The following is a 72,089-nucleotide window of genomic DNA, read 5'->3' on the forward strand; positions in this document are numbered from 1 at the left end:
CCTTCCGTCTACGAAATAAAAAGTTTAAGGCTGTAAGTCATGATCAAACTAAAGTTTTCCTTTGACTAATGAAAGAAACTATAAGCTATCTTCCATAATCACCGGGTCTTTCTATATGCCACAGACTTTAAAGTAGTTCTTCATGATATTTACAAACAGCTGGAAAATGAAATAAACTACATTTTTTTCTTCAAGTTTTTTTTTTTGTTGTGTTTTGTTTTTAGTACCGTTCATTTTCGACAGTATTTAGCAGTAGCTCCTTTTGGTGTTCTTGCTATATCGATCACTTTGTCAAATATGCGGGTATCGTGATTATCCGGAGTCCACTCTCCAGGTAGGTTTTTGTATATCAAAATGGAAAGCAGCGAAGCATCGTAACGGTGCTGTCCTACTTTGGATCCTTCCGGCGCGATGCACCTTAATTCCAGCGCGCATTTGAGCATCGGCTGCATAATGGCTTGCTGGATGACCGAACTGTTGACGTAGAGTTGTCGATTCGCCGCTGGGTAAGCCGCCAGGTCGTTCGATTCGTAGTACTTCCGGCGGTCAACGCCAAGTTTTTCATACATGAGAGGATTCGTGAAATAGTACTGGTGTCTAATCTTGTTTTTCTTCTTCGGGTCGAATCCGTGCCAGTGTGACATGAAGCCGTGGTGCTTGGTGGCGTACGGCACGAGGTCGTTCAGAGAGCGTTTGAAGCGCACCGCAGCATCACCCCAGAAAATGGCGCCAAACTCCCGCAGTGCTATCTGTATTGACACAAAAAAAAAAATGTAATCTATGTAGAAGAAGTGCATTGGAGAGTGAAAGAATTTGCAAAGTAGCTTCATGCAAGCAACTCAGGCTACATATTTGCCCAGACAGGGCGAGTTTCAGTTTAGTTCATTTAGAAAAAAACAAAACAAAACAAAACAAAAAAACCGCTTACTTGGGAACCTCCCCCCCCCCCCCACAAAAAAAAAAAAAACAACCAACCAACCAACCAACCAAATAAACAAACAAACAAACAACAACAACCAAAACGAAAAATTACCAACCAAACAAGCAGGTAAGCAAGCAAAGACTGTAATTATGCCTATCTACACGAACATTCCTTTATGATTACAATTAGACGCGATTCAAAATATTTGACAATGTAAAAATAGATATTTAACACTGTGAAGCTATATTTTGTGAAGCAGCTTTTAGATTGGAAATGCATAGCAAGATTTGGGATTACAGGTACGATCGGGATAAAGTTGCTTGCTTATAAATGCAGGGTAGATGTGCGAGTGTGAACCGGTGTGAACTGACCGCAAAATTTTGGTTGCAGCTCGTTATTCCGATGGTTCGTTAATCCGAAAATGAAAAAGGGTTGGATATTCCGAGGATTCATTAATCCGAAAATGAAATTAGGTTCGTTATTCCGAAGGTTCGTTGATCCGAAAATGACATAAGGTTCGTTATTCCGAACGTCCGTTAATTCGAAAACGAAATAAGGTTCGTTTAATAATCCAAAAATGTAATATGGTTCGTAATTCCGAAGGTTCGTTAATCCGAAAATGAAATATGGTTCGCTATTCCGAAGGTTTGTTAATCCGAAAATGAAATACGGTTCGCAGATCCGAAAATGAAATAATGCTCGATATTCCGAAAATAAAGTAAATTTCTTGAAGTGACAAAATACGGTGTTGAGAAGAATGCCAATCTTATGCGCCCTCACCCCATTTTCTGCGCATTATAGCCTTACATTTATCAGTAGTCTAGAATTATTCATCATCATAACAATTTAGGAGAGGCACGTTCACTTTGATAAAGGGATGCTTACATGCTCATACTCTCTTTGGACACATAAACACACACGCACGCACACACATACAAACACCCATGTAAACAGGCACACACAAATACATGCAATTCCACACAAACTTCTATCAGCAACGTAAAATGCCGTCGTAATTTGTCATTTCATTTGTACATGTATACTATTGATGAAAGTAGAGGTATTTTCTCCTCCAGAGGATGAGCTCGCTCTCCCCCCCCCCCTTCTGCTCCTCTTAATACGAAATGATTACCAATGTTTGGCAACTCTAACATGTCTCAAGCAGAAAAAAAATGATATGCGTGGACTTAGAATAAAAGCTATCAAGCAAATAAGCAATCAAATATAATCAACAAGCAGATTTCAAATGTAACATCTCTTTTAATAGGCTATTCACTGTGAAGAGTGGAATGTAATCGAAATTGTCCTACCGATCACACACTGGGTAAGAAATTATTTTTGCATGAATTCAATGAGAACTTAAATGCAGTTCTCCACTTTTTTGTGTGACATGGTAACACATGGAATTCATGTCGTTATGGTAACTGACAAAAATGTATAGGCCAGTGCTATGTATCATTTCTAGCTGTCATAAAGTAAAGAAAATTGCGTTAGCACTCCATTATGACAACCTTTGCCATGACACTATTGTCTTATTACTTTCGCAGGATTCTGAAAAAGTTACAGAGCCATGCTTGCATTCGGTTTAAGCCCAGGATACCAACTGCTACCTATACGCTCTTGTGTTAGACAGTCATCAAAAACACTGAATCTCTTGTGAAGAGAGGAATTTCATGAAACTTGTCCTACCGATCACACACTTTGTCAGAAATGATTTTTGTATGAATTCAATGAGAAGTTAAATGAGGTTCTCCTGTTTTAGCGTTCCAAAGAAATGTTTTCTTTCTTTCACTGAAAAGAATGCTTCATCTTTCTAACCCCCCCCCCCCCACACACACACACACTCACACACACTTCCTCTGCCAGTTCCTCCTGCATGGCTCTGCCGTAGGTCGTTCAATTATCGGGTTAATATGAAATGCTGATACCGGTAATGACATTTTTCGCTATGAATCTAGTAATAATTACAGTTGCTATGCGTTATCATCATTGTTACCATCGATAATTATTGCCATTACTACCATCAATGTTACTTATTAGTCTTGTCCATTCGTATTGTCGTTACTGTTACATGTATTATTATCAAAATGTGAGGGTGTCTGAAGGTAGGCTATAGAAAAATCACACAGTCGATCCCCTACGCTCTAAATTCAGTCGCTCAGGTAAATAATTGTTCAGAGTGAATTAAAATCAAGACTATTCATCTACCTTGCTTTACCTGAAAATGATATTATACACGTGTATCATCCTCCCCAGAGACAATATCGAATTTTCATTTCGAAATATCATTCTTTTTTTAAATCACGACAACGTATTTTTAATCACAATGAGTTTATTACATTTTCGAAATTACGAACCTCATTTTATTGTTGGATTAACGAACCTTATTTCATTTTCGGATTAATGAGCCTTATTTCATTTTCGGATAAACGAGCCTTCGAAATAACAGACCTTATTGCATTTTCGGATTAACGAATCTTAGGAATAACGAACCTTCCGAATAACGGACGCTATTTCATTTTCAGATCTACGAACCTTCGGAATAACGAACCCTATTTCATTTTCGGATTAACAAACCTTCGGAATAACGAACCCTATTTCATTTTCAGATTATAGAACCTTCGGAATGGCGAATCCTATTTCATTTTCGGATTAACGAACCTTCGGAAACACGCCACAAGTGTTAGAATTAACGAACTCTTTTTCATTTTCGGATTAACGAACCCCTAGGTATAGGGAATTTGTGTATTTCGGATTAACGAACCTTCGGAATAACGAACAGCTCCCAAAATTTTGAACTCCACATGAGATTGTGAGATAGTTACAAGTTCGTGAGTTAAATATGCAATTATTATAGACTAATGCTAAGATTGTTATTCTTAGGCCTTCACTAAAATAGAATATGGAAATTATGGAAAAGATGCAAAGATATATCATGCAGAGTAATTGTCAAATTTGAGGGAGCTGGTCGCAGTCGCGAGCATCTTCACTTACGTCTAAAATAATCGGCTTCCAAGCGTAGTTGTGCAGATTCCTCACGTGCTCTGGATACGAATTCCATGGAAATGGACGGACTTCAACATTACATAACTTCTTTACCTGAATAAGGGAAAAGGAAATTACAGCGAAAAGATTTATGGTTTCATTTAATCTCTTATCATTGATACGTGCGTAAATCGGGGCGTCTATAACATAGTTGTTGTTTTTATTATTTCTTGGTCTAGTCTTTAGCACATTATCTACAACCTTATCACGAAAGATATAATCAAAATAGTCATGCGCTGAGGTTCGTCACACTACATCGTACATGTCACACTACATTCACTCACACAGCGTGCATAATGCACTTGAAAATGACTAACTGATGTGCATGTATTTCCACCTAAGTCTAATCGCCATGAACCCCCCCCCCCCCCCCATGAACAAAGAAACGATGCATTCCGATATTGTTATATTCTGACCGGCCTGTTTGTTGTTGTGTTTTTTTTTCGGCATGAAAAAAGCAGAAATAGGATTTCACGACAAAACGAATTTTAGACTGTGATGCAAATCAGAAATTGTAAGAATGCTTTGTTGAAATAATTTCCCAATAGGTTCATGAACCATTGCAGGCAAATTTCAATCCCCATCAATTGGGAGCCGTAAAATGACGCATTAAAGGGGATGGCTAGTAACTGATCAGTGGGAATCAGTGGGAATGCTGGGGGATGATTGTTCCAGTCCTTGTGGGATTCATTTAAGGGTACACAACCCTGTACATTATAATATCTATTGTTGTGTGAAAATTGTTTGCGTCACAATGGTCTCATATTCAAGTAATGTGCAGTTTAACGTTTCCAGGTTAGCATGCCTGTACAGTGACGGGGCATTAAACTGCACATTACTTGAATATGAGACCATTCAGAAGCAAATAATTTTCACACAACAATAGATAATTACATAATGTACTCTTAAATGAATCCAACAAGAATTGGAACAATCATCCCCAAGCATTCCCACTGATTCCCACTAATAGGTTACTAGCCATCCCATTTTATCACGCACTGAGAGTAAATTCACAATAAGCTACGGTTTACCCTATTATGAGCAATATCAAACATATTGTGAATTCCCTGTGCGATATTTAGTTATGAAGGAGATATGAGGAACTGCTGGACCTTCGGGGAAAAAGCGACTACATTGAAAACAATTCTTATACATTATTTGAATAGTTAATCCAGAAATCCCAGGATCTCTGCTGGTTAGATAAGTTTTCAGAATTACTCATTTTCTTTTGCGACATTTATCGGTTGTCTCACCGATCGCAAGGTAGTAGCCTTGATGCCCAGGTCGTAAATGATGATCTTTTTCTCCGGCATCTTCTTCTGCGCAGAAGCAATGAAGGGGAGTGCCTCCCTGTAGTGATTATCGGAGAACGCCGAGACGATAGCAAATTGATCGTATAGGTCTTCGAACGAAGGTACGTGCTTCTCGATATCGATCAACGTCGACTCCTGCAAATCATGGATATCGATAGAATATCGTGATAATGTGAGAACATCGAAGTGACAACATGGGGCTGGGACAGCAGGTTAGATGGAGTACCGTGGTCACCTTCCCCAGTCTGCACATACAGCCGGGTTTGTTTGTGTTCTTGCTTGTTTTCTTTTCTTTTTTTTCAAGCCTTGTTATTTTGTAATGTTGCACAATAAGTTCCTGTGCGTCCGTTTGAGACTATTCATTACGTCCCGTTTGATATACAAATCATATCGCATTTCCTCGGTAAAGACGAAAAAGGAGGTCTTCAGAAACATAATTATATACAAAAATGGATTGAACTTTGTAAACAGCCTTTAATTCAGTACGAAACTGACTGTCGCAGGGACTTAAGTGGTATGTTACATTTGACACAAACATTACGTAATGCATTTCACATCTTGTTCTGCGTCTTATTGAACAATCGCGTAACGAACTACCCTTCTTTTGTGTAACATTTTTATGTTTAAGAATTTAGAATGGCCATCATTTTACCATACCTAGAATTACTACGCTGCAATGCGTCGATAAGTTCAAGATAGATGAAACAAAAATTATCTTCGAGAGTTATAATTATTATGATATCAGCAATAACAATGATTACGACAATTTAAATAGCGATGATAAGAATTTTAATGAAAAAGAAAATGAGGGACAGAAGAATATGAGGAAGGTATATTACCACGACATCCGGTGGCAGGTTTTCTTGATCTGTTTGTGCCTGCTCAACTTTCCCCAAAACATCGCTGAGGGCGTGGTCGTCTTCATGTTTCGCTGACTCGTTGGCAGACGGAGCTGGTCGCTGCAAGGTTGATCCAATTGACTCGTCGCCTGGTAAGAATGTGCCGTAGGTCTCCTCGTGTTTCGCTGCTCTGATTTCAGTATTCTTGCGGAGCACTTCTTCAAAGCCAAGAGGGTATAAAGTTAAAAAAAGAAAGAAAGAACGCATGTATACGTGGAGAAAAAGAGAAGAACATTTGAAACTTACAGGTCAAATCTGAAGCATACATTTATTTGAACAGTGAGTGGCTAGCTTTCAACGTGAATTCATCCAAAGGTGATTTATCGCAAGTGATGTCACTTATGTATACAAAGATATAAAGAAAATATACAGAGAATTCCGTTAAACATTTCCGTTACATATTTCCTCTACTTGTTACTGACACATATCAAAGGTAATCATCATCCCCCTGCGAAAGGGGTTTGTTTAGCTCTCTTTTATTTTGCTAGATATAAATGTGGGAGTTTAAACAATTTAGTACAACGACTTTTTAAAGGGGCACATCAGTGCTGATTTGTTGATAAAGAGAACGAGTCGGTAAATATTGTTATGTGTAAACAAAAAGGGAGAATCAAGAGACATTGATTGACATTTTGAGCATCAAAATTTCACAACTTTCGAAATCCTTGTCCGATTGTCATGAAATTTTTGTTCTTTTCTTTTTCTCCACTCTCCCAGCCTATTATCAAAATGAACCCAGTAGGGGATCCAGAGGGGGCGCACCGGGCGCGCGCCCCTCTTTATTTTTGGTTAAAACAAAAGAAATAAAAGGAAAATGGGGGTCCGTGTGCCCCCATTTTAATTTTGCAAAGGCTTCTCCCCTTTACGGAATTCCAGGCTCCGCCCCTGGAAACCTGACTACGGAACTGCAGGGGTTTTCTTTAAAATGCGGCAGTGGCATATGCCACCATACTCGTTCAAAGTAACCAATCGGTTGAAGGAAGTATCGACAGATCACAATATATAGCTGTTAAAGAAACTTAATTGGAAAAACATACTTACGAATGGTATGGTGTGTGTTGCTGGAGAGTACTACCAGAAGAGCCAGGAAGGCTGATGTCATGACGACGAGGATGCTGAAACACGTCCTCAGATTTCTTTGATCCTTCATGTTTTCCGGTAATCTGAGGGTCAAAGGATAATTTGTATTGTTGTAAGACATCCATTGTCTTTTTTTGACATTCCTTCTAGGTAGACATACACGATAACGGTGTGGCGCTATCGAGAATAATTATACTTCTCGCGGACACAACTTGCCCATTTCATGTTACTACTCGCACGGTACTCAACATCCGGTTCAAAGATCAATTAAATTTTTGAAGAGCACATAACTACAGCGAGTACTGGGGATGTTTTCTGTTGCTGTTACATCATATAAACATCCCAGGGTATTAATTACCCGATGATGGTCATACCAGTACCCGGTAGAATTGCCACATAACAGGCTCTTTGATCATCATGCAGAAAACGGAATCTGCAGGAGTATTTACAGAATAACATAGATGAGAACATTTAACCGCATAATTCCTGTGACATCAAACAAGACACTGAACATTCTCCTCCGATTCTACTCAAAATCACAATTTACTCGAAATCATATACTTAAGTATATTATATACGCTGTCAATCTCCAAATGTATTACCCACTTTCTCAGAACAGGACATGGTTTAGAACACTGTCTATAAAGGGGCGGATATTGTGAAGGGTATAGGTCGTGTTAACTCAAATAACGGGCGAAATTTTACAACAAAACACGCTCCTAACTGAATAATCATCAAAACATGCACAAGTAATCGACTTCAAAATCCGCATATTGTTCTAACGCACACAGGTAAAGTCATACTTGGTACTTGGTACTAAGTATACTTCGTAGCCTTCCCTCCAAATTATTCCTTACGGAGTTTTAACTGGAGGTGCACGTCGCCTAGAGTGGTCTATCTTTCTTTTTAGCATGAGCTAATAAGCCGGTTCGGAGATAGCTCATGTGCACACGAGTACAAATGACCTTTCATTTTTCTCAGTTTGTTAGGCACTTCACTCAATTCAAAGCGACACAATGCAGCAGCTTGCCCAACATAGCAATTTATGGAACTCGTCTTCTAACAACTAATGAACCTTTGTAGTAAATGGTTCGTCAATCAACACTTTGGGAAGCATCTATTTCATTGTGCTGTTTTGAATACATTAACAAACTTTTTCTGTTAACATTGTCAAATACCAGGCTTGCTGTCAGGTGGATGTACTGGCAGACACCATTCCCCAATTGTAAGGATGTCATGAATAATCATTTACAGAATAGATGCTTATCTCAGTGAAATTAAAAACCAACCTGTATCTCGGTACAAATGACCTTTTTCTGCTCATGCTCAAACTATAACCCCGAACTGGCTTATTGTAGATGGATCCGTAAGTAGAGCATTTTTGAATGTCTCTATTGACCTTTTCTGTAATGTGGAAGGCATGAGTTTATTCCACTCAGCAGTTGAACGTTTAAATAATGAGTTGCCAGTTGTTTCTAATCTTGTGCGTTTCTGCCGGACTTGATGGGAGTATGGGTACAATACTTTTCCATGATATAGGACAGCATAAAGCGCATACACCACAATCTTGCACGAGCCATTCATGGTGACGAGTTTTAAGTGCAACAAGAATTAAGACACCCTTTGGTGCCCACGGGACCATGGCGTCACTATCTTCTATTATAAGCAGTCCTCCCTCCCCCCCCCCCCCCCCCCCCCCCCCGACGTGAGTAGTCAACCAAAGTCTTGTGAACAGCCTTCGCAGCGGCTTTTCAAATGGAGCATTTATTTTCAGGAAAATCTTCATGATTAAAAGCAGGGATCGTTCAATGACCACACTATAAAGGAAATCCTTCAGATCCTGCTTAATACTTTAAGCCTGGAATTCTGCTTTGTAGATTCTGAGCTAGTAGAAGACAGTGTTCTATTGTATTATCTGAGCGGGACTACCGCGGCGATTTCCAACCTCACAACACATTGTCATTGCCTCATTGCAGTTCTGTTGGAGATTATTGTGCACACTGACTTGAAGTTGCATAGAATAAAACATGCGGATTTCTTCTATAAGATACAATTCCATTATTCAGAGTTGTTGAAGAGTTTATCAAGCTCCTGAGAATATCTGTTATTTTGGTAGAATGCGTTCTTATAACATTGGGTGTGGTAAAAACAGAATCTATTCGGCCTCATTTTGTTACGACGTGGTATCTAATCTTGACCCTTAAAACTCATAAAATAAAAATAAAAGATAAACCACGATGTAAGAACCACTAACGTAACCGCCGGTACCTATTATCTAACAGTAAACTCGTGTGTGTGTGATATAAATTTACTGTGATTCATCAAACTGCAGTGTATATTATACTGATAAAATCAATCTTATGAGCACCCCAATACGGTTTTATTTCCTCGTTTTCAACCGATTTTTCCCCTTCAAGAAAAGTCCCACCTAACGACAACAAAAGTTGTAGCAAGCTGTCATGTTTATACTTACAAAATGGCAGATCTGTCCATCCAAGCACTACATTGAGAAGGAACTCTTTGAAAATACAGTAATGTCCTAATCACAGCATGTGCATGTCAAAAGCGAGAGCTGGCTTGCAATTAATGCATCAGTCATATCAGGATGACTAGACTATAGTTTAGTACTGCATTCAACGCTGTTAATTTATGGATGTTTTTCTTCCGAATAAGCATGTAAGCAAATAAATGAACCATTCCATTCATCGTTTGGTTTCTTTTTTTTTATGTTTTTTTATTCGTCAGTTACCAATGTATTCAAGTTCATGGATGTTTTTCCCAAGGACTGCTCAATTCACCTGCCCCTAGTATTCCAATACTTGGGATCCACCTGTCCCTAGTATTCCAATACTTGGGATCGAGTGTATGTACACAAGTTGTTACTATGTAACAACTATGGTTTTAACAGATTTTTCGAAAGCATTTGACCGAATTGATCATAACATTCTGATTCATAAGTTGGTATTTATGAATGTGCGCCCATTTGTTATTTCATTAGTTGTGGATTTTTATATTGCAGACAACAGGTTGTTAAATACAATGGCAGTATCTCTGATATTAGAGAATGCAATGCAGGGGTTCCGCAGGGAACAAAACTTGGACCGGTTTTGTTTTTGATTATGATAAATGATGCTTGTAAAGATTGTCCTTTTTCATTTTATAAATATGTTGATGATTTGACTATTGTAGAGGCTAGGAATAGAAATCAACCATCTCAGATACAAAGACAAATTAATGCACTGGCAAGTTGGTCATTGTTGAATAACATGAAACTTAATCCTCAGAAATGTGTTTTTATGACAATTTCTTTTATGAAGCAATCAATTCAGCAAAGTTTGTGTATTAACGAAATTTTTTTGAAAGAAACAAGCACTGTTAAGATTTTAGGGGTGTATTTTCAGTAGAATCTCAAATGGGATGCACATGTTTCTGAAATGGTGAAAAGATGCAATAGGAGATTGTTTATGTTACGCAAATTGAAACACTTTAATTTATCAATAGTTGATCTTATTACAGTGTATACAGGATATATTAGACCAATTCTAGAATATTGTGCCCCACTTTTTCATTCGAGTCTTACCAAAAAACACACAGAGGTAATAGAAAAGAGTCAAAAACGTGTATTGAAAATCATATTAGGTTGTAATTATGTCACATATGATATGGCCTTACAAGTGTGCAATTTATTATCTTTAAAAGAAAGGAGAAGGAAATTGTGTTTAGATTTTGCTCTGCAGTTAGAAAAGCACCCCAATCATTCATTGTGGTTACCGGACCAAAGAGATGTTAAAATCAATTTAAGAAATACTACAAAATATTCTCAACTGCATTGTAAAACTGATCGGTTTAAGAAAAGTGCAATACCGTATTTTATTGATATACTGAATGATTATTACTGTAATGACTCTTAGTAGAGTTTTTTATTCTCACTACTGTCTAATGTGTTGGTAAATTTATTTATATAGTTATATGTATAGGAGTTTGCAGCGTGGTGGGTAGGGAAGACAAATGATACATTTGATTAGGAGATTTTTATGTATTTTATGCATGCTAGGAAACCCCACTTTTTCCATACTGTACTCAAAGTTAGTTGTTAGACATTTACACAATGTACAATACATGTAGGTGGGCCTGTCTTTAAACGTGCACTTAGCACAGGTACATTGTATGGGCGTGTGTTGGGTGTGGTCTTGTGGACATGACGGTGCTTGTGTGTGTGTGTGAGTAATGTATGTGTGTGTGTGTGTGAGTAATGTATGTGTGTGTGTGTTTATGTGTGTGTGTGTTTGTAGCTGCAATATGTGTGTGTGTGTTTTCCCTGTGTGTACGTATAGTGTATATGTATGTAAATGTATGCGCGTGAATGTGAGTGTGTACATACGTTGTATTGTACATCGAGCATGTGCACTGTGTTTATGCTCATGCGCGTTTGTGAGTGTTGTACAGATATGCGATCTACACATCAATGTACAGTACTGTATGTGTGCATGTGTGTGTGTGTGTGTGAGAGAGAGAGAGAGAGAGAGAGAAACAGAGAGAGTATGCCAGTGAGAAATGCTTTAGGTATGTGTGGGTAGTGAATGTGTGTACATTACGGGGGAGGGGGATGATCACCTCACCAACAAAATAATGTTACTGCAAGTATTTGTGGAATGTATAGTGTAGGTTGTTGACGCGTCTTTCCAACCACACTGCAAACTCCTGTACTCCCTTTTGTATCTGTAGAAGAGCTTACTTTTTTTTTTTCTTCTTCTTTCGACAATGAGTTGAGTAGCCCTGAGTGTTTCTTCCTTTCCTTAGGAGTGTACCGCTACTGTTTATAAAATGTCCATTCATTTTTTTTCTTTTTGTATTTATATAACAATCTGTAGCGTTAAAAATGTATTAGTTGTGTATACAGAATGTTTGAATGTAATGTATTTTTTTATGTATTATGATTATGTTATTATTTCATCTGTTTTGCTGTATAATCTCTGTATATCTGTGTAATTCGACTTTTAGTCGCCGACTCAGATTTTATTTGAATAAAGACCTTTTAATCAATCAAAACAATGTCGGGCAGTCGGGCGGTAAGCATTCTTGTTTTTACAAAATATAAAGGAATGCATTAGATTTGAATACATAACGTACTGACGTGGACAATATAATTTTGATAATGCAAACATGAAATCCATACTACACGCATACAAGCCCATAAACACACTGACAAACGGACACACACACATACCACATACATTATGATGTTCGTTCAGAGTATTCAGTCATAATTTATGTTAGGGTGGTAATCTTCCAACAAAAGATCGTAACATGCAAACCATCAGTAACGCGTATGCGTTGATGATCTATAAATTCTATACCATGACCATGCTGCCCTATACTTTGGCAAAAGGAAGCAAGTTACAACCTCATAATATGATTGTCATTTGCTTCCCTTTGCCAAATCATTTATATTTACACACAATCTAAAATACTTTGGCAAAAGGGAGCAAGTAACATCCTTATGATATGATTGTCACTTTCTTCCTTTTGCCATTTCTTTAAATGTTTGTTACAAATCTATAGTACTTTGGCAAAGGGAAGAAAGTATAACATTTGTCATGATTTGATTGTCAATTGCTTCCTTTTGCCATATTTTTCATGTTTGCTAAAAATCTGAAATACTTTTGCAAAAGGAAGCAAATTACAACCTCAATATATGATTGTCACGTGCTTCCTTTTGCCAAACTATTAATATTTGTACACAATCTAAAATACTTCGGGGAAAAGGAAGCAAGTGACATCCTTATGATATGATTGTTACTTGCTTCCTTTTGCCATTTTTTATGTTTGCTACAAATATATTATACTTTGGCAAAAGGAAGCAAGTAATATACTCATAATAATGAGTTTCTATGGGAATATCAAAATTCTTCGAATTGTCATGAATGTATAACCATATATGACTTGCACGAATACCTACATTTTTTCTCATCACAAATTCCCATGTTGAAGGGTCTACCAAAAAAAAAAAAAAAATATTTCTTCATTTGTAGCATTTGTACTCGATGTCACTTGCTTCCTTTTGCCAAAGTAGGGCAGCATGGTATAGGTCCCCTATACATGGTATATGTGTACAATGTATACAGATACACTGTGGAATATCAGGCATATAGTGTGTCCATTACAATATACAGTCTTTAAGGTTATAGATGGGTGTAAACAATGACCTAGTGTCGAACGTAAGGGTCTACACCATGAATGAACTTGACATTCTACCGAGGGCTTTCTCAATACTTCGTACGTGGCACTGCGTCGGATTAACATCACTACGTTGAGTGCCAGTTAGGCGTGGACCCGTCTTGTCGGGCTTCTGCAAAGACAATAGTCTTGTAATGCCCGCCTACTTTCAGTAAGTTTCCACTGAATGTCCAACGTAAGTACCTTGTCTTTTTTTTTTAATTGCAGTAATGACTGCTACTATTTGAGATGATTACCCTGCGGAGTATGTGAATTTATTGTACTTCTTTTGACAGGAATGTATAGGGTATTATTTTGTGTACGCATACCGGCTCCTCTTATATCCCATGATAAGAAACACATATAACTGAACGAAACAACATGAACTCACACTGTGCTAGCTGAATATAACGACAAAAGAACATTAACGAAGATTGTGACTTACAGTGTGTTTAGCGTATTTACTGTTATCATCCCGAATCGTTATTCACATTTAGGATACCAATTCATCTTTATCATGTAGAAGGGAGTAACCAAATCGAGGTGTGTCTTATGATTGATTACTACTGCTTAAAAGTGACAACCGGTCCATAATGTCCAATCGAAATACTTACATCACTGCGTTCTTTGTTGACGAATATCATTTCCTTGTCACCTTTCTCACGCGACACCGCTCCGGAGAAGCCATAACATTTTAGTTAACGCAGGCCACTCTAATTTCTCCCGCTGGAGGAGATCGATCAAGAAAATACAAATTTCACTGCCGTAATAAAGACTGTCTAAACAAACAAGCTATCTCATTAAACGTCTTGAACCTCGAGTACGTGTATACACAATGTAGATTCTTCCGCGGGTGCAGTTTCCAAAATACATTGCGTCAAGTGCGCTACACCCAGAGTTCCTCGATTGTATCCATACTCCACTGATCGTGTGCACCGAGATCTTACTGCCGTCCAGTGCGATTGAAAAGGGGAAAAATCGTGGACCAATCGAGAAAGAAGGTTACTGGGCAAATCAATATGGTCTGGGTCTTCTTTGGACAAAAAATCAATTTCGCTCATTCGCGTCATGTCGATGCACATGCAGAGGTTATTCACGGCTCGTTGTGTATAATGTACATTGTAGTTCGACATGGACTTCAGAAGCCTTAGTAAGGCTGGGGATGGAAGTTGTAAAGAAACTGGAAGACGATTTACATTTTAGCAAATCTGAGCAAAATCTTAGCAAATCTAAGCCAACAAATCAGACGGGCTTAGTTGAGGCACATGCAGAAGTCAATAAGAGTGGCTTCGCGAAGAAGACAAAAAAAAAATGAATGTGATGAATTTTGTGACCATAGATAATTATCTTTTAAAGATACCAGTCATCTATGATAGGAGGATTGATTATCATTATATTTTTGTTTGCTTAAAAAACACATAATATAATATACAAGAAAACATTTCATAAAACATTTATTGTGCAGATTACAGAAATTGCTTCTTATAGGTCATTTTCTGGTCAACACAATAATCGAAGACTTTTCATTGATAAATATATGCTTAACGTAATATTTTAACTTATATCCTCTTTGTGGTAAAAAATATTTTAAAAAAATGCTGAAAACTGCTCATAAATGCAAGGAAGCACACCTTATCGGACAGACGACAAGAACACAACCAGGAATTCATTCGTTTACAAACTAGAAACGCTTCTTTACTTTAGCCCTCCTATCTCTCTCCCTCTCACTCTTTCTGCCTTTATATCCACTACCTGTCATATTATCTACGTTTTCAGCTCGTTTTGTAATTAATTCTTAATTCATTACGCTTTAATATCATGCTTTCTTTATCAACAATTTTTAGCTCTAGGATGGCGCAAATTAAAGTGAAAATTATTAATTTCTACCTATACAATCTACCGAAGTCGTAGGCACTTATCATAATAATCAGCGTCATATACTAACTTTTCAGAATTCACAATCAGTTCTAGATTTTGCTAAGACTAACTGAGACAAAAAAAAGAGAGAACAGTTCAAATATGAAAATGGAAACGATGGTGAAAACGTGTTGCAATGTTAACTGTCTTTATTGCAATTACTTTTGAGCAATCTCGAGAATAATGTACAATCTTGGAAAATACTTACGCTGCAATAACATTAAACAATAATTATGTGATATATGGACCGTTTTGACTGATAATCTTTCAATATTTCCTGATACAAAAGAGATAGATGTTGACGAACACGTACAATATAACGTCTGATACGAATTTACGTGAGACGGGATCCTAACAGGAAGTGAATTGGCTAAAAAAGCCCCCGATCGCTTCGCTGGTTAATAAGATTGAAGTCGTTGTCAGTGACCATTGTATACACCTCTGTAAGTCTTACCGCTCGGTTTACTCTGTCCAATGGTGATGTGGTTGACACCAAAGGAAAATAATGGTAAATCCGACTACCTTTGCTTGACCAACGCAACGCACCAATATTTCCATTAATAGAAACATATATCTTTTTTGAGAATTCAGAGATGAAAAGGAAGATTTTCGTGTCTTATTCTTCGTTCTCCCTATATTATGAAACAAGGCAAAGTATAATATAGTGTCGGAGATACTGCGCTTATACGGAACCTCAAGGGAGTTTTTATTTCCGACACGCCAAGTAGTCAAGGCAAAGGATCACTAATATAATTCATGTGGTACCTGTACAAGACTGAGTTTACGCGTTGCATTTCGGCTGCTTCGTGTAGCATCCATCAAATTTGTAACCAATAATTCGTTTTATCAAGTCGCGCTCGACAATAATACTGTTTGTATAGTCTGAAGAAAATGGCGTTGAGCACGCGTTCCAGGAGCCACGGTAGTGTTCACTGGCGTCTCCTAGAAGCACTTCCTATGCACAATGCTTGGCCCAGACTCGTCGTACTCCTGCTTGCTGATCCACATCTGCTGGAAGGTGGAGAGGGAGGCGAGAATCGAACCGCCGATCCACACGGAGTACTTCCTCTCAGGAGGAGCGATGATCTTGATCTTCATTGTTGGTGGCGCCAGCGCCGAGATCTCCTTTTGCATTCGGTCGGCGATGCCGGGGAACATGGTGGTTCCTCCAGACAGGACGGTGTTGGCGTAGAGGTCCTTTCGGATGTCGACGTCGCACTTCATAATGCTGTTGTAGGTGGTTTCGTGGATACCAGTCGACTCCATGCCGAGAAAGGAGGGTTGGAAGAGAGATTCAGGAGCCCGGAAGCGTTCGTTGCCAATGGTGATGACCTGACCGTCGGGCAGTTCGTAGCTCTTCTCCAAAGCGGAGGATGATGCAGCCGTTTGCATCTCCTGCTCAAAGTCGAGTGCAACGTAAGAGAGCTTTTCCTTGATGTCGCGAACAATTTCTCGCTCGGCTGTGCAAAAATAATATAAAGTTAAGTGATGTAATACCCTTTCGAAATATGAACAAAGCACGTAGGCCCTATAACATCAGAGAAAAATACAAGTGTGAATGATTTATAATCATTATGACATGATGACTGATAACGAAAATAGAAAAGAACTGAAAATAAACAAGATGAATAGTCAACAGATTAGCGAAATAAGCTTTTTTTCTCCAAACCGGCAACCTTATCCGTAAAAAAAAAAGTGATATGATTGCTCGCAATGATATTAACATAAACAAACATAATTATGGGAAAAACCCCGGACAGTTTACATACTGATAGCCGAGCGATTGAATGTTGTTCTATGGAAATCAAAATAATTTACTTTTCTGTTAAAAATGATAAAGTTGATGGCTAGATCTTAGTTTTAGTGGTAATGTAATATCTTTCAACTTCATTCAGGGCCATTCGAATTCTAAAAACAGTTATCATATACACTGTATATATATATATTTCAATTCATAAGTCAACAGGGCGACACCAGAGGAGCTGTTGTCGCATATAATATAATCGCAATCCATGGTCTAACTTCAACGCCAATGTTCTTCCCACAAGCAATTATGATTTTGAATTGAAGAGTTCTTCCTCCAAAGGCTATACTCCGATATGGTAATAATTTTGATTGTATCGATCATCACCTATACACAAGATTTTCCCCACCTCTGCCAAAATTTCAGCTTTGAGAATGCTCGTCCTTAATTTCTTGTTAGAATGTATAAGTATCTGAGTTTGGATTTAGCATATGGGCCGGGAAAAGGGTCTGCTTTTGTGAGTGTGTATGTAGGCACTTGTTTCTTTGATCCTTGCAGTGTGTTTACTTTGCTCTCAAGTGCATGCTATAAATGGCTCCGAACTCCTGCGCTCAGAGGATCCCCATTTAGGCATCCTGTGCATTAGATCATTTAACTATACCGTTAGATGACACAGAACATTAAATTGGTATGTGCATGCACGCCTGGATTCGAACCGGTGACCTTCCGTGCCTGCAGCGCGATTGCTGCCTATCGAGCCAGCAAAAGACTCACCGGTGGTAGTGAACGAATAGCCCCTCTCCGTCAGGATCTTCATGAGGTAGTCGGTGAGGTCACGGCCGGCCAGGTCGAGGCGGAGGATGGCGTGTGGCAGGGCGTAGCCCTCGTAGATTGGCACCGTGTGGGAGACTCCGTCACCAGAGTCGAGCACGATGCCGGTGGTTCTGCCGGAGGCGTAGAGGGAAAGCACGGCCTGGATGGCCACGTAGAAGGCTGGTGTGTTGAAGGTCTCGAACATGATCTGTAATAAGAGGAACAGGCACATGACAAAAACAAATGTAATACACCTCATACACGCAGTAATCTCTTTCACATCACAAATCTCCAATCCAGAAATCAGTACTCATTATTCTATTGTTGTACATGTACTTTAAAAATTGAGTGAACTTATCAGACACCTTCTGAATGTAAAGCGGACAAGAAAGCAAGCTAAAGAATGATGAATGGACAAACAGACAACTGCAGATAAAGATGAAATAGAAAAATGAATGAAACTTTCGTCTTCAGATAACTAGATATAGATAGAATATATTCAGGAAAAAGATAACTAAATTTATAGAGGACTGTTAAGTGATAGCTTGATCTCTCGACACTCAACTTGATTGACTTTTACACAGAGATTGCTAGCTATAAAGTAGATAGACAAATAGATAAATTGCAATATGGATATACAAATGTATAAGTAGAAATAAGATTATAATACTTTGATTAGTTATGAAGATTATCTGCCTATGGGTAATATGGTAAGAATGGCCTCGTACCTGTGTCATCTTTTCCCTGTTGGCCTTGGGGTTGAGTGGAGCCTCGGTGAGGAGGACGGGATGCTCCTCCGGGGCGACACGGAGCTCGTTGTAGAAGGTGTGATGCCAGATCTTCTCCATGTCGTCCCAGTTGGTGACGATGCCGTGCTCGATGGGGTACTTGAGGGTCAGGATACCTCTCTTGCTCTGGGCTTCGTCTCCGACGTAACTGTCCTTCTGCCCCATTCCCACCATGACGCCCTATATGTTCGCAAATAAATGGACATAGATGTGTCCTTCGTTTATTATTATCATTCTTTATTATTCATTCGGCCACATGAAAATGACAATAACAGTAACATAACATACAATCACATATTTGATATTTGATATTTGATATTTCAATATCTTAGTTTGATATTTTCCTTGCACAAAAACACATCCAAGAAAATGATTTAGTTTTAAATCTACACAAAAAGAGAAGAAAACTATACGTATACTGTGTTCTCAAGTGAAAGTTTATAACTAGGTATTTGTTGAACATTTGTAAATATTATAACGCAACTTTATCAATCTAGCGAAGTTACAGTATGTTTGAATTAAAAGTAAATATCTGCGTCTGATGTTCCTATTGGAAGAAAGTGGTGAGACTGGTACAATGGTCAAAGCATTCTATCATCAATGGTACAATGAAATGGTTTTTGCCAGGAATTTATCTATCGGTCACCTGATGTCTCGGCCTGCCGACGATGGACGGGAAAACAGCCCGAGGCGCGTCGTCACCGGCGAAGCCAGCCTTCACCATACCTGACCCGTTGTCGATGACCAGAGCGGCGATGTCGTCATCACACATTGTGTCGGTTTGTTTTTACTGCTCGTTATGAGAAGGTAATGACAGGAACGTGCCTCTTGCTGCTGAAGGAAACGAAACAAAGTCAAAATGAAAAATGAAACGAATGTTATCATAAAGCTATATAGTTCAAAGGATTTCCCGACAAGTTGTGTCATCATTTTCACCGTGATTATTGACAAGCTTCTGAAATGCAAACTCATCAAGCAATCAGTTAGCTCCTTCACACACTTTTCCTTAGCTGCTTCTGATGCCTGTAATTATCACACGAAAATTGTGAAGTCTTAAATTGACTACGTAATAATGTACACGAAGACATGCCTCAAGGAAATTCGTTAAGATGAACATTAACCTGTCATATCTAAATAGGATTTGATTAGATCGTAAGTTATCCACGTTACTGCAAAACGAATTTCATCCCTGTTTTACAATACAATTTGAAGCTGTGATCTTCACATTATGATTCCAGTACACATAAATAAGTATGTTTAGCTCTTTCTGTGCCACGTTCGCATGCACGACTCAGTCGTCGGCGTGCCAACTTCGCATATTCTGCTCAAACGCACAAACCCGCCCAAACCGATCAACATTTCTCGCGGGTCAGTTCCTGTCACACGTAGCTTGCATATCATTTTATAATGGTGATGAAATATCAACCGGTGTTCCTTACTGGACTTGAAAGTAAAGTCGTGGTTTCTGTCAATGTTTTGTGTGCAAAGTCATGCCTCTACCAACAATACAGCTACTGTTCTTTTGCGAGAAAATAATCATAGATTTGTCAATGCAAATTTACACCAAAGTAAAGCTATAGACATTTTTCGTACAAATTTGCTCATTACAAGTCGAGGGTAACAACAAATCTGCTGAAGTTACATGGATTTGAAAAGCAGAATGTGTGCCTAAAGCAGGACTACGTTGGTGTCTCAGAATGATGTGGCACACAGGGGGTTTACACCATAGCACATAGAAAGTTAGCTGGTCGCCTTGCGCACTATGCGGGAACCAACCCTAGAGGGCGCTGCTTCTGCGCCCCTCGATCGACTCCTTCCTGTCTCGTGGGCATCAAACGAAACTGCGGGGGGGGGGGGGGGGGGGGTAATTAAGCTCCATAGCAACGTTCATATACATTATGTACAAAGGCGAATAATTTGCTCTTGCAGCAGCTAGATAAAACTCGCTTGAAGAAGAAGGGACAGCAATTTAATTCGATTTAGACAGACTTGGCGGATGAATAAGGTTATCACATGCCTGACGATGTTAGCAAGATAAGCTTATTATTTCCTTGCATTCCCGGAAATATCCATTTACACCAATTCCATGACAGGCGGGCACAAGAATCATCCTCACGTAGCAATACCATTTCAACATAAGGTTTATCTATAATTTAGCTCTTGCAAAGTTGAACACAAGACAAATTATCACGAGATACACCGTTCTATAAGACGCGTTTGACTATTAATGATTATTCTACCTGACAACTTTATACATTCAAAGTAGCAACTAAACCAATATTAGTGGTGCTCCAAATGATCATGATGCTACATTTAAAATTATTTGTTATTTAGTGTATAATTGCTTGATAAAGTCATGCCATAAAGGGTTCAAAATTTCAACTTTTGGAATATTACGGAAACATTGAGAACTGTTACCTTTTCAATCTCTTGCACACGAAAGATTCCTAGCGCTCTTCATAAAACTGCACGACATTGTAAAGTATTCAGTAATTTACAAGAGAAATCTATGCTACATGCAAAAACACACATACCCTCCCTCAACTTATGAGGAAACATAACCATTTGTTAGTTTTTACAAAACGGAAAAATCTCGTGGAAGATATTGCTTATTTAAGCAAAGAACAATTTCAGAAGACAGAAATCATATTATACATTCTGTAAAGAGAACATTCGGCCGTAAATTTGAAATAAACTGCAAATGACGACGAAATGTTCTCACTCAACGCCAACAGATATCGTTAACTGCAAAGTGTTAATACAAAATGGTATTTTAAGTTCTATGAGGCTGATAGAAAAGAAATCATTCTAGTTCGGTGTTAGCCGCCGAATCATAGCTTACATTGCAAATTAAAGCTAAGTAGACAACTATACAGCTATCATGGTACTTCCCTAGATCAGCGCACACATTAATGACATCGACATCTTCAAGAAATTACGCAGATGCATATATACATAAGTGAACTCCCAAATTGACTTACCCCGCTTTTGATGTTCACCCGACAACCACCTGTGCTTGAATGAAAAGTCAATATCTTCCACTCGCAGAGATATATTAATGTATGCTAATGATATCTCGACCAATCCGATCCGTGACCATATATGGCAATGGTTTCGCGGAGTTACACGAGCAGGTTGTCTGCCTGCTGAAGCAACGGTTGGGTGGAGCACGTGACAGGGGAGAGAGGGAGGACGGGGTGCGTGGTGAAAGGATGAACACTTTTATACCCTGTTCTTCCTCCCTATACTTTTCGCCCAAAGAGCTGGATAATCAAAATTAGACCTTACCCATAATTTGAACCCTTGTATTGCATCCTTGAGACTTTGTATCTTCTCATGAAATTATAAAACCATACTCCATAGACTGATACAGGTTATGCGAACAATCTTGTCGTGCACGGAACCCAATTCTTATGTTCTGGACTGGTTGACTTTTTTTTAGATGAGTAGGCCTAAAGTCGGAGATATCGACCAGTGAATCTTAGCATTTGCAGTCGATAGAATCTTACGAGTGGAACGGAATCTTAAAGTTTATTAACTAGAAAAACGAAGACATCGTTCTCTTTAGCTAAGTATTATGAGTATACAGAATAGTTTCTTGTTCTCTTGCAAGAAAGAAGAAAATTATAGTATAGTGTTATCTGAAAGGTAATGCGTATTATCTAATTCACATTCTATTCTAATTGCTTCTGGGAGATCAAGTTTACAACTCTTTCCATTGTAAGTACAATGTGCAAGATAAAGAGATAATAACATTATCACTATGATCGATGACCATTCAAAATAATGCAACCGTTCTATCTCCATCGCTGCAATAAACATTCAGTCGATTCAGCAGAGTGTGCGTTAAATACCGCACAACTAGAAAAATATGAAATGTCAGGTATAGGCTAACCGGGTTGTCCCCCTTTTGCCATTGAATGACTCATAGAGCTGTGACGTTTACCAGGAATAACTAGGCATCCTTGACCAATCAGTGACATCTTGATAGTGTAAACATAGGCACAGATGATAGCTGCTGCTATGGGGCCATCGAATAAGGAATAAGTTTAACATGAAATTTGAGAGGCCTACACGTAATGACTACAGGATGATTTTCTATTCATTTAGATCAATCTATGACGTGTGTCAGCATTGGTCAGTGCCTATTCTCTTAAAAGCAGTCTTTTTATTTTCTTTATTTCTCTCTACTCTAAAGCCGAATAAGAGTGAGACAAGAACAAAAGGCTACTGAGACTAATTTCATTATCTTTTTTTTTATCACTTTTACTACAGCCAGATTGCAAAAACACGTCATCAACAAATTTTGATGTTTTTGTTTGTTTTTATCTGAATCATTTCTTATCTTGTGATTATGATTCACGTACATTGATTCACGGCCCCTTTGAAAAATAGCTTTTGCTGAATGGGCTTTTTTTTATCCGTAGAGAAATAAATGAATGAAATGAAATGAAATATTAATATTGGTTTTTTTTTTACTCTGATAAGTAGACAAAATGCCCTTTGTCTTTCAACACCATGCGTTTCTTGTAGGCATGGTAGGCCTAGTGAGAAAAAGAAGTCAGATGATTATATTCTCTTTATTCATTAATGTTTTTGGGAGGGGAAGGGGGGCTATTTTTACTTGTGTAATAATAATTATCTGGCATCAACTACAGTTATCTACTTTATGGAGAGACACAGTTAAGAAATCAGTTGAGGATAGAAAACGCAGCTCTAGACGTTTTGATGACACTTCTTCTGCAAACGTGTCTATTTACAGTCTCTCAAAGACAGACATCATATCATAATGTATAATCACAGTCGTGACTAGAGTAAAGTGTGCGATGCGTGACGTCATAATTATGTGCAGGGGCTTGCCGGAAGAGGGTCAATCCGGGCCTTCCTGTCCCCTTTGGCTGGTGATGTCCCACTTTACCAGGGGGAGTTTGAAGTTCCCAATTCAATTTCCCAGCTTACAGTATATGCTGTCCGTTCCATTGGAGTTAATGGATTATATTGGACAGAGGTCACACGTGTACTAGATATCATAGCTGACGCAGACCAAACATAATTATGAAGAGTTTGTTCGCAAAAACCAATAAATCCATTTTTGAAGATTTTGAAGTACGGTCTCTGTCATAAAGTGCAAGATAATACCTTTTAAATGATATATTGGTCACAACATGAATGGTACATTTTTAAAGTTATGGTCAAAAGAAGCAAAATTTTTCTTATTGTTCTCTTTATTTTTCTTGACCTGTAATCGCATATAATGATATCTCCATTTGGCAAGTATTGATCGATTGATTTTATTTCCGCAAAATAAAGATATGTACTTTACATCTTATGGAATAATACAAAGAAATTATCACAAAAGTACATGAAACTGCGGCTGGATGGCCCTACTCAGCTCCGCCCTCATGGTGCAGCTGTTCTACCGAGGTTTTTGCAAACAGACTCTTCATATACATTTTGTAGTAATTATGCCAAAACCTGCTTTCATTTTCGTTTTTCTTCTATAACATCGACAGGATAGTAAGATTGACATAGTGCGGGTACTAGAGTTAGCTGCATATCATTATGGAATTCGAATGAGGGTAGTTTGGAAGAAACAAAACAAAACAGCTGGGACCATCGTAATACATTCCACCTGACTTTGCATTTCATTTCATTTGATTTCATTTCTTCTTTATCCACGTTATAAAAAGGTACAATATACATGCTAAAACGAAAGCTCAATTACATAAAAATACGACATGTACAATTACTATATCAAGTAAATCATGCAGGAGCACAAATAAAGATATATAAAAACAGACAAAGAGTCATACATAAGATACATAAATCTATAACCATACTATTATACAAATCTGAATAATAAAAGATAAAAATTACAAAATATTTGGGGCTCACGAGGGGTGTTGAAGGAGGGTTCACCCCTTCCCTTTGTTGCGAGAGTGCTTATTTAAACGAATTAAGATCATGTCACCATAAAGATGCTTTCTGCCATGATTGGTGAAAATTCGTAATATTTTTCAAGATGGCGAAATGTGAAGAAAAGTGTGAAATGTAATGTTGTACCGGTTAAAGTTGTAATATCAATACTATTTAAATAACCTACAATCCTCTGACCCTCACTGAAAGGTGATTTTCACCTTTTGTAGAGTTTAAATTTGAATTTCTTTATTTGCATTACTCTCGTACACTTTTTTTCAAGCAAATTGATAAAAAGATATCATGTCACAGTGAGTTTCGAAGTTGAGACCATTGATGGGTGAGAGAGGGAGAGAGAAAGAGATGTTGCGTATAACAAACGTTGAGGGCACTCTTGAAAAAAATCTAAGCTTGCGTTGCGATTGTTACGAATATTTGATGTAAGTACGCCGATAATTATATATCATTTACTGTGATTTATGTCTGTCTCTCTTATTGGATAACTTTCCAGTAGCTTAAAGGGGCCCTTAAAGGCTTGGCATTCTTCTACAAAGTATTTAGTGCTATTCAGGTAAAATAAAAAAAAACAAACTTTGTAGAAGAGCAATGATAATGTTTAAGACATCATATCAGTCCCACATGCTGAGATTAGTGTATGCATTGTTCAAACCATTTGCATTAACCCATTGCAAAGTCAAACGTTTACCATATCGTACCTTCCCGTTTGACAGGTAAGGTTAGACGAACAGGTTAAGCACACTACATGTGTGAAAGCTGATGGAAAAGACATTGTTGATCAGTATGTCAAGCTCTGATCACATCTGACGGTCCAAAGTACATAGAATCTACACTCTCCTCTGGACTGGGCCTACAGACTATTCTGAAAATCTGTCACTGTATTTTTCCAGGATCGGCTCTGAACATGCGCGTGCTGAATTTGAAGCCTGTGCTAGTGTGAATAACTGAAGGACACTAAAGTATTGTTTGGTTCATTGCCACAATATGTATTATGATGGTGTAGAAATTTTAATACATTTCATGCTACCACTGCCAGAAACTAACCCCAAATAAAAGCATGTGAATATTCTTTCTTAAAATTTTTAGTTGTGATATGATGTACCAGGGTAACACTTTTTAATGTTTTGACAGCCTGGCCATGGAGTTGATACAAGAAAATCAGATTACCAGGCCAAGCACAAAAAATTACTTGCACAAAAATAACAACTTTTACAGTTTGAAGAGGGTAAATTAAATTATCACGCAGTATGTTTAATTCAAAGAGTATGTTTAGAGTAGTAATATAGTGGTAATTAAATGACAATGTAACCTGGTACATACAAGTGCAATAATGTCTGTGTGTATGTAACTTTGTATGAATTGTATTAGTTGAGTAGTGCATTCTTGTTTTCTATTTATTTGTATTGAAAAAAAAAAAATTCTGTCTGGATGACTGAACAGACAAGATACTCATATCATATATATATTATCAAATGATAACCAGTAAGTGTGTTTCACACAGAAAATTAGTGAACAAAGTAGGAAGGAAAATGATGTAAGAATTTCCTTACTAAATTCTGTTTGAAAAATGTGTTCATTGTCTCAACTTTCCCCAGAAGTCTGAACTGTAACCAACAGTCTCAAGAGACGAGAATGTCCCTTCCACCTGCCTTGGCCGCCCGCCTAAAGAAGAGAGGCATATTGAAAGTCGATCCTGCGAGTAATGTTGACAGTGGTATGTACTGTTGACTTCAACTCTTCCAGACATGGTGCCCTGTTATGTTCCTACTAACTATAATGGAACTTTGAAAGTACATGTAGCTCATAAGTACATGTACATACAAGTTACCAACCAGATGTTAACAGAGAGGTGGATCATATGTGTAATGCAACTCACTGCTCCTAATCCTCAGGAGAACTAGTCATCTCATACCAATCATTGAATTAAGTAGCTTGTGAGTGTTGATATCACATTTTGCATTTGGACATCTCACAGGCACTATTCTCTGGTCCCTGTTTGAGACTGCAGATCAGGAAGATATCCCCATGCTCTTGTTGAATAAGACATACTGTGTTTCTGCGCCTGCGCATGTTGCTTTTTGATGCTCCTTCTACGAAGTGCAAGTATAAAATTGATCTCATCTGCTCTGTACCAACAAAAGAGTGCCAAACACCTCACATTCACAATCTCTGGTTCCTTTTGGTGTCTCAAGATCCCCAGGAAGAGATCATTGCTGCAGACTATTCCGGAGACATTCAGCCAGACCTTAGCAAAGAGCAGATCATCATTGACAATGACAATGTGCCACTGGGCTGGTGGAGGGTAAAGGACCCTCCGAGGTAGGTCCATGGTTTCCTTACACTGGAAAGATTAACCCTTGGCTTTGTGCAGGGCTGCACACTAACCCATTTTTTCTCCTGGTCCAACCTGTCTGTCAGACCAGGAGGTGCCCAGTTTTTCCATGTTTTACTGGTCCATTCCTTAAAAAGTTACTGGTTCAACAGGGACCGTCGGACCAGTGCCAGTGTGTAGCGTTGCCTTGTACCCCAGCAGCTTCTGTCCTTCTCATGTCAAAACCGCTATGTAGGGAATTCCTTCACCAAAGTTTCTCAGTATCAACCGCTTCATTACAACAGTATTTTCTTGCAAATGATTGACATTTTGCCCTTCATCGACATATATAAGCACGGATTATTCACTGTTTCTTTTAGTAATAGCCATGATGATATAAATACAGTGCACTTCCGTTATAACAAACATTGTTATAACGAAATTCTGGTAACAATAAAGTAAAAGTTCGGGTCGCAACATCCACTCTATGTATTTTTTTATTGTTCATTTGTTCGCTTATAAAACAACTAAATTTCGATATAACGAAAGAAAACTGCTGGTCCCGAGGACTTCGTTATAATGGGAGTCCACTGTATAATTTCTGTGAACAAAATAATGATAAGACTGTATGTGATTGCTTCATAAACTATCTGACATACTATGCTCAATGCTGCCTAATGTTTATCCTCCCTTATGTGGGAACAGTCCCTGTCTAATAAGGCTTCACCTTATGTGTTTTTGACCGATCTAAAGTCACATGAGGAGGTTAATCTTGCTGAACAGTGACACTGATGTGCACTGTTATCATGATGTCAGTAATGTGAATATCCTTCTGTTAGTCAGTAGACTCTGTCTTTTCCAACTCTTCTGCCATTTAGAGGACTGACTGATATTAAAGATAAACAGTGTTGGCACATTATCAGCAAATAGGTTATCATTTGTTTTATCAATTTCTTTGTGTGAAATTGGGATAGTAATTATGTACAAGTTCTGGTTAGTAATAGATATGAATTACATGATACAGTTGCTGAAAAGCTGTGATTATTCAGTTGGATTATCTCTTTTCAGTGGGTTCTTCTACTACTGGGACTCAAACACAGACATGGTCTCCTGGCTCCCTCCCACAGGTGCGTTCTGAGCTTCTGTTGTTGATAAATTGAAAACAAAAACAACAAGAACACACAGACAGACATTTAGTCACACAAACTAGGGCCTCACTACCTATGGTTTTTGCTGTCCATGATAACTGCGTGTAGCTCTATTATGAATTGAAATGTGACTTGAATTAAGTAAACTGACATAGAACAATTAGCCTCGTGCCAGTTGTTGTGAGCCAGGCAAATAAATTCGTGGTCACAAACTGACAGTGAAGAAATAACTTCTAGTATCTGAACTATGTACACAACTTGCCATGGATTTTGGAAGAGGGTGATTGAAGATATCATGGAGATCTCATTGTTATGAATTTCTTAGAAGATAAAAGATAAGTGTGCTTATGTACACACATTTATGCACATGCACACACACACACACACACACACACACACACACACACACACACACACACACACACACACGAGTATGTAGATGTAGACAAGGTGTTTAGGCATTATTGCCAACAAACTTAATAAACTGTTTTTATGGAAGTCTACATTTACCTTACCAATCTCTCATTTTCTTCTGACGGGACATCTCAAATCAGACCCCAATGCCAGCATCTCACTCTCAGCCAGTAAGCTGAGGGAGATTGAGGAGAAGAGAACACGACTGAGAGAGGCTCAGCCTAAACCACCTGGAATGGAGCCAAGCAGCGAGGTTCCTGTTCTGGTAATTAATGCAATTCACATTCATTTCATATCAAAGCAAAGCAATAAAACAGTCCAATTAGAATATACAGTGCACTCCCGCTATACTAACATGATTAAAACAAAATACTTATGACAACAAAGTAAAAATTTAGGTCTTAGAATTACCATCTATATTTTTTCACATCCTGTATTTTTCGACTATAATGAAATTTTGATATTACGAAAGGAAACTGCTCGTCCAAAGGACAGTACTTTGTTATAAAGGGAGTTGCTTGTATATGTCAGGTAGCATCTTAAAAAGCAGATCGCTTGTTTAGCAAGATGCACTCATCCTGACTCACTGAAATAACAATTGATGTGTGGCATAGACTGAAAAGTGCATAGTACAGTATGTAGATAATAGACATCAAATGCCAGTAAAAACAAGGAAACATAAGAAATTGTATTTGCCATCATTGTTTTCCCTCTTTTAGTAAGAGAAAGACAAAAATATCATACAATACAAAAGTTGGCGTGAATGCCATGTTTGGTTGAATGCTTGATAGGCATGCTTTTTTCTTTAAGACTTGATGCTTGATGCAGTAGTGGCATGGTTATGGCAACATCTATTACATTTCCGCTGCTGTGCAGTATTTCAGTGATAAGAGTTCAGGGGATGTTGCAGCCATAAGATTAAAAGTAAGACACACTTTGAATGTCACAATTCACAGACTTGTGCATTCACCGAGTAGATGTGATAAAATAAAACCAAAAAATGAATGGATTGCTCCATTGCCCTCTTAGGATGCAATGTTAAGAAAAAATGATGCAAAAATGAAAGTGATTATGTCATCTGGCCTTGTGGCAGTTAATCTATTATGAAACTCTTTAGTCTAATGTCTTAAGATTTATATCAAACCATTTTCTGTATTCAACTGATTACTTTCTGTTATTTTTTTGTTATATTGCAGACTCCTGGTGTCGATATTGGTCCCCAAATACCATCTTCCATACCCCTCCCACCACCTCGAAATCCACCACCGAGGTCGGCAGGTGAAAGGTCAAGGAAAGACCACAGAGGTCAGTTTAGCTAATGTCTCAGACGTTTGAATGAGACTGTGTGCTCTGGTGCTGATACCATTGGATAAATACCAAAGATACAGAGAAGGGAGATAAAAACAATTACGGCTTGAAATGCAAGGACTGCTCATTACTCCTCTTATGCTCATCTTTATATTAGAATACTCACTAAGATTCTATAATTGAAGAATGCTATCTACTGGTGTAGGTACTTGGATGTCCTGCTGATTCTACCCAGTTGGACTGAACCCCTCATGTGATTTTGAATGTTGATTGGTACAGAAAGCCCAGTAGCATTGTACACACTGTCCAAAGTGTCAGGCACAGAAAAGGTTTAAGTGGAAAGCCACACCGTGTTCAAGGTAACTTTATTTTTAAGAGATGAATGAGAACACATTCTTTAAGGTTTCATGCGAATTGGACACAGAATAGAGAAGTTTTTCAAATTCACATGTTTTTACCAAAACAAATTGGAAGTGGTGATGATGCTATAACCTCAAAAATCTCCTAAAAATATCAAATTCAAGATATTTGGCCAGTCGATTAGCAACTACCCCCTCTTTCCCCCTCAAATTCATCATTGCTAGGTTGATACAAGACTACAATGATTTGAATAGTGTAGGCGTACAGAGTACATCTTATTGCTTTTTAGTTCATAGAGAAATATTGCGAAAATAGACTTATCAAGCACAGGGTTACAAGCATGTTACAAGAGCAAGTTTCAAGGTAAAAGCTCATTGACTTAGAATGTTATTTGTTCATTTACAACTATCGATGAATAGAAGAAAGAAGAAAAGGTTGTTATTTCTCCAATCTATTTCTTTCTACCCAGGATCTAGGAGGAGACAGAAGGAAGATGAGCTGGATCCGATGGATCCTTCTGCCTACTCAGACACACCAAGGTCTGTCATTTCTTCCTTCTCTCTCAGTTATTCCTCAAGATAGATCTTTGTTTCTTTGTGTTATGTGCTCAAAAAAGAAAAGAAAAAAAGAAGTGAATACTGATATAGGTGTTTTGTCCTGTAGAAGTGGAAATTTTCAGGGTGTGAAAATGTTCACACATTTTGCATGACCAGAAACTAGCGTGGAAGCATGTGAATATTTTTGCTTGTTATATGTACTACATTGCAGTGTCGTTATCTGCAGAATTAAAAACGTGCAAAATTCATCTAACTCTCCAGAGCGTGAAAAATTACTTGCATGAAAATATCAAATTGTACAGTATTTGCTTAGTGCAGTTGAAGTTCAACAGTATGCAGCCATTGTTGCATTTCTCTCTGGAGTGTTTTGAGTAAAAACTTTTGCCTTTTTACCTTGGATTGCCTGAATTAATATTAAAAGTTATGATTGACTTTTGCTCTTTATATACATGAATAGAGGATTTTGTTAGTCAGTTGTTGAAATGACGCCTTCAATTCCTTACTCTTCTTCCATGCCTCTTGTGACAGTGATGCAAGCATTTAATGTTGTAGAGTGTAGAGTTTAACCCTTTGAGGACAAGCCGTACCACACGTTTCCCATAGACGCTTGCCTGAGTATACCCGGGACTGGTCTTCAAAAGGTTAAGCCACTGTAATCATTTGGTTTCTTTGCCTTTCAGGGGAACATGGAGCAGTGGTCTGCCTACTCATAATGAGGCCAAGACGGGTGTGGATGTGACCGCCAATGGACCCCTCTACCAGATGAGACCTTATCCCAGCCCCGGGGCGGTCCTTAGGGCCAACAAGGGAGGTGCAGACTCCTGAGCGTCCTAGCAGTAGTGGCTCATCTCATGTCTGGTGGTCTTGTGATCCTTCGATGTGAAATCCCTGCCCCACCTGAAGGAGCAATCATCTCATTGTGTTCAGACTGTTTGAAATGAATGAGACGGTTCTCACAATAAGGCAGTGTGTGGTAAACTGGATCATCCTTAACATCTGTGACTGAACTTGTACTAGAATCTCAGAAAGTGCATGGCAGTGACACCACCACAAAGCTACAGAAGAAGCGACTGTCATATAGTGAAATATTGTACATGTATTGTGTGGATATTTTCTTAAATTTTTGAACAAGTGAATTCATGCTACATTTATACCTTATTAGTGTTGACATAAAAAATGTGGAAAGCTAACCATACTTTACCAAGCATGAAATATCGGGCAGTGGGAGTTTCCGCAATTACAATACATTATATAGATGATGACTGGCGGAGGAGGGAACATACTGAATGTTCCACCCGAAGGGTTTGAAATGCTATTGAAGGTTATAAGTCCCGAGACAAAGTCGAGGGACTTACAGCCTCCCGAAATAGCATTTCATACCCTGAGAGTGGAACGTTTGGTACATGTTCCCAACAAAGGTCATCATCTGTTATATTATATGGGTTAGTCAAATATGTCAACGTCAACCACCAGCACAACGCACTCGATCGCTCGCTCGCGCAGAGCCAAAGTCACTGTGTGCGCGCGGTCCTGTAGGCCTTCTGTCATTTGTTACATGAAAATGTTTTCCCATGGGAAAACATTACAAAAATGTTCGCCCATGGGTGAACATAACCAATGTGCCTCCATCACGTGACTGTGTTTAGCCAATCACTAGCCAGTATTTGACTAACCCATTTAATATTGTATATGTACTTTGTACATGTATTATGTCTACATTGTAACACATACGTGCAGAGATGTGGATGGTCTCTTGACTAGGTGGACAAGAGGGAATACACTGTACCACAAGTTATTTGGACAGGAACTTTGCTTGCACTCTCTACTTGTGTTAAATTTCATGTTTACAGAGAGCCTACCAAATCTTGCTCTCTCCTCTGATTATATTCCAATATCTTACAGATAGGAAGAAATAAATGGAAAACTATTTCAACTGTGAACATCTCATACAATCCTAGTTCCTTTACACTTTCTGAATCTTGAGTGAAAATATAACCATAATACACTCAGTGATCGACCAGGGATTTTTTATTAGTGTGCACATTTCTGAGAGACATGTCTGGAGAAATAATCTCAAACTGAATCATTCTCAACTGTTCAATGTGAGAACATATTAAATTGTTGGTAGAAATATTCTTTATTACAGGAGTCAACATGACTAGCATTATTTTTTTTTTGAATGTGAAACTTTTGTTGTCACACTGACTTTTTCCACCTCACCCTGTTAAATGGAAAATGCTTCAGGGATTGTGTAAACCGTAAACTTTTGGGTTTTTTTCCCTCCCTCATTATTGTTGTTTATCATTGTGAGCCAAACATGAGCTTGCCATGATTTTGACCAGAGCAACAATATCATAATAGTTTAGCAGAGACTTCTATGTTTTACCTTTGTTAGAGTGTTTTGAACAGAGCAGTATTCTGGGAGCTTGATCCCTCCTATAGCTTTTGTGTTGGACTAACTTTTCATAATGCTAAGATTGATAATGTTCTGTGTGAGTAACATTTTTGTTTTAAGCTCAAAATAATACCAACTTAGAACCACAAAAAATTGAAAAGTATGCCACTGTTGCATCATACATTGGCTAGTTAGCAGGGATAATTCTAAATATACTATCCAGAACTCGAAGTTTACATGCAGATTTTCCGTTCATTATGCCAAGCATACCTTGTGTTTAAGCTGTACCAAGAGACATTCAAGAGACGTGTAGATGTGCATAAAAGTGTTGCTTGTATTGGAAATTGTACCATGTGTAAATCATTTCTGCAGGATGTTGGTGTAGATGTGGATGAAAATAAATTTGCTTGTTTTACAAAAGTTCATAGCCTGCATTTTGTTTTGCCATTGCTCATGGAGCAATATTCTCATGTTTGTTTTGTTTTTTTTGTTTTTGTTTTTGTTGTTGTTGTTGTTGTTGTTGTTTGGGGGGGGGGGGGGGCGGAATCATAATGTTCATGTAGAAACCTTTCCTGAGAAATCCAACTCCACTTTACCTATGATGATGCCTGTATTTATCAAGTACATGTAGCATGATCCCTCAATACCTTACATGGCCTTTATGTCATACACACTCAGCAAAAAAAGAAAGTAAACACTTTTTCCAGTTAATATTTTGCATAGAAGATCTAGATAAAAATCAATGTGTCATATACCATATCAAAGATTATTTAATTGGCTATCAACCTGGTAGGTTTATACAAAGCGAAATTTTACGCATGAGTGAACACATTTGTTGTTGTCCTCCGAGGAAGAGCAAATACGCTTGAATAACAACTTGTCCATTTTGCAATTTTTCTTTTGTGCTTTGGAAGAGAAAAACGAATGTGTTCACTCATGCGTAGAGTTAACATTTCATTGACCTACAAGGTTGATAGCTAATTAAATTACCTTTAACATGGTATATAAAACATCATTTTTAGCCAGATAGTCTATGAGAAAGATAAATTTGAAAAATGTTTACTTTCTTTTTTTGCTGACTGTATGAAGGCATTTGGTCATCTAGATGAAGCAAAGGAAAAAAAAGTAATAATAGTGTAGTAGTAGTAGAGGTAGTAGTCGTAGTAGTAGTAGTAGTAATAATAATAATAATAGTAATAATAATGATAATAGTAATACTAATATGAGGATAATAATGATAATAATAAGAATAAATTGCAATAAATAACTATTTCTCATTGAACACTTTTACAGGACCTCATCAAAGCGCTGTACAATAAACATACGACATTCACAAAATATAGACACAACATAATTAAAATTCAAACAGTTGAGTCTTAAGCTTCCTTCCAAACATCTCTTCTGAAACATAGGTAGAGTTGTTTTGGTAGAGTATTCAAGACGACAGATCCAGCATATGAAAATGCGCCTTAAAAAACGCTGGTGTATATAAGTACACTATATTCCAAGACATCCCAGAGATGAATAACATGAGAAATAGAATAGAACATTTGAATTACAATAAAGCCATGATCGCATGAGTTATTGTGCGTACACGTGTGAAAATACTATACATGTATTTTGTGTTTCTGCAGTACATTACTGGCCCTAATATAAAGTCAACTTTGTCTGTGTTGAATCCCAGGGGATTGGAGAAAATTTCGACTTATACAGTGAATGATTATACGATTAATTGAAATTGATGCATGATTACGTTTGTTTTAGGTAAAGTTTTCTTTGACTTTGCAATTTTTTGAAACTGTCTACTTAGGCGAGGTTGACCATACGTCGTAATGAGTATGAGAGTGAACAATTTATCCCTTACACCTGGTCATGTTTGATATCAAGGGGAGAAATTGAGAAGGAGGACAAGAAGCTAAAGCAGTAGAATCATTTCTGTGAAACACATAAATTGAGAAGGGAATGAGAGCCGTAGCCGGAACAAGAGAAGGATGTGTGACACGGTGAGGTAGAAATAGAGGAATAGTTCTAGAGGAGGAGGAGGAGGAGGTAGAGGAGGAATTACTAGTAGAATACGCCATATGTCCTAATGTTCAGGAATATGTAGTATTGCGACGTGATGTGTCTGTACATGAAGCAGTGCGTATGAGAAGAGATCGACTTTTATCAGATACACTTTCACAGCCTCTCAAGTCTCAACTATTGTTTTGTTTTTATTTGTGTGTTTGTTTTGTAGTACACTTCATAAGCCATCATCCACAAATAACTGGGGTTTAATACTTTAATACCAACGGCGTAGCCAGGATTTCATCTTAGGGGGGGGGGGGCGGTTAGTCTGCGAGGGAGCGAAGCGACCGAGCCCGAGCGAGCGGAGCGAGCGAGGGGGGGGGGGAGGGTGTGGGAGGGGGGTGTCCCCCCTCCCACGGTAAGAACTTTTTGCATTTGGATGTTGTAAATGGTGCAATTTGATGCATGTATTTGCGCGTTTTATCGACGTGAAACAGTCCCACTTGTTTAAGGTTGCAGTATATTTTAGTGTAGATTATTATTGAGCAATTTGCCTATAAAATGGTATAATTCAAATACACTTCTTGTATTAATTCTTTTCACTGAATATCATGAACGCGACTGAACCCGAGCGAGCGGAGCGAGCGAGGGGGGAGAGGAGGGTGTGGGAGGGGGGTGTCCCACGGTAAGAACTTTTTGCATTTTGATTTTGCAAATGGTGCCATTTGATGCATGTTTTTGCGCGTTTTATCGCCGTGAAACAGTCCCACTTGTTGAAGGTAGCAGTATATTTTAGTGTAGATTATTATTGAACAATTTGCCTATAAAATGGTATAATTTAGATACACTTCTTGTATTAATTCTTTTCACTGAATATCATGAACGCGACTTAAAACGAGCGAGCGGAGCGAGCGAGGGGGTAGGGGAGGGGGAGGGTCCCCCTCCCACGGTGAGAACTTTTTGCATTTTGATGTTGCAAATGGTGCAATTTGATGCATGTTTTTGCGTGTTTTAACAAGTTGAAACAGTCCCACTTGTTTAAAGTTGCAGTATATTTTAGTGTAGATTATTATTGAACAATTTGCCTATAAAATGGTATAATTCAAATACACTTCTTGTATCAATTCTTTTCACTGAATATCATGAACGCGACTGAACCCGAGCGAGCGGAGCGAGCGAGGGGGAGGGGAGGGTGTGGGAGGGGGGTGTCCCCCCTCCCACGGTAAGAACTTTTGCATTTTGATGTTGCAAATGGTGCAATTTGATGCATGTTTTTGCGCGTTTTATCGACGTGAAACAGTCCCACTTGTTGAAGGTAGCAGTATATTTTAGTGTAGATTATTATTGAGCAATTTGCCTATAAAATGGTATAATTTAGATACACTTCTTGTATTAATTCTTTTCACTGAATATCATGAACGCGACTTAAACCGAGCGAGCGGAGCGAGCGAGGGGGTAGGGGAGGGTGTGGGAGGGGGAGGGTCCCCCTCCCACGGTGAGAACTTTTTGCATTTTGATGTTGCAAATGGTGCAATTTGATGCATGTTTTTGCGTGTTTTAATAAGTTGAAACAGTCCCACTTGTTTAATGTTGCAGTATAGAGTGTAGATTATTATTGAACAATTTGCCTATAAAATGGTATAATTTAAATACACTAGTCTTCTTGTATTAATTCTTACACTGAATACCATGAACGCTGTCTGTTCAGCAATCAAACAGAAAAAGCATGCACACGAGGGTGTAGATAGGGGCATATCCCCTCCCACACGAAGGTGATTTTGCGTTTTCAGACCTGAAATTCAGCGATCTGGTGCAAATTTTTTGTGCAATACTTTTTCATCGAAGTGTTAAAATCACGGAATTTAGCTCTTATTCCGAATGTGCACCATCTGTGCGTATGTATAAAGTCTCGTGAGGTAGAGCTTAGGGGAAGGGGGATTCCCCCTCCCGCTCGCGGAGCTTTTGCGTTTTTAGAATTGAAATAAAGCGATCTGGGTATAGCCACAGTCTACTTCTTTGCATGGCGGGGGGGGGGGGGGCGAGCAGGGAGAAGGCGTTGGCGAGTGTTATCTCCACCCTCCCTTCCGATGGAGCTTTTATCTTTTTAAGGTTGAAATTGAGATATCTCGTATACGCATACTTGATGGAATCAACATTTGGGAAATCACCAAAAAAAAAAAAAAAACTGATGGGGGGGGGGCGGGTGGGGGGGGGGAGCTGAGGTAGGAAAGGGTCGATTAAAAGGGGAAATTCCCCTTATACATGAGGGAACCTTCAGTTTTCGGAATATAAGTCTTGTGCACTCAGAATTATTCAGAATTTTTTGTAAATCTAAAAAGTGTACTTAGCTAGGGAAAGAGACACAGAGGGGGAGGGTTTGGGAGGGGGATACCCCCTCCCAAGCACGAGAGATTTTGCATATTTTGAATTGAAATTCAACGATCTGGTGCACACTTTGATTGAAATATTCAAAAAGAATATCTTATTTGATGAAAGGTTGCAAAGGAGACCCGCTTCATGTGCATACATGCAGTATACACGCATTTTTTTTTTCCGCCTCCCAAATCGCCGGTCCAAATCTTAGGGGGGGGGGGGGGCGACCGCCCCCATCGCCCCCCCCCCCCCCCCCCCCCCGGCTACGCCAGTGTTTAATATATCAACAAAAGCGCATTTTATTGAAAATCGTTTATGCCAGCTTAAGTAGCATATGCACAGGATGCAGTGTAATTCGTTGAGAGAAAAAGAGAGGGAGAGGGAGGGGGAGGAATGGAGGGAGAGGGAGGGAGAGAGTGAGTGAGAGAGATGGTTGGAGACATGGAGACAAAGAACTTTTCTCAAGTTCATATTAATTGTAACAAACTGCGGGGTAATGAGTAAAATCGATTTGCGGGTCACTATTGATTGGTGTACTTTTCCATGTACAAATCAAGACGGAAGTTAATGACAATGAGTTTTGATTGATCGCATTTACAAGACCTACATTCTATTGAGCATGCCCGGTAAGCAGACCTTGGCCTTATATATTAGTACCGTTGTCATTGGACAGTTATGATGAAGGCTTCTATCTCGAGGTAGGATTTATATTTCTTGTTGCTGGTTCACGGTATTATCGCAAGGCGTTTGGTGTTGATATCGGATAACCCTTTTGGCACATTTTGTTCGCTGAAAAGATCCAGAGGAAAACATGAATGTAAACAGTCATCTCCTGATCTGCTTAATAGCGACTTTGTTCCAGGGAACGGGTAAGTACGAATCCCTGTCATTAGTAAGATGGGATAGTAAAGATCAAGCTCTTAAATTGTGCATTTTAGTATGTTTCAACATCGCACCATATTCATCACAGAAACTATGGTGCACTGTATATTATCTTTAAATATCCGTTAATCTGTTGCACCCGGTGAGCATGTGGACATTTCAACTACCATTCTCTCGCCGCGAATTTCTTTTCAGGTTGATCCTGCACTTGAAATACATTTCGTGTCTAGACTTATTCTATCAGAGTGCAATGCCATTGTCATTTCTTGTTATACATGAAGAGAAGGTGCCCGCTGGGATGAAGACAAAATTGGCCAAATGAAATATCAACCAGACGTCATTATGAAGTTAATTGTACGTCAGTGAAGACAATTATTGATACATCTAATGGCAAATTCACCCATATCACCTGTGAAAGTCCCACACTTCTATACTTTCCTCATAATGTCTGGAGTTTCATTCTATATGGTGGTTAAGCGACGTTTCATTGTCATTCTTGAAATGTCATCTTAACACGCATGTAGTCGCAACTCTGACAGAAGGCGTCATTATCAAAGAAAGCTTTGAGGAAACTTCCATTGGGGTCAATTTTTCTAGAAGAAATATCGTCGGATTTAAATGTAACTCCATAGCCTATGCAGGGCAAATCTCTTGGTGACATTTTATAAAGTTTTATGACGATGATATTGCTTCACTTAAGGTGCAATCACACATCGCCGGTTTAGATGGCGGTTCATGGCGGTTCAGCAAATCGCCGTGCTCCGCCAAAGACCGTGTTTACACCGTGCACAAACCGTGGTCATCCGTCATCCATCCGCCATGAACCCCCGAGAACCGCGGGGAACCGCAGGGAACCGCCAGAAAAATTAAACATGTTTAATTTTTCGTGGCGGTCTTGGCGGTTTGAAATGGACCGTGTTCACATCGCCGTTCATCGTGTTAAGAACGGCATCCTCCATGTTTGCACCGCAAGATCCGCGATAATACCGTGTTAACACCGCCATAATTTTCAAGCGAAAAGAAACAATGAACTCAAAAGAGAATAATGGCTCCGGCGACACTTCGTGGCTGAGCAATAAAAAATGAGATAAAAGCAAAGATGAACCCATAATGCAAGATGCTTTAACGCATATACAGTAACAAATAAAGTTTAATGTTCAAAAAGTTGTTAGGTATGTTGAATAGTACATCATTTACATTAAAAGGTAAGTTCATAATTTCATCAAAGCTGAACAGCTTTTAAAATGGCCAGCAACGTGTTACACACAGAAGACTTATGTAAATATGTTGGGTTCTGCTTTCGTGATTATGTATGCCTTTTTGTAATACTGCATAATGATACAGATATGTTGAAACTAAAGAGAGCAGAGGGAAAAGCAATGTTGAAACTTGAAAAAAAACCACCATTATTATGTTACATGAACCTGTAAGTAAAGAGGAAACTATGCACATAATACTATATATGCTTCTTTGGTAATGTATAATGTACATAATTATTATGTCTTTTTTATTGACTGTTGTTAAAGATATTATTATCATATTATCATCACTATTGATCTTATATAGCGCATAATACCTTTGGCAAGGTCTCTATGCGCTTTAGAGGGGGAACAAAAAGATAAACAAGAAAAGGTAATTTCAGAAACAGTAACATGCTGCATAAATCATCATCTACAATCACTATGATACTATTTTAACAGTTAAGTATTTAAAAACATTTTGGACTTATTGATGGAACTTGCATGTTCTATCACTTGGGATGCTGTTCCACAGTTCTGGGGCGGCATAAACCACGTTTGCCATAGTAGTTTGTCGTAATGGATCGAGGGTATCACATACAGATTCCCCTTACGATTTAGGAACTCTCCTAGGCTCATATTTCACAAGAAGCTGTGAAAGATAAGAAGGAGCAATTTTGTAAAAACATGGATAAACAAGCAACAAGATCTTAAATTCAACATGCGAAATAATTATGTGAAAACTTAATTAAGAAAGAATTAAAAAAGAGAGATGTTGAAACAAGCAAGTACTTGTACATCACTTAATAAATAAACCTACAAATGAACAAGAAACTTTGGAAACTATTTTGGATTCTGCTTTGATATGTATGTCTTTTTAATGACAGTTAATACGGATATCTTAAAAATTAAAAGAGAAAGAGAAAAGTCACGTTGAAACTTGAAGATAATCGCTTGTTGCATCACTTATATCAATCTGTAAAACACAGGGATTACAACGTTTCATAATTTCTTTAAAATTGTGTTTACCTAACAAAGCAAAACGCTCCTTGTTGAAACCCATTGAGGACAAGTGAAAGGGCTCTGATTGCATCCAACTACATGGGCTTGGTATGGACTCCTCCACCTTCCGGGACGATACGTGTTACTACCGCGTCAATCCGCGTTTGCTCCGTGTTCAAAACGTGTTGAGAACGTAGTCAAAGTGCTTTCCGCCATCATTGGGACACGGTTCACGGCGGTTTGAGAACCGCCATGAACCGCCATCTAAACCGGCAATGTGTGATCGCACCTTCAGTCTTAATATACTCTGGATTGGAAGCGCTCTTCTCTCATCACACTTCGCCGTTATACAGCCTCGCACTCGATATGAGAACCCTTGGATTAATAATGGAAATGGAGAGGGACGTAATGGGTAAAAGACTTAGTCCAAACATTGGGTAGGATTCGAACTCAAGACCTCATTTTACACTTATTCAAGTTCTCGCGTCTATACGAGTCGAGCAGCCTCATGGATCTACTGCGCAATGCTAGCGCAGTTGTTTCTCTTGTAATCCTAAACTGCAGTATCTTGTCTGATTGTAACGCAGCATCATCAGTCGTTCTGGAAGGGTCAATCGATGTCATGCCGTTCCCGAACTCCGGGACTGGTCTTCAGGGTGGGGCTGGTGTACAGGTGAATGTGTCCGTGAACTTGACGGCCCAGGATGCCCTGTCTGACGTCAGCATCAGCCTAGTTTGCTCCAACGCCGAGGTACATAGGGCCTAACCAGTGGCGGATCCAGAAGGGGGCGCACCGGGCGCGCGTCCCCTCTTTATTTTTGTTTTTTTTTTAAAGAAAAAGAAAACATGGGGACTCGTGCGCCCTCCCTTTAATTTTGTAAAGGCGCCTCCCCTTTACGGAATTCCTGGATCCGCCCCTGCTAATATGCAGAGAAATTATTCATCCAATCTCATGTATGTTGGCCTACCGCATAGGCCTAACTACACGTGACACCGGTGTCCTCTTGAATATAGGGGTGCTCATTTTATTCAAATTGATAAAACCCACGCAAATCAGAAGAGTTCGCATGCCTGTTGTAGTTACACAATTGTCATAAAGGTACTGGCCTTCCGTATGCCAAACAACACTGGGGTCCCCTAATCATGATATACAAGGTCTTTATGGTAGCGTAAAAGGATGGCGAAGAAATTAAACATATTACAATAATGACAAGTGTTACATTGGTTTTAAAAGCATGTAAGAAAGTAAATGGCAGCGACATTTGACAGCAAAATCAAAGAGTTTTCACTTTTCTTGTTAACTAAACTGCAGGTGCTTTCAATTAAATAAAGTTCGATACGGGCTGATCTCGTGCTATAGGTAGGGCCTACCCTAATAGAGCAAATTCGGTAGAAGAAAAGGTCAGAAATTGGCATAGAAAGCTGCAAGGCCATTGAAAATTATTGCATATCAATTATGACCCCTTCTTTTTGCGGGGTTAATTGTCTTCTTTAAAGCTGACCAATTCTATAGTGGAACACAGTCAATCATAGAATATATATCGGACGATTCACTGCGGATCCGAATTGATATCACAATGAATCTTTGCAGCCTTGTCATATCTGAGCCTATATCAGGTCAAAGGTAAAATTGCCTGCAGCATACCTGCTATCAAACAATCATTATTATCATCTTTACCCGTAATAAACCGATTTCACAGTGTGGCAGTCACATTATATCGGTTTAATTAGATGAAGTGGATTAAAGTAAACCCTGATATCTGACGTGATTATTCGAAACAGCCAGCAAATTTTGTATAAGTATCCATGATATCAGACACAATGATTTGTGAACATTGAATATGCCATATACATCTTATTTTTTACTCTCCTTCCATAGCATATAATGCGAAGGATTAGTAAGTGACTGATTATTTTCACTAATTCTCACGGGGACATTGATGCCCTCTTATTGGAATAATGTCCCAATGTTTTCAAGTTCTCTCCCTAGAAGTATAATCATAATCGTCTTTTTCTTTGCAGCCGAATACAACAAGTGACATATGGACATCACTTTTTACATTGGCTGATTCAGTTGGGATATCAGTGAGTTGTGATCTTAGGTCATTTTATACCATATATCTGGCACTTTTGATTGGTGAATAACTCTTTAGCACTGACATCACTGATATGTTTAATTATGTTCATTAAATCCGCGCTTCTTGTTATCAGTCTTTTTCTTTGTTGTTGTTGTTGTTGTTGTTGTTATTGTAATGCTATGACGCTGGTTGTGAAAGTGAAATAGTAAGTTATTCAAGCTCTCCGTGTAGATAATTTGTTATCATTGTAATAGCAGTTCACTAAGGGTCTACACTATTCTCATGCTGTTATTCTTATAGCGAAGCATCGGTAGGTAGCCAATTTATACACTGGGGGATAGGAACAAGGTGGACAAACATCTTGTCAGAGAATAATACAGATAACCCTAGATCTGATGATGAAAAATCCAGAGCATTGTCCAAGATGATCCCAAGGTAAATCATCTTTTTGTCTCATTCTTGGATTAGCCGGATTCAAGCACGACCAACAGCGACAGTCTGGATGCCTCGTATACTGGTGTGAATCTTGCAACAGACAAACTGATGACGTTTGTTTGGCAGCCATTATGGGTGATACCAGGTAAGAGAAAGAAAAAAAATTATAAAATTCCCATCTTACATTTTTTCTGGCTGAAAATTCCTTTGAAATCAAACTGGAAAACCAGTTCAAGTCCTTTGACGGATACTAAATTCTGACTGTATAAAGTTGATTGGTGAGTTGGACGTCATGAATCTTTAAACGAAAAAGAAAGAAAACAATTACCTGATTAAGCTGAAAATCAGTTGTAACTGATTTTTTGCGAGTTTGAATTCATATTGCATAATCACTTTATACGATAATAATTCAGCTGAAGTTGTATACTCTTTATCATATTCCTGTGGAAATTCGAAAGTTTCTTCCGCGGCGTAGTTTTTTTATAGCAATATAGATTTTTTTTTTAAAGTGTATTCTTCTTCAGCAAAGTACATGATACCATTTCGTGGAAGAAGAATTTCATATCACTACTCAGGATAAGCTTCAGCCACCATGTTTTTAAAGGGGGGGGGGCATTTTGTAATTTCTCTTGCCACTATTCCGGGTTGCATTAGCTAACAAGCAAAAAAAGAAAAGGATTGCGGGTTTTTACCAATATTATTATCATTTCTTCTTTTATACTAGACTCTGTTAGTCCTAGCGCCATGGTGAGCTGTGATCTGGAAGTTACGTTTACCGATACTTCGCTTATTCCACAATCTTCAACCTTTTACGGCAACCCGAGCTTTGTCTTGGCGCCAAAGATAACACTAAACAATGCAGACGGAACAGCAAACAGTGAAAATACGATAATTGCTGGTATCGGGGAAGAAATCGCCACTTTTGTCAGCATCAAAGCTCCCCTCAGTTCCATGGTTCCTGAGGTACGGGTCCAGACGGACGACGGAAAAGGCAACAAGATCGCAGCAACCGGTCTAACGATCGCAAACGCGTCCACGCGAGTCGTCTGCGGAGATTTATTTGGCGCGAATTGTCGCGCGCAATTATCACACAACGTCTCTGCGCAGTGGATGAGCCTATCCTTTCCAGACGACCCGATCACGATTACAAGGAACGAGGAGGTGGACGAAGACATCGCCGCGAAGGCTACCTTTCGGGTTGGAGACAACGGAGTGAGTGATGGCGACACGGCTGATGTTGTCATCTCGTTGACGGTGGGGAGATCGTACGTGTGGCTGGACGAGAGAAGTTTGAACGTTAGCGATGACGGAAGCCCACGGTCTACCATGATCGATGTGCAGACAAGTGTTCTGACGCACTCGCTCTACAGGGGGTATGTTTTTTCTTCATCTATATCTCGTCACATCTGAAAGTATTGCCCTATTACTGATTCAATAGGACTGTTTGCATTGAAGACTGGCATAATATTGCGAAATACACCGTGGTAGAAAGTTGTCATTCAGTTCTCTATTGTGTCTTTAATCTGCCACAGTCATGTCTATATTTCATGTATGACGAAGTTATGACTCTTTGTTTTTCGGTTTCTTAATTGTTAAGCCACATCTGCTAAATTATCAGTACACTCTTGAACTGCTGTCATCACCAGCCCTCATGTGAGAGTGTAGACCCTAGTGAATAGTACATGTAGTGATTGTACACACACCCTTTAGGCCTAGGTGATAGTGTCCTCGTGAAGCATACGCCATGGGCAGGTATAATAATGTAATCACTCATGCTAGTAACTCTTCATAGCATTTTCGTCAAGATTGTAGTTGATAAATCAGCCCACCTAGCATAAGTCCTTCTTAAAATGAATTAATGAATAAATGAATGAATAAATAAATAATATAAATGAATAAACACATACATATAAAAACAAATGAGCGTAGTCTATTTGAGCAATTCCTATAGTCTTATGAAGGTGATATGGACAGTAATATATAGATGTGGTAATTCAGGTTGCCGCTGATGTCAATAAAAAGGTTGACTTGGTTTTTGGAATTCAAGTCAAGGTTAGTGAGTGATAGGCCCACGCAGTGACATTTCACAGAATATAATCATGATGTGCAGATTCACCTACATGAAAGGAAGTAGTAAATATTTGCACGTTTTACGAAGAATTTGTGCTTACCTCGAGTCACGTTGAAAGTGCTAAGTTCTTGCGAAAATCAAACACAGCCTGATCGTGTATGTTATCATTGTATACTGTCGGACGTGATGTGATGAATGTGATGAAGACACTGCATATAGAGTCCTAATCAAACAAACAAACCAATTTGTGATGTGTTTGTTTTAGGGATGAAGCTACGGTGTTCGTGAAACTCACGCACGGTACGACATCTCGTGCATCTGCCACGGATCTCGAGTTGCATCTGACGACCTCCCCTCGAGTCGTGTACGCCAGCGTGTCGGACGAGGCATCACTTGTATCTCCACCTACAACCAATGGCGGTTTCACCGAGTTCGTGGTATGTTCAGAGCCGAGTCGCTTACTTTGTCCACTATTTCTCCTGTTTGTTCCTTTAATATCTGATTTGTTGATTCTGTCTTTGGGCTACTGTCTTCTTACTCTATTTCTGTCTGATTACAATATCGACAGATTTAAGTCTGCCTATGTTTAAATTTGCCAGGCCTGGATCTTTACTTCCACTCTTGCCTACATGCAAATGGTGTTTTTATTGCAACCTATTGATAAAATGGCCCCACATCGACGTAAATTTTGTCATCAGTTCCAATAAAAACAACTCTACGTAAGAATTTCATTAATTTGATCACATTGCTTTGTCACAATGAGGTCTCCTAGCTTTACATTTCAACAATATCTAATCTTTGTTATTGTGACTGTCGTATATTATCACGTGCAGCTGTTATATTTTCTGCACGTGATTACTGTTATCATTTTCTTCTTTTTATCATGAAGTCACGTTTTATTGTTGGTCGCTATATAGCTAGGAAACCTTGACATCCTTTCGTCACGCGAACTATTGATCAACTTGACTGTGGATGCATCAAATGAGGGCACCGGTGAGGCTCGATATGTCGGGTTGCTACAAGCAGTCTTTAAGGCTGACACGTCAGGATCCACAGCACGCGGCCAATCTTCGACAAAGGATGTCATGTTTCAGTATACCGGCACCGCACGTAAGGTCGTCTGCCTTTGGTTTACAAACTGATTTTTACAGGAAGAGAAACAATGATTGTAGACCTACTGTCGAAGGCCTATATGCTGGAATTATTATCTCTATGGCAGATCACCTTTTGTAATACTCGGGCTATATAGTGAATGTTCAGTGGCACATGAAATACAAACACACACACACATACACACACACACACACATGCACACACGCACACACTTAAATAGGTCTATATGCATAGTTCTTTTTTATGTCTTTTTTCATGCTGAACAATGGAAACCGATTCTAGGAAACAATTCTTGTTTCCCTTGACTTCATCAGACCTTCAACATCCAGATAATAACTGAACTACACGCCACCATGGCCTGATTATCATAACGTTAGTCGAACGCATGCAGGGGATGTTCGACGACACAATGTTTTGGCTCTATTCATGTTCATTTTCACCTTGTTTGTATTCCTCATCGTATGTTTCTACTGACATCAAAAGGGGATAGTCATTAAAACTTTACGCATTTTTCCGTGGCTATTTGTGAATGTATCAACTGATAACACCACTTTGTCTTTTCATCGTTGATAATCTCAGCTGCTTGTAGCGAAGGCTGGAAACCATTTCTTGACTCCTGTTACCATGTCAACACCACACATCGACTGACATCCTCAGCAGCAGCGCAGACATGTACCGATGAGAACGGATCGTTGGCGTCCATCGATTCGCTTTTCGAGGAGCGATTTCTCGTCGATATATCGCCAACAGATTTGCCACCCTATCGATACTGGGTATCCAGTACTTCTAATGTACGTATGCGATGCAAGTGATGTTATTATCTCACATTAGAACAGAGTGTTGTTCGTGAAATTCCTTAGTTTGTTGACCCATTTACACCCAACTCCTTCGCTTGGGCCCCAGTTGCAGGTTACGTATTGGGGTTTTTTTTAATGTTATTCTTGCAACTTACAGGACGATACTCTTATAGATAAGATTTAGTGTGATGAATTATAGTAATGATGACAATACAATAGGTAATTGCCTATAGCGCCGTCGGTACAGTCATAAAAGTTATAATGGTAATCATGTGCTGAATCAGCACATTCATATTGCCGGTTATTTTTCCATACTATCGACATTAATCATAAAAGCACTCGTGTATATGGTCTTCAGTCAACGGCCTGTGATCCTGTTATTTTCCCTGCAGTACACGAATTGGTTACCTGGGCAACCGGATGGTTCAGGATCCTGCCACTCTCTCGTTGTCGCTGGTTCCTATTGGCTCGATTCGAATGACGTCATAGGCGATGGTGGTTTGGAAGTATTAGATTGCTCGGCTACGCGGCATTTCATCTGTGAACAGACGATGAGTAAGTTCAAAGCTTGATAAAGCATCTGTTGGGGGGGGGGGGAGTTGTCACGCGATAATGCAAAGTATCAAAGTAAGTTTTATTCAAGATTGACGAAAGACTCGTTTTCAATTGTGTGCTCTGTTTCAGAAATTGATTAAATTTAGAAATTAAAACCCTGTTTTTAATAGAGATTTGGCTTTCGTACTATATCTCAAGCGTGTTGATCTCATGAGAATCGAAAAAAATTAGTAATTTATTTTCCAGGCGTACTTTCACATATTTTCTATTTTTTCTACATTTTTCTTCTCCATCGTGAGAAACGAATTAGGTATAAAACTATTGAAAGAAGGACTGGTTAATCATTCAAATTGTTTCTTGTTAATGGAAAGTTGATAAGGGTCATAATGACGTTCGCGAGTTTTCCGTAAAGATTCCTCGAAGTGAACTAATGCTTCAGTCACTGATGAGAACGAGTTACCATCAATTTCGAACTAATATTAAGTATTTCCGGGTTTTTTCGCTTTTATTTTGCCTTCAGCGGCACCTCCACCTGATGAGAAAACGAAGAGTCAGTTGTTCAATGTCGTCCCTTCCGCCGGACACTCGCTGGTAGCTAGTCGAAGCTGCGCCTGTCCGTATTCATCGCCTTCTCCAACCTGCGCGTGCTGCACTGCTTCGTCCGTTGTCTGTACTGGAGCTGGTCACAGGGTGTGCGCGCTGGACTCGAGCGAATGTCCCATATCTGGTAAGTATCGACCTCGGGGAATGTCGACTGTCGTCGTCCAAAAAGAGAAAAAGAAAACTCTATAAAACATTCTTAGAAGTGGACAGGAAATGAAGTTATTAACAATGCGACTCCGATATGGGACTGTGTTATAATTCTCGTATAAAAGCTGCTGCCTAAACGAAACGCAACGAATTTAAACATGATTTGATGGTAATTTTAATGTATGCAATGTATCAAAGTTGATTTATTGATTTGCTTTGAGTAGGCCCTACAAATAGAGAGCAATGCTGAACTGTTTCCATTGGTTAATATTTAACTCTTCCCCAGCCGTCAATGTTACTTTAGCAGGTATACAGTAATTGATTCCTTTCAATATCACAGGTTTGCGTATATCATTTTGTGGTGCCACGTTATTTATTCATGATATACGTGAAGAATATATAACATTCTTTGTCATTCTAAATAATTAAAGTTAAGACATGTTCATTCTGTATACACATAAACTGACATTATCATTGAGCTCTGTATAGACTGTTGTTATATTCGAGGATTGTGTGTTTTGGTTTTTTTTTTTTTGTTAAGAAGTTGTCAGACTGTCAAAATCATGCCCCTCACATTATTCAGCATTATAGTAATCCAATTCGTTTGTAGACTTTTATGAGAGGAGCACTCTAGAAGATGGGACGGGACTTCGCATCGCGTGTGACAGCACTCATGCCAGGTAGGGACATATTCAAAATAATGAGCAAATAAATCCTTCTCTATGTATAAGAGTTTCAGTCCTTCCTCTTTGCGATTATCACATAAAAATAGATCTGCGATAAATTGCTTCTCATTATAATGATGCTATACAGTTATACTAATACTGTACTTCGAAAAACTAATTTACAAAAGAACGTCCACGCGTTGAAAGAAAAAAACAACAACACCCAGTCACCGATACATCACAAAAAGTTTGTCAACTATCTACGGCAAGTTTTTTTTTTTTTTTTTTTTTGGTTGGTACCATTGATGTACCCTTTAATTATTTTTTTTCCTGTCATAATGATTATGTTGAATGCCTTTTGGATACTTGCAGATAATTTGATTGTAAATATGTGAAGATATGTGGAAAAATAAAGTACCTCGGATGAGGAAAATAGAAAAAAAAATCTACGGCAAGTTTTTCTCTCGCTCCCCTCCCCCTCTCCTCTTTTCCCAAGTCTCTCACACACACTCTCTTCGAGTTGATCTGTCTGCTATTTCGCAATCATCATAGCCTGAAGGCCCCGTCACACCTTTCCGGCCAAGCTACGCGGGCTTCTTGCGAGTAGGGATTTTTCAGCACGCAGGACATTTTTCTGCGGGTGGACAAGGATGTTGGCGAGTTTCGCACTTGCGTCGTACCTGCTAGACGTGTGCAACTTACCTACTACTTGCGTGTTTTCCGTGTGACCGGCGTGAGAGCTTCGAAACCGATCCGTTTTCAGTTACGAGCGACATACGGGGACTGGGAAGTACCTGCGTTACATATGCAAAGTACCTTCGTGGGAGTTGATTGCGAGGTGCTACCGCTATTGGCTTCCTACTGGTGTTCTGCGTGTACCTATGCGGGCAAACCCCCGCGACTCACCCATAACGAGTTTTGAGCATGCTCAATTCCTTGTCACATCGTGTCTGGGAAAGCCTTGCGAGCTGACTTGCGGGAAAAATGTTTTGCTACCCGGAGCTCCCCGCAGTTAGTCCGCACCTGACATTGCCTTCAGAGAGATTCCTTCACAAAGTTATCAACCCTCATTCGCTACCCATGCGCCTGACACGCAGGTCACAGGGAATGCACGTAAGTAGAACGTAAGTAGCACGGGTCCAGCAGGTAAGACGCATTCGAAACTCGCCCAAATCCCTTTTCGCCCGAAAAAAAATTTCCTGCGTGCTGGAAAATCCCCGTACGCAACAAGCCCGCGCGTAGCTTTCCCGGAAAAGTGTGACAGGGCCTAAACTTTGCTGCGAGTAAATAGGACTTGCGTGCGAAACTCCGGGCAACTACGGGCCCCGGAGAGATACATGCTATTATAGGTACTGTCATGTGCGGTTCATCAGCGGGGACCTCCGGGTAGCAAAAATTGTTATTCGCATGTCGCACGCAAGATTTGCCCGGAAAGGTGAGACAGGGCCTTAACAGTATTCACAGACAATCTCTCAACGTCCGGTTGCTCTTACACACAACCAACAAGGCGTATGCCTGATCAATCACCATGTCTGCTATGCCGAAAGAAAGTCAACGTAAGAAACATGAAAATTGATTATCTATAGTAACCAACTTCTTTATGGCGAACGGCATCATGGAGGCAGTGGAAACTGCCGAGCTCAATCTTCCGAAAATGCGCATAAAAACAACGTTGGCGTTGATAACAGTGTACGAGTTCAAAATATCTCATGACGAAACTTAAAGCTGTCAAGCTTTTATCCCATTTGTGCACAATTTCTGCAAAGAAATCTGACAGTTCTGATCAGTCACCAGGTTGGGCATGGCTCAGCTGCGACAATGAAATGCCCACTAAGCTAAAAGAAAGTGCCGAAAAATGCGTGTCCAAAGCTTCCCTTGATCGAGATGAAATTCGCGTGTGAACCTTGTCATCAGATCATCTGCAGTGACTGCAGCCTCAAGGATCACCTCAAACATGGCGATGGTCCAAAGAGTGTATATTAGGAAGTAGTTTATAAGGGCCAGAGAGATAGATATGAGTCGTATGATGTGATGTTCAGAGTTACATTGAGTTTTTGAAAGGTATAGGCAACGGGCTGCTCGATGAAGTGAAAACGGCAGTTAGTAAAGTCTACGAATGTCGTCTTAATTTATTGAACTACATCAGGTCAAGAAGAGGATGGCTGACTACATCTCGACGCAGCGAAAATCATTCGCAGCAGCAGTTGGTGAGGTTCTTGAACCGGACACGGCTGCTAGGCCTACATCTCTCATGGCAAGAGCTGTGCAGCACGCCAAAGACCTGACGGAAAGTAATCTCTGGGACACCAACTTCACATTATGGATTTTGTTTGGGAACCACAATATCCGTTGGTGCAGTCAGTAGAGAAAGAAGGGGAGAGCATTACGGAGACAGAAGACAGGAAATAGCATATGAAGAAGAAGGAGCTCAAATTTTCGAAGAAGAAAGAATGAAAACAAAGGAGAGAAGAATTAAAGCAGCAAAGCAGCTACCCACAAGGCGAAGAAAGAGAGACTGCACGTAATGCTTACAGAGGAGGAAGAAGAGGACATGGCAGGATCTTTAAGAATGCTAAATCATCTCCAACAGGAAGAAGAAAGACTATACGAGAAAGGACATCAAGAAAAGTTTGGAAAGATCAGTGTGTCTTTGATTAATAATGAAGTGCTGCAAAGAACAGTGAGTTGAGGAGCCTCTCCGAGGTCCACACTGCTTGCTAATTGACTAGTTGACTGACTGAGAATCGGCAGTCGAATCGGGGTACATCGGGCCACATCGGGCACTTTTAAGCTCTCTGGACGGGGAACAGCGTGATAAGATCGTAAAGATCGTTCAGAGCGTAAATACAGCGTACATAGATCGGATAACATCGGCAACATCGCACTGACAGCGTACTAGTATCGTTCGGAAACGTAACTGCAGCGGCAGAGATTGTAATGTCTCATTCCCGATCATTGTAGTAAGAGCGTAGCAAGCACGTGTTGGTCGCAAATACAGCGTTCTTATAGAGCGTTCTAAAGCCCCCGTTCCACTATCACGATCTGGACCCCGATCTGTCCCAATCTAGCAGATCGGGAGAGAGCGGCAAAAGCGTACGGGGATCGTAAGCATCGTAGCAGCAGCGTGTGGAGGTCGGGGTAGGAGCGGGCATTTTTTCAGATCGGGAAGAAATTTTGAACCTGTTCAAAATTTCTATTTTTGATCGTACGGCAAGCGGGGAGAGCGTAGTGACAGCGTAAACGCAGCGGGGAGTGCGTAGTGACAGCGTAAACGCAGCGGGATGAGCGTAACAGGTTCTGTCTGAGCGTAGTAACATCGGCACAAGAACGGGAAGAAAACTTACACAAAAATGTCTGCCAGAAGAAGATCAAGAAGATCGAGAGGCAGAACTGTTGAGGAGGAGGAGGGCATTGTCGCTGCACCTGTCAGGGCAGAACATGAAGAAGAAGGAGCTAAAATTTTCGAAAAAGGAGAAGAGATGAAGAAAAAGAAGAGAAGAAAGCAGCAAAGCAGCTACCCAAAAGGCGAAGAAAGAGAGACTGCACGTGATGCTTAAAGAGGAGGAAGAGGACATAGCAGAATTTTGAAGAATATGAAGTCATCTACAACTGGAGGAAGACGGACTATAAAAGCAAGGACATCAAGAAAAAGCCTTGGAAAAATCAGCACGTCTTTGTTTATGACAATGCATTGCTGAAAAAGAACCGTGAGTTGAGGAGCCTCTTCGAGGTCCACAGTATTTTTCTTCGGTTCTGCATGCTAATAAGTTGACTGACTGCAGATCGACAGTCGAATCGGGGTACAACGGGGCACATCGGGCACTTTTCAGCTCTCTGAACGGAGTGACAGCGTAATAAGATCGTATAGATCGTTCAGAGCGTAGATACAACGTGCATCGATCGGATAACATCGGCAACATCGCACTGACAGCGTAGCTACATCGTTTTAAAGCGTAGCTGCAGCGGCAGAGATCGTAATGCCTCATTCCCGATCATCGTAGTAAGAGCGTAGCAAAGCACGTGGTAGTCGTAACTGCAGCGTACTTAGAGCGTTCTAACATCTACTGTGTCCAGATCGGCTCAGGTTTTACCCGATCCTTCCCGATCTGAGAAAATTGTCAAATCGTAGCGAGAACAGCATAGTGGAACTGGGGCTTCACATCGTACTGTGTCCAGATTGGTTCATGTTTTACCCGAGTCCTTCCCGATCTGAGAAAATTATCAAATCGTAGCGAGAACGGCATAGTGGAACAGGGGCTTACAGCTTATTTAATCTCGTTGTGGACCTTGCTGACAGTCGTAATATCAATTTGCGCAATTCGTGAATATAGCTGAAGTCTTTTTTTTTTTTTTTGGTCTCTCGGTTTTTGGAGCACTATTTTCAGTTGTCCTCGATTCGTTGTATGTGGACACTTGCTAATTATTGGGAACCACTTACAACGAACCCTGGCTAGTTTCAAAAAATATCTAAAACACAGCATGCGTGCAGGGATGACATTTATAGAATGAAAAAGAGTGGCTGAAACGCATCTGCATGAAATTAATGTGTGCGCTTGAAAGGGCCTGAATTGTAAACTGTCAGCTAGGACCTGAACTCAAGATTTTGCCTGAAAACTGGCATCCGTACGCGTGTTCTATACTCCTCGTTCTTCTCAATTCAAACCAAAATCTGTGAGATTTTACCAACATGATACCATGACATTACGTAGTTGAGACCAATGATACGAATACTGTATGTCACCAGTAACTTCTAGCATTTTGTGCATGCTATATATTTTTTTCTTTATTCAGCAACTGCAGGCTATGCCTGAATGTTGTGTCGCAAACATAGCAGACGCAATGCATTATGTCGACGTAGTAGGTCCAGTTTCAAAGATCAAGATTAGCTGATATTATTATTTCTAACTACAATCTAGCCTTCTGTTTATCATGTCTGCTTTTCCGCTCACTATTATGTTGCACATTAGCGCGCAACAGACTTTGCATACATGTGTTTATGCCTACGATTTCTGAGTTAAAAGTGACATCATCTGTAAAATGTGCTACACTACGCCGCCGTAAGTATACAGTGCCAGTGCGGTAGTGTAACATTGCTTAGTGCTATAGTGAGCGTGTGCTTTCGATTCGACAGACAATACGATATTGATTGAGCATATCCTATTGCTTGCCTTCATAGGGCCTACGGCTAAAAATCATATTTGGTTCATCACCTCTTGTCTCGCCCTTTGCACCCTAGCTTTGCCTTGTCATACGCGATACGTCACGTCCAGGTAAGTGGGGAAGTCCCCCAAATAAAGGGTGAATGATAAAGAGTCATGATGTCACAACATTCTGCCCATTGCAGACTGTTTTCTCTCGCCCTTTCTCCCTCTCACACACACACACATCGAGAGAGACACTCAACACGCGCACATGTACCCACTCTTACTCCCTGTCGATGTGTCTGCTGCAGGATATTTCGCAATCATTATTGCCAAACACGGTTTGCTCGCAGAAAATTTCTCAACGTCCGGTCGTTCTTCGGTACAAGCAACATGGCGTGCGGTGTTGACAAGGCGTTCGAACAGCTCCTCAGGTGTCCAATATGTCATGGCAAACTTAAAGATGCCAAGCTTTTATCTGCATGTGGGCACACTTTCTGCAAAGAATGTCTGTCAAGCCTGATAAATCACCACATTGGACAGGGCTCTGCGACCATGGAATGCCCCTTGTGCCGAAAGAAAGTCAACGTGAGAAACATGAAGACTGATAATCTAGTGACTAATTTCATGGCGAATGGCATCATGGAAGCTGTCGAAACTGTCAAGCGTAACCTTCCAAAAAATGCTTGCCCAAAGCATCCCCAGAACGAGATGAAGTTCGCGTGTGAACCTTGTCATCTGATCATCTGCAGTGACTGCGGCCTCACGGATCACCTCAAGCATGGCGACGGTCCAAAGAGTCTACAAGAAGCAGTAGAAACCCGAAAGAAAGATATGAGTCGTATGATTGATGCAGCAAGTCCGTGGATGGAGGAACACGCCAAATTTCAGAGCTACATTGAGTTTTTGAAAGGTAGAGGCAACGGACTGCTTGATGAAATGGAAACCGCAGTCAATAAAGTCTACAAATCTCGTCTCAACGAACTACTTCAAACCAAGAAGAGGATGACCGACTACATAACGGAGCAGCGCCGATCATTCGCAGCAGCAGTAGGGGAGGTTTGTGAACCAGACAAGGCTGTTACAGCGGGCGTCACTCGAGCTGTGCAACGTGCCAAAGACCTGACGGAAAGTGGTAGCTCCGAAGCCATCTTTACATTCTACAAGGACTTTATGGAGAAGGTAAACAACGGTTTGGCAATCAGAACGCCGTCCGTGAAGCCAGCAGAAAAAGAAGTGGAGAGCATCATGGCCTTGTACTTCGAAGAAGGAAGCCCCCTGGATAACAACGTCCTTGGGAGGATCAGACGTCATGTAATGGCAAACGAAGACAGTCCAAATGGAGCGGAGGACTCAAACATCCCATATACTGCCCCAGACAGTGATGATGAAGATCTGTAACGTGACATGCGTATAACATGAGAATGGATAATGTTTTGATGGATGAGGACTGATATTGATTGGGAATTTGATCCATCAATAATTGACAATTCAACTCTGTATACGCCGACCAAGCTCCTCTATCATCTCTTATTGTGGATCTGTTGCCAGACGTGTAGTAAAGTCATCTCAAGTCGTAAATACATTTTCGTTGTTTTTTTTTCAGCTTTTTGGAGAACAGTTTCAAGTTGTCCTCACACGGGGTAATTTGTTTCGGGAGACTTTATAATACAGATGGGACAACTAACAACAAGTTCTAATAACAAGTCCTTGTCATTTTCAAAATCTCCCTAAACACATCGCGTGTTTTGATGTGAAATACTGTCACAGTGAGTAGTTCATCCACCTTCTCAGTGCAATTCACACCAAACTATTAGTTACGTTGAGATAAATTATATGAGAACTGGCCCATGTCTTGCTAGTGACGCATGGAAATTGTATGCGTTCTGTTTCTTTTCTTTTGTGTTTCTTCGTCTGGTCCATAACAGGCTATAGACCCACCTGCATGAATATTGTGTCCGGAACGAACGAATTTTGTGACATTAACGAAACAAGTCAAAGAATAGTTGCGATGCTACATAACACGCTTCGACTGCATTGATAAGATCATTTTATAAATTGAGTACGTATGTTGCATTATGATATGCAATTGCTGCAACTTTAAGCAATAATACTTTTTGTCAATTGATCAAAAAGGTTTCGAGTATATATCGCGAATGGTTGCTGTCGCCTTTGTCACGAAGTAATGCACATGATTTTGATGATATACCTTATCTGTTGCATGTCATTGTAGATCTTTAAAAGGCACTTCAGAGAATATAGTTTTAAGAATCATTTTATTCATGCAGGGAGACAAGTTGCCCACGAAAGGGTTTAAGAGTATGTCTGTTTAAGGGACAGGTTATTGTAATCGTATATTAACATAGAAACTTGACGTATTTGGTTATCCTATGTACAGATATAAAAACACCTAAACTGTTCGGCATAAGGGAGTGTGTACCTTTTCCTAAGTAAATTTTTGCGAACAACCTTGGTCTCAAGCTGACATTGTTAACATAAATCCAGCCAAATGTTTACTATGCTGCAATTCTGTTCACCTTGTCGCAATAATTACGCCAGGCTTTCATAAAGATGCATCATAATATGCCTAAAATACGATATGTGCCTTCATGTTATAAATATCTGGACAGAACGTCTTGAAATACGCTTTGTGACATTGTATACGCCGTATCTTACAGTGCCTACTCCGATAGTGTTACAATGCTTGGTGCTAAATATAGGGCCTACATACAGCAAGCCCAGCACACAATGATATTTGATATAGCAGTGTTGCATGTATACTGCCAAAAATCATATTTGGGTTCAGCCACTGATCTCTGTGTAAACTACAGTACATTATAGAGATAGTGGGTTCAGCACCTGCAGTCTCGCCCTTCGTACATACCCTTGTCATGCGCGGCACGTCACGTACAGGAAGTGGGGAATTCCCACTGTCTCGCAGTGGCTCTACTCACCACGTGGCGCGAATCCCGCGAGAGCTTTTGATAATAATAGACAGTTTTAAAGATTCTCTCGACAGGACTTCGTTTGGGTGCAGTAAGGGAAGAAGCAACATTATGTGCTGGCATTCTAATGTCATCACTGGGGATTTCTGTAAAGGTTTCATAAAAGCAAACATTGAGCAGGGGCAACTGAATGAGTGTGTGTGTGTGTGTGTGTGTGTGTGTGTGGTCCCCCCCCCCCCCCCCCCTCGCACCCAGCCCCTGTCTTTACATTTCGCTATATAGCCACTCTGGTCAGCGGGTTTTCTGAAGATAAAAAGGAGAAACATAGTAATTATAGTAATAGAAGAGTATATGACCAAATATCTACATGGAAAAACGAATCCATTTTATGTGCTTGTGAACCCATGTACCTGTCTACACACATGATACATCACTATATCTTACACGCATAGAAAATGGTGAGTCAAATCAAGAGCGCATGCTGGCTTCACTCTATGATAGTGTTATGTGGGAGTATTAATGTGTGGGAGTATCGGTAATGTGCGTTATGACTCAAGGACTGTGACTGTGTATGTTCTGCCACTCATAATATAACGTGCTTACTGCAAGACTTTACAACGACGGGCAGCCCGTCGGCCGCATAGTTATGACAGAACGCCCGACGAGTTAAAGGAAACCAAAGCCGAAATATAAAAGTTAATTGATATGAGTGAATGCAGCAATATTTTGTAGATCCACATCATTGAAAGTTTGAGGAAAATCAAACTATCGATCTAAAGTTATGAAGTGTTAAAATCTTGGTGCCGTCATCTCCGGATAACAAGACTACTTCATAGTTCCTGACGTCATTATTGACACTAATATATAGAAAATATATAGAAAATGTAAAGAAAATTCAACATATTTTCACTTAACATATTTTCACATAAAGATATCTATTACACACGAGGAAACTAGTGAGTCAAATCTAGGGTGCATGCTGGCTTTACCCAATGATAGTGTGTTGTGTGAGTGGGAGTATCGGTGACGTGTGTGCAATAATAAAAGAGCACGTGATTTACCTCTTTCAGAAAGCAGAGGGATCGAATAGTACCCATTACATATGTAACAAGCGAAAGGAATGTGTCATTTTCATTAGAATATCAATCTTTGTAGAATTCCCATAATTTCTCTACAATCTTGTCCATATAAATCACGATAATGGCGGCATGAACTGTAGTAGTCTTCTTATCCACCGATGTCGGCACCGAAACATGAAAAATTTATAACTTTGATTCAATTTTCGATTTGAATTTATTTGATTCGATTCGAGCTTTTGTGCGATTTTCCTCAAATTATTGATATGTGTTCTTCTAGTATTACTGCTTTCACCAAATCCACATTCATATTTGGGTTTGGGTTTCCTTTAACCAAAACAGTCAAAAGGCTGACCACCCCCCTCAATCACTGGATGGAAGGCATCGTCTTTTCATTATCGCCTAAATACGGTACAAGCATAAGTATCAACCACAGTAATTTTCGCCTCCTGACACTGACCGTACTGAGTATACAATTTTATTCTCCATGTTCCTCTCCCTCTCTCTCATATCTCCGCTCCCGACCCCCTTCTCTCTTGGTTTCCCTTCCCTTGTGTTTCATACCACTTGTTCTGCTTCCATCGATTACGTATATGAAATTATCGAGCAAGCAGACAGTTGTTTTGCTACAACTGAAAATAGTTTGAAATCATTTACTTATAGTCTAGAAGAAAAGACAATTGACCCACTAAGATAGAAGTGAACGTTCACTAATCAAGGTGACCCATTTGAAGAGGGTTATCGATTACATGACATCAGCTGTCATGGGGCAATCTTCCATGCATTACGCACGTTTGTGTCTATTTCCATTTTGTAAAATCGACATCAATGACGAATTTAGTTTACATTAATCTCTTTTTTTTTAGAACTGACTTTGTGAAAATCTATGTGTAAATGCTTTTCAGATGCATCAATACAATGGTTTGTGTATGATCGATGATAATTGTGTGTGTATGTGTGTGCGTATGTGTGTGCGTGTATTTAGGTCTTTGCACGCATTATACAGGTACCTACTTTGTCAGACATCCAATGTTTATTCTTTTCGTTTATTTATCTGTTCTTCGCCCGTATGCAGCTCAAGTCATGGATGCGTATCTTCTATGTCATCAATGAATGAATGGAAACGTAAGCACGCAGTGTGTTTATGTTCATATTCTCCAAGATGAAAATCTACTCTATGTTTAAGTCAACTTTAAACTCCCACAAATAAGACCGATGGAAATTTCTTTTATTCGCATCTAAAAGCAAGAAGTTTTCGACTCATGTTTACGAAATAGTGATATCCATCTTAGTCCCATTTGAAAGTGAGATGAAATACCGCTACTTTTTGGAACTCTATTATTTACATAATCTTCATCTATACTCCACTGTCAATGTCTGCATACATCATGAAATTAACACAGATAGGTTTATTATCTACTACACGAAATCAATAGTTGAAGTAACATTCTTATTCTATTCAAATCACGTGGTCAATTATCAGTAAGACGCAATAATTTTTAAATCAAAATAAACAATTTGTTTACTTTAAACCGTATGACAACTCTACTCAATTCACATTCGAGATTTTTCTTTTCGTAAACTTCGAGTGTCGGACTGGGTATGAAATAGTGTATTTAGTACAAACTGAAAATTTTGAGAAGATCTAGTTATACCATTGATATATCGCAAAAACAGAAGATGTCCCAAATCGATCCTTGCAGGCCGTCACTCTTGATTGGACAACAGGATAAGTATTTAAAAAGGTTTACACTAAGAAAATCGCAAATTATTTTAAAAACTAGCCATGAACAAAAGGATTTCATACATGGTTTAAAGAATGTTTCATACTAAATCATTCGATACATGTATCACTTTTTTGGTATGTGGTCCCACTAGGCACTAGAATGAACAGGTGTTTATATGAAAGTGCAAAAATCGACTCGTGCGAAAGTATGGTAATGATAAATTGAATAAAATTATAACTGAATAATTTGGAATTTGGTTTTCGGCCTTTGCCGATATAGATAACATCCCTTACAAAATGTAAATGTTACACCATGGAGGTGTAACCCTCTTGGTAACACATAAGCACACACAACTTCACGCTCTGTCAGTTGGTCAAACACACACATACGCATACATTCAAACTCACATAGATGATCTTTCATCACACAGATGGTCTTTGTTGAAGTTGTGACTCCTTCAGTACTTATTAAAGTGCTTATAAACAATTTGCCTCCAGTCGCCCGAAGCGTCTCAAGGCCTCTGTCATATTGCTTTGACGCCGTGCACTTTCTGGCCCCAAGGAAAATCATTGTTGCGGGGTAAACTGAGGACGCATCACCTATATACTATATAGTATTAGTGCTTATGTGATGCCTGTTAAGTTAGGCAAGGCTTTGAAGCACAACACACACATAAGGACAGAAGCTTATTGAAAGTTGCCATTCTTTGTGAATGATTTCCCCTATTCAGTGCATAATTGATGCCTGCCAAGTTAGGCAACACGTAGGAGCACGAGCTCAATAGGACAAAAACCGCTTACAAGCTGCCATTCTTTGGGAATTAAAGAAGCAACCACTGGTTATTCCTCAGTCTTTTCAGACGGTGCATGACACGTAATTTGTGTGTTTACCTATTTGAAACCTTTCGAGATAACATCTTCATGATCTGTTGAATGGTTCTCAAGAGATAGGTCGAATGACAGTCGAATACAATTCAATCTTCTTCGTTCATACTTTATAAACCTACGTGAACTTTTTTTTCATAACTCTTCAAAATTCATATGTTTCGATGTTCCTTACCAGGGTTTATAGATGTTACATTAAACCATTGTGGGTGTGAAAGTAGATGACCTTTGACCTCCTGCTTGTAGCACTTCCCTGGCAGATAGCTGACATCATAGCCTATGATAACAGCAGCGATACCCTCTACGCTGTCGCCATTGACACGCGAACTATGTTGAGGGGCCGAGTTGGTGGGCTGACGAAGTCCGACTGGGAGGCCATCTCACCTGACGTTTGGAGGAGCGCAACGAGTACCCTTCCACTCACTTACCACCGCCTCGCTACTTTGACGGGTGAGTAATCTGCATTCCAGCATATGCTTAGTCTATTATGCCCCTGTCACACTTCTCCGGATAAACCCACCGTACAAGAAACGGGCGAAATTTTGCTCATCCGTTGCTCAAATCGTCAGTCCGGTGTACAAGTGTACAGTTTCCACTTTAGAGAAGCGTACACGCACGGTCTAGGGGCCGGACAAAGCAAAGTAAAGCAAAAAACAAAACAAGCCAAAACAAACAAACAAACAAACAAACAAACAAACAAAAAACCAAAAACAAACCAAACCAAAACAAAACAAAACAACCCCCCAAAAAAACAAAAAAACAAAACAAAAACAAAAACAAAAACCAACGCACCTGGGGTGATTGTGTACAGGACAGTGGAACTTGCGCAAACACATGAGAAACGAGTGTGAACCGCATGCCTACCGTCGACAAAACGTGTGTGTGTGTGTGTATGTGTGTGTGTATGTCTTTGGGGGTCTGCGGGGTTAAATGTTAATGTTGATTTAACATTACTTTACATTACTTAAACATTACTTAACATTACTATTAATGTTGGTTTTTTGTTCTTTCTGTGTCCTTTCCTCCATTGCAGATCATGATTTGGTCACATGGACTTGCTGCAGTTAAGATCTGATGTTCATCTTTCTTCTTCTTTTTTTTGCGCGAAAAAAAAAAGTCATTTTGCTCCGGTGGTGTACACAAGATTGAACAGTTAAAAACTTACCCGCTTTGAACTTAACATATAGTTACATGATGGTACGAATTCTCATCATATATTGCTTGATTTTTCTCTAAGAGCTTTGTTTATGATACATGAAATTTCAATCTAGATTTGAGGTTGAATAGAAAATGAGCCGTTACGCGCGTACCACGTTGTACTTAAGTTACAGAGGTGTACATTTAATTTCTTTTTTCATACGCATGGTCAAATTTGGTATTCCTTCCTATCTTATTGAATGTGCTCTTTGCAGGGATAAGCATTACGTTAAAATTGATATAGAGTTATGGATGATTACAACGATGATGAAAAAGTGTGTGTCTGGATTTATCTAATGACGAAAAACTTTAAAATGTTAGCCTACCTAAAAGAACATATCTTATCAACAGTAAAACAATATTTGAAGCAGTATACAAGGAAAGTAAGTAACATTTGAAATAATTTCGATAATTCATGTAAACTTTGACCTTGGTAGCAAATATCCGGGAAATTAGTTATACAGACACAGCAATAACAACAATGTGATTTCACTGCCTTATCTCATAGACAAAGTAATGGGGATTTTGCTGGTGTTTAATCGCTGACATTTATCAATATTTCACTGACTTAGATCAGGTTTGAATGAAAAATCTTTTAATAAATCTCAAGACGTTATTGATAGCGTCATAGCCATCCATCTCGCAACACCCACAGGGCTCAATAATTCGACATCTTATATCATAATTTATATTTTACTACTATGATTATAGTGACATTTAAATCTGAAATAATTCACCGGTTATTGAAAAGCTGTAAAAGTGTTGTTGTGGCTCGACAAAAGCATTCTGTTTTCAGGTTGTGCGTCCGTCCGTCCTTCCGTCCTTCTGTCCGTAATAGATTTCGTGGACAGCGTTATTCAAAACCGTTTAAGGTATGGTAATGAAACTTCGCATTATACATGTATGAGTGGGCGAAGTTGTGCCTATCAAATTTTGGGTGCACATGCGCAAGGTCAAAGGTCAAAGTTCAAGGTCAAATGCTCAAAATGTCACTATTTCCCCCATATCTTTGCAATGCCAGAAGGTATTTTCTTTAAACTCAGTGTATACATGTCCTGTACTGTATTGCCTGATAAAGATTCGGTAGAGAAAGTTTTGGGCTGTTAGGTCGAAAGTGAAAGGTCAAAAGTCAAGTGAAAATGCTAAAATTTCACTCTTTTCTCCATATCTCGGAAATGGTTCAAGGTATCTTCATGGAATTTAGTACATACGCTGTACTACCTGACAGTTATTCTCTTGGAAATTTTGAGGTCATGGGGCCAAAGGTCAATGGTAAAAAGTCAATTTCAACTCCTCAAAATTTCATGATTTCCCTCATATCTATGCAATGCTTAAAGACATTTTCTTGAAACTTAGTGTACATGCATTCTCTGGGAAAGTTTTTGGTCAAAAGGTCAAAGGTCACGTGAAAATGCTAAATTTCACTTCTTTCTCCGTAAAGTAATACAACTTGTATTGGAATTGGCTCAAGTTATCTTCATGGAACTTAGAACATATTTATGCATGTACTACCTGACAGTGATTCTCTTGGGAATTTTAGGGTAATGGGGTCAAAGGTCAAGGGTCAAAGGCCAGGTTAAAATGCTCAAATGTTACTATTTAACGATGAAATTACATTTTTTTCTCCACACCCTGGAAATTACTAAATGCATGGAATCACAAGAGGATAAATGGTTGAGTAAAAATCCTCAAATCTTTAAATACCTGCTCTCTTAAACGATATAGCCATTCATCCAATTAAACCTAGTTCAAGGAAAATAAATACTCAACGCATTAGTGACAAAACATGTAATTTCAATATTTTGCCTGTTATGTGAAACTGTGGTCACATAATATCGTCAAGACACTCTATAGACCTATTGGGAGAAGCATGCATAGTGGCGGAGGCATACCAGTCGCCACAGATTTTTGCACAAATACCCAATGAAGGCGATAAATATTTTACTTTGTCTTGAAATAATGGAAAATCTGCAAAATAAAAGATGTCCTTGAAGAAAGAACTGCTCATCTCGCATAGACGTTATTTTGTCATTATTTAGCGTCATTATGTAGCATAATGTTGTACACGTATTTTGTATTTTCGTTGATATTGTATGATTTTCACTTAAGAATTAGATTGTGTTACTTCCTTATGAATCTGTTTTTTTTTATTATATCTTATGCGCAGTTGAGTATATATGCTTCATAGAAACTGCGCTATGTAAATTCGCTGTCATTATTATCGTTATTATTATTACACTTCAAATGCAGCTCAGTGAGAAGAAATTCTTTGTTCCTCCAAAGAAAATCCCCATCCCCATTCCCCTAAAAAAAAAACTGAAAGAAAAACAGCTTACCCAGTGTAAACGGTATCTCGATCATGATGTATAGATTAAAGACAAGTTGGCGACCTGGTGCGCACTATAAAGTCTTGCTGGTTGCTGGGTGGTCTCGGAGGAGTCTCCACTACGTCTCCTGGAGACTAACTGGTCTTGTCTCCGGGATGTAATTAGAAATTCCATTTTCGGAAACTTTTCCAGTCTCCAGCTGGTCTCGGAGACATCTATGCGACGTCTATTCAGCTGCGGCTAATAAGTCGTGGAGAGTAGTTTTGTCCGCGAGGTCTCCGAGACGTCTCCGCGACCTTGCGGAGACCCATTTGCGCTCTACCTGAGACGATGTGGAGACGTCTCCGCGACTGAGAAGACGTCTCCGAAACGTCGCGGCGTCGGCGACGTCTCCACGACTTCCTAGTAACTTGTCACTTTGTTGGAGACGAGTCGGACGTCACCCTCGAATCGCCTTCTTGGTGAGAGCGCAAGTCATTTGTTGGTCTTTCGAGTCGCACGAATTGCGGCGACTGATCAGTTACGGCAGTCGCGGCTAAGTCTCCTCCAGTTAGGTAGGCCCTAAAGAAACACTAGTTATCTATCCCTTACAGACCTGGGGCCCGTTGCATAAAACTTACCATTGAATTTCAATGGTAACTACCGTCAAAATTAGGCATCACAGCCAATCAGCATCAAGGATTATAAAATTTACCGCTGATTTGAAGACTTACCACTAGAAAGGAGCGGTAAGTCCAGCGGTAAGGGTTTTATGCAACAGGGCCCAGTTACTTTGTCTCCTTAAAATATCTAAGTTCAAGGCGTTCACTTCCTTCATATTACTACAAATATATCAAAATTTAAAACATTAACTCATAATCATTTCCCTCTCTATTTTGTAATACATCCAACCTTACATGATATGTACTCGCATGAGACTGACACTCAATATTATGATTATAGACTTTCTTTAACAGATCTCCAAAACATTGACAAAAGTCAAACAGAAAACATGGTCAAGATGTTTTAAATTCCTTCCATTAAAAAGATAGTGAACACCATTGAATTCTTGATATTATGTTGTTTCTCTAAAAACAGAAAAATCAGAGTAGATCAGTCAACATTTCGGGGGATAAAGGGGACAAACCAAAGACTTATGAACTATTCAGTTTTGCCCCCCCCCCAAAAAAAAAAGAGAAAAAAAAGAAAAAAATCACAAAATTTCATTTTCTCAAAAAAAAATTTCGATCCTGTTCTACACTGTACAGCACGAGTAACACACTTCTTCTTGTTCTCCCCGTCTTTACTGTAATCTTCTTGAACTTTTATAAACTTAAATGCAAAAAGCAAGCACATACACATGTGCACTCATACGCACATCCAGCGGTACGTATTCTAACGACTGTCATATGCACCGACGGAACAATCTGAAACAGACAAAGCTGGAGACCATTGAGACCCATGAGAAAATCATGACAGTAAAATGACTGCTGCTTCTCACTACGTCATTGTTGAGCCACATCGTGTGTCCTCGAATGAACACATCATTGCGCTCCCCAGGCTGTTATTGATTTCTGTCACACAGACTTTACACATTCATATTATCTTTTTATAATTTTACTTGACCGTGAGGTTTGTTTGGTATATTGCAATACTCTCACACACGATGCATGATAAAGCGTTTAAATGCTCTGGTACGATAGCTGGGAGTCAAAGAAGTACAAGTCCCTTGACTTTTCTTCTGCTTTCTTTCATAAATATAAACTTGTCACATACCTGAAGTCATGACGAGAGTTTAATCTCTTTAAGGGGAAATCCAGTCCAAATACAAGCTAGTCTGATTAGAAAGAGTAAGATATTACGAATTCAACGGTATAATTTTGATCGAAATTGGCTAAAAAAAAGGAAGATATGACATTTTGAAGATTCGCTATTCTTTCAAGAAACAGTTCTCGAACAGTCAAATGAATAAGCAAATGGCAAAGTGAGCATGTCATCCCCTTACAACTTACCGTACAGTTTGTACATGTACATAATAATTTTGAAATTTCTAATTTTTCATTCACACCAAATTATGCCCGACGCTCAAATCCTCGTATCACATCAGTTATTCATCCAGGATTAAAATCATGTTTCAAATTTCCATGACAGAAACATTGAATTTGGTCAATTTTCATTTTTTACACGATCAATGGAAACGTGAGGGTGTGACATGGTTAGCTTACTCATTTGCATAGCCATATCCACTGTACAAGAACTGTTTTGCAGAAATCAGCAAAACTTCAAAATGTCATAACTTCCTAATTTTTCAAGCAATATAAGTAAAATTTTTACGGTTGAACTCGTAAGATTGTACTCCTTTTAATCAGACAAACTTACATGTGGACTGGATTTCCCCTTAAATAGTCAAATTCAGTGACTCTTCATTTAATAAGACTTTCGACCAGTTGTGAGCGTATGCAGGGACTGTCAAGCCCCTTAAGGCAATGTGTATAATTATAGGCCTACATACTTTGTATCATATTTCCTCATTCGACATCTTGGGAGTGTGGACAGACATACCAGCAACCAATAGGTACAAACATGATACCATTGTACCTCTACCGTCGCCTTTAGAGACGGAAACACGAATATTAAACGTACTGAGTGCAGTGCATCACAAAAGTCTGTCTATTATCTACATGCTGTTTTCTCTCTGTACCCCGCCCATCTCTCTCTCTCTCTCTCTCTCTCTCTCTCACTCAATTTTGATCGTTCTGCTTTTTAGCAATACCACGGTGTAACATTGATTACTTGCGAACACATTCTTGCACACAACTCCACAAGCAACATGGCGAGTGGTATTGACAAGGCGTTAGAGCAGCTTCTCCAGTGTCCGATATGTCATGGCAAACTTAAAGATCCTAAACATTTATCGGCATGTGGACATACTTTCTGCAAAGAATGTCTATCAAGGCTGATCAATCACCATATTGGACAGCGCTGTGCGACCATGGAATGTCCACTGTGCCGAAAGGGAATGAACGTGAGCAGGATGAGGGTTAATAATCTTGCGACCAACTTCATTGCGAAGGGCATCATGGAAGCACTGGAAACTGCCAAGCGCAACATTGCGCAAAATCCGTGTCCAAAGCATCCCAAGATCGAGATGGAATTCGTGTGTGAACCTTGTCAGCAGATCATCTGCAGTCACTGCGGCCTCACCGATCACCTCAAACATGGCGACGGTCCAAAAAGTCTACAAGCAGCAGCAATCGCCAGAGAAAAGATTATGAGCTTTAGGAGTAATGAGGTTCGTCCATGGAGGGAGGAACATGCAAACTTTCAGGGTTACGTAACATATTTGGGAGGTGTAGGCAGCAGGCGGCTTGATGAAGTGGAAACAGCAGTTAATATGGTCTACGGATCTCATCTCAGTGAACTGCATCAAACCAAGAAGAGAATGACTGACTACATAACGGAGCAGCGCCAATCACTAGCAAGAGCAATAGGCGAGGCTCTTGAACCGGACAAGGCTGCTACAGCGCTCATATGACACGAACTGTGCAGCACGCTGAAGACCTAAAGGGAAGTGGTCGTTTCGAAGCCATCTTTACATTCTACAATGACTTCATGGAACAGGTAAATAAAGGTTTGGCATTCAGAACACCTCCAGTGCAGCCAGTAGTAAAAGAAGTGGAGAGCATCATGGCTTTGTGCTTCGAAGAGGGAATCCCGCTAGATACCAACCTCCTCGGGAGGATCAGACATGATATAGGAAACGGAGACAGCCCAAGTGGGGTGGAGGACGTAACCATGCTATCTGATGATGAAGATCTCTAAACGTGGCTGTGTTTATCAACACTGGAGGACAGAGTGAAGGAGAATTTGGGGTTAGGAACATTCTGGATGCACATGGATATGTAAGAACCAAATAATGATGGATTGGATTCATATTGATTCCAAAGTTATCAAATGCCAAGAAAGTGCCTGAATATGTATCTGACGTAATGATGGGAACCTTACTTCCACTCAAAAGATATTACATCTGGCAAAATTTAAAAAAAAAAAAATCCTGAACGGGAACGAAGTTCATTATTATCATGGCTTCAACTAAAACACTGATCAATTAAGTGCTTATTTACGTCGATGTAGGGCAATTTGTCAATCAGTTGCAATAAAAAGTCCATATCTGTTAACTGTAGCTCTTGTACTGCTACAATACCATTGTATTTAACAGTTTCTTAATGTACAAGATTAGGAGGATAAATTCCCCTAGATCTTCATTTTGTGGCGAAGAGGAAGAAAAATTAGTACATTTATTTTGTGATCGTGAAGTAGTGACGCCAATTTGAACGATCTTATTTGTTGAATCAGGGTACACGTACATGTATTATCATTATCATTATTGTTATTATCTGTTATGCAAATGCCGAATAAATGATGATAGTAGTAATAATAATACATCTTAACGCACACTTTTTACTATTCTGTATTTGAACACTTTTTAATGTAACATATGATTTTCGTGTCTTAACTATTTCTATATTAAATCTATATTTTCAAATTCAAAAGTAATAACCCTTCCTTTGATGGGCTTAAGTCATAAAATAGAGTGCAAAGGAAAATTAGATTAATATAGATGAATTATTCTCTAAGTATTTCTAAATAAATATTTTTTCTTTTTCTTTTTACCAATCAGTTATTAGAAACATTATAATAGTAGTACATGTGTATGATTGGCCTACTGTTTTAACAAATTTAAAAAAAAATACCATCATTTTGACAAGCTTTTGATTACTAGTAAAAAAAAAATGTGAGCTTTACGAACATCATATGATTTCATTACGTCGAGACCAATAGTACGATTACTGGCCTTTATTTCTAGCGATACCAAGCATTTTATGCCATCTGTGTGTTGGGATTTGTTTCTTCGTTTGTTCTGTAAGTAGCTTTAGGTGAACTTTGTGTCTCTAAACCATGCAATATAGTATCAGTGAAACAATTAAAAAAATGTTAATAAAAATTTCATAGTTGCAAATCTTCGTAAAACGCTTCTATTGCATTGATGAAATCATTTTATGTGGTAAATTGAGTATGTATGTTACATTAGGCTACGGTCACAACTCAGAGCGGCGACCGATCGATTTGTAGACTGCTCGGTCGCCGCTGAAATTTTGCACCTCCCAGCAGTTTTTGGAGATGTCGAACAGGCTATAAACCCTAGCGATGCCAGAGCGATGCCCTGTCGATTTCCCGTCGGTCACAGGTCGGTTTTAGGTCAAAATTTGCCCTAATAATGGGAGCGTCTTCGCGCAGAGACTGAGCAGTCACCGAGCTATGCCCCATTGGCAATTGAACGATCTCCCACCGGCCACCGGCCGATTTTTACGAAATCGCTCAGCGACCGACATCTACCGGTGTCCCGTAGGCGTACCGGCGCCCGCCCGCCGGTCTCTGCCGGAAATTTCTCACGAGCTACCTGGGTTTATTCATGTACCTATAATTAAGATAAAACTCAAGGCTAAAGATTTTAGTTAAATTACCAACTACCAACCCTCAGATATGTGAAACCACAGATGACTAGAAATTAGAAAATCAGACAAAAGGGAGGAAAATCTAAGTTGGAACAAAGATTAGAATAAATTACGATTTTCCAAAATATCTTTCATGTCTTTGCTTACTTCTATATTTAACAGATTTGTCTATTCCTATCTAAATTTATATCTTATTTCCCCATCTCCTCTTATTCATGACTTCTTTATTCAAAAGGCTTTTTATAAATGATAAGATAACTAAACATACTAAGTCTGCATATCGACACCAACTTTTAGATTTCATCCCTTTTGCCCCAAAGTGGTTGTCCCTGTCTCCCATGTCCCTCATGTTGGTTGCCGTGGTGTTGAGATGCTGAGATGTTGGTGGGGTTTCCTTGCCTCTATTCCTCCCATAGGTTCTTTCACATTGCCATGGCTTCTCTTCCCCATCTAGTCCATGGTTTCCTTCAGTGCTTCTGTCATTTTTTATCTTTATCAGTTTCAGTCCCAAAATCGGTCGACGGCGACCGCTCGATCTATTCCTTTGGTTTTCTTCTGTGCTTTTGTCGTTTTTGTCTCTATTAATGCTGTTCCCTAAATCGCTCGGCGGCGACCGCTCGATTAGGTCAGTGCCTGGGTGGTTGCCGCTCGGACACCGAGCGTATTTTCGGCGGCGGGTGAAAACTGGTCGGTCACCGCTGAAATTTTAACTCCGCATTAAAACTTCAGCGGCGACCGACCGATGCCCTAAAAGTCAGTAGTGCCTGGTCGGCTACCGGTCGATCACCGATAGTTGTGCGACCGAAGTTGGCTAAATACTCGCCGACCGGTCGCCTAGCAGGATGATTTTGGGGGTTGTGACCGTAGCCTTATATATGCACTTGTGACATTAACGCTCTATAATCTACAGCACATTTTTGTGAAATTATTATAATTGTAGATTAAAAAAAAATTGCAATGAATAGAATTTTAGGAAACTTTTTGCTTATAAAGGTTGTTAGGTTACCTACGATAGCGTTAGTCTTTGATAGGACAAATAACCTGTAAACGCACTTTTATAGAAACCTGACGTACGGCTATTGTTGAGATGAAAACACTAAGTGTAAATACCTTTGCCCTGAAATAAATTTTCTGCGTTCTGTTCTTTGCATCGCATTGACCAAAAATTCAGCCTTCTGTGTACAACTTCTACATTTTCTATTTACCTTGATGTTCGTGAATGTTTGTTTGTTGGTTTAATAGATACTCTATTTTCTGCAAATCAATAGATCAATCAGCAAATCAATATACAGTACATTATAATCATGAACATGTGGGAAATATACAAAGTAAATGCAAAACAGAGTCGTTTTACTTGCATAAGCATCGATGTAAAAGGAAATTAATGATATATTATGCAGTATGCATGTCTATGCAGCGGGGATTACAACAACAATTGTAGTTAGGAAGCGATTATGCAGAGGGCCGCCATTGTAAGCAGAGCTTGAAAAGATGGTCGGCCCGAGGAGAAGGTAGGGACGTACTAGGTGCGTAGCAATACAAATTCTGCTGCGAAGATAGCAGGGTAAAAATAAACTCTGATGTGTGATGGTGGCGAATGTGCGTGCAAGTGCTTGAAAGTGCAAAATGCACGGCATGCTTTGAAATACATGTACATAAAGGCCTATTGTGCTTTCGATGTGTGGTAATAAATTCCACAACCAAAAAGCAAGTGTAAACAACAGCAATAAACCAAACATCTGAATGCGCTACACTACGCCGTATATAGCGTGTCTGTAATAAATATCAGCGTCATGGTGCCTAGGAGTGTGAGCGAATCACATGTATTTGTAATCAAAGGACAATGCAATCAGTATGTGATTAAGCAGTTCCTAGAGCGTGTACGCTGTTGGCCTACTGGCAAAAATTATATTTTGGTTCTGCACTTCCATCGTAATCTCGCCTTTCGCTGTACCACACCCTTAATTGTCATGCGCGGCACGTCCCGTATAGACAGGGAAGTGGGGATTTCCAGTGGATGCATTCAAAGGTAATAGCGTGACCCTGAAGAACTTATGATAGAGGCTATGCCTCTATAAAGGTAGGCGTATTTTGTTACCACTGAGGAGTTCTACAGAGCACTGGGCAAACATTAAACACACACAGTCCATTTTTTTTCTTCTTTTAA

General features: G+C 39.4%; 3 protein-coding genes across 3 annotated transcripts; 1 reads left to right on the top strand and 2 right to left on the bottom strand.

Moving 5' to 3' along the window:
* Window positions 1-230: 230 nt before the first annotated feature.
* On the bottom strand, window positions 231-7,329 carry LOC139723045 (uncharacterized). Its single transcript, XM_071634320.1, has 5 exons — window positions 7,221-7,329; window positions 6,120-6,337; window positions 5,221-5,415; window positions 3,913-4,021; window positions 231-745 (listed from the first exon to the last, which is right to left on the bottom strand). Exons 1-5 carry the CDS (start codon window positions 7,327-7,329, stop codon window positions 231-233), a joined length of 1,146 nt encoding a protein of 381 aa, XP_071490421.1.
* A 9,005-nt stretch (window positions 7,330-16,334) lies between these two features.
* On the bottom strand, window positions 16,335-19,509 carry LOC139723092 (actin CyI, cytoplasmic-like). The gene is made up of 4 exons (XM_071634362.1): window positions 19,384-19,509; window positions 18,678-18,917; window positions 17,911-18,157; window positions 16,335-16,852 (listed from the first exon to the last, which is right to left on the bottom strand). The coding sequence occupies exons 1-4, from the start codon at window positions 19,507-19,509 to the stop codon at window positions 16,335-16,337; spliced, it is 1,131 nt and encodes a 376-aa protein (XP_071490463.1).
* A 6,794-nt stretch (window positions 19,510-26,303) lies between these two features.
* On the top strand, window positions 26,304-31,871 carry LOC139723093 (polyglutamine-binding protein 1-like). The gene is made up of 7 exons (XM_071634363.1): window positions 26,304-26,385; window positions 26,864-26,990; window positions 28,051-28,109; window positions 28,685-28,809; window positions 29,741-29,849; window positions 30,682-30,751; window positions 31,450-31,871. The coding sequence occupies exons 1-7, from the start codon at window positions 26,304-26,306 to the stop codon at window positions 31,592-31,594; spliced, it is 717 nt and encodes a 238-aa protein (XP_071490464.1). The 3' UTR covers window positions 31,595-31,871.
* Window positions 31,872-72,089: the final 40,218 nt, after the last annotated feature.

The sequence above is a fragment of the Diadema antillarum genome, unplaced genomic scaffold, assembly GCF_040938485.1.
Source record: "Diadema antillarum isolate AM-2024a unplaced genomic scaffold, OU_Dant_1.0 scf00000180, whole genome shotgun sequence".
Classification (NCBI taxonomy): Eukaryota; Metazoa; Echinodermata; class Echinoidea; order Diadematoida; family Diadematidae; genus Diadema; species Diadema antillarum.

Bases quoted from the DNA above. Each gene is read 5' to 3' on its own strand.
- LOC139723045 (XM_071634320.1), bottom strand. From the start codon at position 7,329: ATGAAGGATCAAAGAAATCTGAGGACGTGTTTCAGCATCCTCGTCGTC. The intron at 4,022-5,220 runs GTGAGACAACCG...TCCCTTATTCAG, and splicing joins AGGCTACTACCTTGCGATCG to GTAAAGAAGTTATGTAATGT. The intron at 746-3,912 runs GTGAAGATGCTC...CAATACAGATAG, and splicing joins GCCGATTATTTTAGACGTAA to CACTGCGGGAGTTTGGCGCC.
- LOC139723092 (XM_071634362.1), bottom strand. From the start codon at position 19,509: ATGTGTGATGACGACATCGCCGCTCTGGTCATCGACAACGGGTCAGGT. The intron at 18,918-19,383 runs GTGACCGATAGA...GCGAACATATAG, and splicing joins TCGGCAGGCCGAGACATCAG to GGCGTCATGGTGGGAATGGG. The intron at 16,853-17,910 runs GTGAGTCTTTTG...ATTTTTGCACAG, and splicing joins CTATTCGTTCACTACCACCG to CCGAGCGAGAAATTGTTCGC.
- LOC139723093 (XM_071634363.1), top strand. From the start codon at position 26,304: ATGTCCCTTCCACCTGCCTTGGCCGCCCGCCTAAAGAAGAGAGGCATA. The intron at 28,810-29,740 runs GTAATTAATGCA...GTTATATTGCAG, and splicing joins GCAGCGAGGTTCCTGTTCTG to ACTCCTGGTGTCGATATTGG. The intron at 30,752-31,449 runs GTCTGTCATTTC...TTTGCCTTTCAG, and splicing joins GCCTACTCAGACACACCAAG to GGGAACATGGAGCAGTGGTC.